The sequence below is a fragment of the Odontesthes bonariensis genome, chromosome 8 (genome assembly GCF_027942865.1).
Source record: "Odontesthes bonariensis isolate fOdoBon6 chromosome 8, fOdoBon6.hap1, whole genome shotgun sequence".
NCBI lineage: Eukaryota > Metazoa > Chordata > Actinopteri > Atheriniformes > Atherinopsidae > Odontesthes > Odontesthes bonariensis.
Window position 1 is genome coordinate 29,934,972 of NC_134513.1, and position 69,866 is coordinate 30,004,837.

The following is a 69,866-nucleotide window of genomic DNA, read 5'->3' on the forward strand; positions in this document are numbered from 1 at the left end:
TAGTTGTTTGTTCAGATTAATATGATGTGAAAGTTGTGCTGGTCTTCATGGTAAAGTCTGTTTTCTTCTTCAGTGGTTTAGTTGATTAAATGATGATTCATTAAATAATGTTTTATTCTTTATTCAGATTGGAGTTCTGCAGGTTGTCAGAGATCAGCTGTGCTTCTCTGGTCTCTGCTCTGAAGTCCAACCCCTCACATCTGACAGAACTGGACCTACGTTACAACAACCTGAAGGAATCAGCAGTGAAGGAGCTGTCTGATCTTGTGAAGAGTCCACACAACAAACTGCAGACTCTGAGGTCAGTAGAGGGTTGGAGGACCATGCAGCTCTCAGCAGTATTTTATGAGACTTTATTTATAATTTATTATATTTATTAAAGCTGATGACAGCTGAGGATGCTCTGAAACACTCGTTTATCTCCTCTCTTCTTTCTTATCTCTACAGATGGAAGCCATCTCTTCAGTGGTGGTGATGAACAGGACGATGTGAGCTGAGAGGATGAAGCAGCAGCAGCTTGTGTGCAGAGAGACTCTGACTGGATGATGATGTATATCATGTTGATGTGTTTTTCTTCCTTTGGAATAATAAAGTTAAAGTTGTTAGAAATGATCAGTAATGAAATGATCCATAAACCCAGCTGCCATCACTACCTGCAGTTCCACCTGAATTTAAAGAAAAGCCAGCGTGTAAAATCTGTCACCTGTTTTATTCTCTTTGCTTCCAGCTTGACCTGGTTACATCTCACTTTGTTTGATTCTGATGGATTTGATAAACATCCATCAGTGGAAATGAGAAGCTGTCAGTGTGATTGCCTTCTTTTATTTATTGATTTTATTTTCTTCCTGTGATTCGATGTAGCTGTACAGCACTTTGAATTGCCTTGTGTACAAATTGTGCTCTAGAAATAAAATTGCCTTGCCTTGATTCAGTCAGAGACGAGCAGCTTTAGAGACAACTAAGCTGAATGAAATGTGGGGACCTGGAAGGAAGATCTTTCTCTCTTTTCACTTTGGATGTTTTCATCTGAAGGTTTTTGTACAGGCTGCAGGGATCATTTCTCCCTGTGGAGACCAGACTTCCAACACCTGCAGCAGTAGGTGGCTGAATGATGGAGTTTAACTTTCTGTATCTGCAACTCACAGCTGCTCTGTTTATTCACAGCTGAGAAATCATCTTCCTGGGGATGACCATAACCTTTATAAACATCACCACTATCTTTATTAATATCAAGAATCAGTCTGAATGTTTCTGGTTCTTTCTTCTGGTACCAGAATACATCACCATTAATGACCAACTCTCGTGCTCAGTGTTAACTGGTCCTGAATCAGCTCTGCTGCCATGGCAGCCAGCGCTGTAGAGACACAGACAGACAGATGAAGTGACAGTGTTTGCTCCAGGTGGAGTTTGTTGGCTCCTGATTGGCTGGAAACACTCACCTGAACACAGACAGCACAGAGCAGCGGCTGGGAGGAAAAGCATTTTGTGCAGCGCTGCTTCCTCTGGTGAACCTGGGGAGAAGTGACGCTCTGATGCAGCTCAGGCCAAACAAGGACGAGCTGTGAGATCAGAGCAGGTCCCCCCCGTGCTTTCTAACAGCTCCTCAGAGCTCCCATCAGCCCCTGCGGCCCACAGAGAAGTCCGCTGCTGCTGAGTGGCAGCTCAGCTGAAGCTGCTGTGTGGTTTCATGGTCTTCATTTGAATCTGACGGCAGATGAAAAACAAATTGGGGTCACATGATGCACAAAGCCTAAAAAACATTCATGTTCCCACAAACACATTCAGCTTGGTGGTGAATTTAGTAACACACTCTGTTATCTGTTATTTAACAGCTGGGATGAAAATGCACAACTACAAATCCACACAGCTCCTCAACTCTGATTGAACTCTTCAACGTGTTTATCATTTTATTGTATACTTATTATACACTTATTTATCCAGTGTTTTTCCTCATGGGGATCTTCCACACCGGGGACTATGCCCACTCGGTCTGTGGGGTCATTACTGTGGGGATGGCCCTGGTTCGGGGGGGCTGGGGGATCCTGCTCTGCAGCCCTGGCTGTGGTGTGGATGCCTGCCCGCCCTGATCTGGGCGGTTCCCCGTGGTGGCGGCCTCTGTGGTCATTGGTGGGCTGGCTCCCGGTGTGGACAGATCCCCAAGATACTGTTTCCTCACTTCAGCGTCAAGCCAGGTTTTAATGTTGATTGATGTTGATATTGATGTTGCTCATGTTGGGGGTGGGGGGGTGGTATGTGTGCAGTGTGGTTGTCGGTGTGATGTCGAGTGTGAATTGATGCATGAATTTGATAATGGATTTTATTATGTAAAGCACTTTGTGCTGCTTTTTAGTATGAAAGGTGCTATATAAATAAAGTTTGATTTGATTTGATTTGATTCAATAATGGAGCTGAATTTCTATAGACTCATTCTTTTCCCACTCTGTCTTCTGACATGATGGATTTAGTTTGTCATGTTGTTCTTCATCGTGTTTCCATCATGCAAACAAAGTGCTGTCAGTGTTCAGCTCTCAGACAGTTCACCTTCAGTTCCACTGACACACTGATGCTGGGAATTCATTTCAAACGGACATTTTTATCAGTGCTGCAGTCTGTCCTTCCAGGTGAGGCGTGAAGAAAGCAGCTGTGAGCACCGTAACATACAATAAATACATTATTACTGACCTGGGGGGTATTCCTAGAAGCTGGCTTAACGGAAAGCCTGGCTTATTTTGCTACTTCTGGCTAAATTTAGCGAGAGTTCCGTTCCATAAAGGTGGCTTATTTGAATGCCCGCTGAGTAACCATGGTAATTTATGCTGCTGAACTAGCCTGGTCTCGGGCAGGCTAAAGTTGAAACTTAGCTTAGCTGCAACTCAAAAAATGTCCGACCGGCTGAAAGAAATGTTCACCTAGAATTCTGCGCTCCCGCAACTCATGTCTTGTCTAAAAAACTAAACAAAAACTGTGGTTATCATATCACCACTTTCACTGTCTCGAAAAATCAATCAGTTGGTGCCAGTGCAACTAAAGAAACGCAACTATACACACGTATTGAACATGAAATTAAATGAGAGAGAACATGGTATTCATTAAAACTAATCAATACCTAACAAACATCCGATCTACACCCACGTAGGACCAGACTCAGAAAAATGGGGGACAGGTAATAATGTTAATGATACAAATTATTGACAGCTCCTTTCAAAACAGTCAAGGACAAGATATTAGATAAAAATATTAATTAATTAATTTAAAAGTGAAGAGTGCAGATAAAATACTTTCAGGTGTCACATGCACATCTAAATAGAACTGTTTTCAGTCTGGATTTAAACATTGTCACATTGTCCAGGCCCCTGCTGGACCCGTGGAGGCTGACTATGTAAACCGAACATTTTTCCATATCCTAAATGTACAGGTACACTTGGGGATAATTGTCCATAGACTCTGAACTGGATTTCTCATTTTGAAAAATACCACATCAACCCCTTTGAGTAATGCTGAGCAATGTTACATTTATGCCCTGTGAAAGCTCATCATTGACTCCTATCCTCCGAGCATACAGATGATCTGTGATGGAGGTCATTTCATTTCCAACATTGAGGCTAAATGGCCGGGATCAGTTCATGATTCTAGGATCTTCCGAGCATCCTCACTGGCACAGAGGTTTGCACAACACTCTAAGAAATGAAATAGTGATGTTGTTCATATTGTGTAACTTTGTTGTGGTAACATTACTATAACTATTAAGTTTTTACATAAAAAATAACAAGGTTTCATTGGAATAACATAATAGTAAGATATTTCAAGCCTACAAAACACATAAGATTCAAACGAACATAACCATCTCTCTTAAATCACACACGCACGCAAAGGTACGCTACTATGACGCATTCTCAGACATGCGCAGTAACCACGGAGCAGAGCAACCGTTGCCACTCGCGCGCCATATGCTCAGTTGGAAGCCGTCGTCCTCGAAAAAATTGGTAAGTACAAATGTTTCCTTAATAATACAATACAAATACAAATAATACAAAATAATAAAAGAGTGAAACTTTACATTGTGTCAACCGACGATATGTGTTTTCAGTTTCATTGCCCTCGGTCATACATTTTGAAAGAGTTTGGAAAACGGTCATTGATAGCTTAAATCACCCACCATTATGCTACTGTCAAATGTAACACTTGCATAGCTGTTATTTCTTGAATTCTTAAAAAGCCAGATGATTTTCTTTTGTGCCAGTTTATTTTGCATCCCTAAATATTGAACAGAAAACGGGGCTTTTGAAATTTCATATCATATTTTAAAATCTAACAGATTATCCTAGAGTAATACTATAGTAATACTATATGTGCCATGAAAGAGGTTTTTGTTTGTTGTGGTTTGTTTGCTTTGTATTTCACCTGATAGAAGCAAAGCCAAAGTTCTAAATGTAATTGCAAAAAAATCTCAATTTAAGTTCATTAATTACTATTGTTAAAAATATATTGGTCCGGTGACTCAGAGAGGCACAATGTAACAATATTTAACTGGTATCCACTATGTTCCATATCTGTTTTATAAGCAGTACTAATTCTACCAGCTGAAGAGATTACTAATCTACGAGGTACCAGTTACTAAAACACTACAAATTGAAGCATTATCATTTTGGTCAGAGACACTCATATCTATGCACATACTATGAATGCCCATGCTCGTTCAAAACATGGAATGCTCTTAAAACTCACCTGAGTCGATGTCATGTAGATGTGTTACGTACTAGAAGTGCAGAACAAGGATTTTTTACATGCCTTTTGTGCCCTGGAAGTGAAATACCATCTAGTAGAGAGTATTTTTCTCACATCAACAATCATCTGAAGCGTTATGAAACAGTAGCTTGTGTGTTTCAGAATTGTACGTTTCAAACTAATATATATACTACTTACAAATCACACAAAAATAGGAGGCACCCACACTGCACAGTTAAAGACTTTTAAGTTGAAGTAGTGAAAGGTGGTACTGTAAATGATGACCATCATGCATCTGAAGACCATTCAGGTGATCTTGGAGAAACTGCTTTGGACTTAGATTGTCATTGATTGAAACTGACACACCAAATGAGAACTTGCAAGAAACAATCATTCAAAAATTGGCAACTGTTCTTTTGAAATTAGAGGTTTTTTCACATGTGCCATGTTTAGCAATTGATAGCTTGCTTGAGGAGTTGCATTTCATTTTGACCTCAGCAGCGCTGCCTATATCACATGGTACAGCTTTTGACATTTTCAATAAACATAATCTACAGGTTGACCAGTTGATAATTAATGAACTCAGTGTTGCCATTTCTACTAATAATCCTTTGGTGAAAGCTATTGCTAAGGGAGGTCCACTGGCATCTGCCTTCAAACGCAAACAGTACTACAAGGAAAAATTTAAGGTTGTGGAACCTGTCGAGTATGTACTGGAGGCAAGGACCAACAAAACATTTCAGTATGTTCCCTTACTAAAGTCTCTACAGCAGTTACTGGCTCGTAAAGATATAGTTGATAAGCTTGTTGATAATCATACAACCTCATCTGCAAATGTAAACCAGTATGCGTGTTTTCAGGATGGTGAGCATCACAAAAATAATCCTTTTTTTGGTGAGGATTTAAGGATTTCGCTATGTTTTTATATCGACGATTTTGAAGTGTGCAATACATTGGGAACGTCACGCAAAAAACACAAACTTTGTGCAGTGTATTGGATTTTAGGTAACTTACCCCCTGGTTGCAGCTCGACCCTTTCCTCAATCTACTTGGCACTATTATGCAAAAGTGATTATGTTAAAACTTTTGGCTATGAAAAGATATTTGAACCTCTGTTGCATGATGTAGTGATTCTGGAACAGCAAGGCCTATTTATTCCACATCTTGGAGCTGTTATCAAGGGCACAATACAGTGTGTTGTTGTTGACAATCTGGGAGCTCATGGGCTAGCTGGATTTGTAGAGAGTTTTTCAGGAAAATATTTCTGTCGTTTTTGTACAGCCCAGCTTTCCGACATCCAGACGCAGGAAGTAAAAACAGGAGTTTTCGAGTGCAGAACCAAGGAAGTTCACCAGCTTCACGTCAAAACAGCTCAAGAAAAGGGGATCAGCTGCTTTGGGGTAAAAAAGTCTTGCATTTTAACCAACAGCCTTTCTCACTTTACTGTGACAACAGGTTATACCCCAGATATTGTCCACAACCTATTTGAGGGCATGGTTCCAGTCGAAGTAGCACGGTGCATTGGCGTGCTTATATCTAAAAAGTTGTTCACTCTTGACCACCTCAATAATCTTATCCATTCTTTTCCTTACAAAGAGGGAGATAAAACTAACCGGCCTCATTTTTTACCAAAAACTTTACAAAAGAATCACACAGTAGGTGGCAACGCCCACGAAAATTGGTGTCTTCTTCAGTTACTCCCTTTAATTGTAGGAGAACTTGTTCCCAATGAGGAACCTGGTTGGCAGGTGATTTTAGATTTTAAGGATATTGCAGAATTGGTTGTTGCACCTGTTCATAGTCTAGAATCAATTGCTTACTTGGAGTACAAAATATCAGATCTTCGAAAACGTTATCAGGAACTGTTCCCTGATCAAAGGTTGTTTGGTAAAAGGTTGTTTGGTAAAATGGTTTGTCTGTTATTAAAACTCAGTTACTCCTAAATAAAGTGTTACAATGCTGAAATTCATGCAAAGGCTGATGAGATTTATGTGAGAAAATTAAGTATTTTGTTTTTGTTTTTCAGAATGAACACATGATGGCTGCATAACTAAGAGTTGTACTTGGAGTGGACAACTCATCAAAACTAACTCTGCCCACTGGGTTGCAGGATTCAGTAGAGGCTATCAAAGAAGAAATTAAAAGACAATTCAACTTGCCTGGACGTTTCAGACTGCAGTACAGAGACCTTGAATTTGGCAATGAGTTTGTGAACTTGACAGATCTCAGATATCAAAGACAAGAGCACTGTTAAAGTAATTTACTTAACAGATGAGTCAGACACAACCACATCTCAACCTGTTTCACAGTGGTTAAATGACAGTTCTTTGTCCACAGCATCAGACACGGATATACTTTCCTCACCCGAATCTACATCTTCAGGTTCTTCCCTTAGGTCACAGCCATGGCCCCAAGATTTCCAGATACCTCAGTTTAATTATGAGGTACAGATTCAGTTGGAAAGGGCCAACCAAGCCTTCCTGAACAGTGGTACTCTTTTGAGTCCAAGTCCCAAGCTAAAGTCAGATATACTTGATGGTTTGTCATCAGAAATTGTCAAATACAAAGTTTATCCTTCAAGTTCAGAGTTCGATGATGTCGCCCAGGCCCTGATAACAAAGTATCCTTGCTTAAAGGAGCAGGGATCAGTTACTGGCTTCTATGAATGGAAAATTAGAAAATTAGTTTGAAGTTTAAAATGGCAAACTACCGCACAAGACTGAGGAACATTGGCTGCCCAGAGTTGAGCATCAATGCTGTCAAAGAAAAGCGAGGTGCCATGGGTCAAAGTCCAAACCAGGTAAAGAAGCCAAAGAAAGCAGAAGTGAACTTCTGTCCTGATTACCCAGCAGGCGAGACCAAAGAAAGCCTTGAAAAGGAAAGGGAAGCACTTACATTAGAGGTGAAGAAGAGGAACAACCATCAGCTAATCAACTGTAAAATGGAGAAAACCTTCGCCCATAGGAGAAGTTATTGAAGGCATGCCTTTCATAGCCGAGTTCAGAAACAGATGGCCAGGCCTGTTTTCTGAGAATCAGGTAATGTTCATGTTTGTTTTTGTTTTTTTGATAGTTGTACATTTATTGAACAAAATGCTCTTAATTTTGAGGGAAATAAAAGACTCAACTATGTCAGTGTTGGTGTAATTCTTTTGAACCAGGTGAAAATGCCATGCATGTGGTCAATCTGTCTGCATCACACTGCACAGTATATTAGAATAAATGCAAACCATCAACACACCACCTCAAAAGTTAGAGCCAATAGCAGACTTATGGTTACATTTCCACAATGTGTGACCAGTTGAAAGTGATGTGAGATCATTTTAAGTTTCATGTGAAATTCTGTGTCAATCTGTTTCAGGTAAATGCAGAGTTCACCCGCATTACCACAATCCCCCTGCTGTCAACCTTTATGGCTCAACTGGATCATTACTCCAGCCAACTGATGAAGGTTTTCCAAAAGAAGGGAGGGGCAGCAGGACGCAGAATCAGCCAGATCATGGTAGCCATGGACCAGGTGTGTGTTTTTCACTGAAACCCTGACTCAGAGTTGAACGCCTAACATAAATAAGCTGTTTGGTATTACTGTTTAACATCTTTACCTCTTATTAGGTCTTTTACTTTCAATCAAGTTCAAATATGCTTTGGAGCGAAATCATAATCAAATATAGTGTTATAAAAGAATGAACTCATGAGCATCATTAACACAATGTCTAATTCTATTTCATTATTCAATATCCTCTGTTTATGTCACTTTAATATTAAAAATTACAAATCTAAAACCATTAGTTATTTAAAAAAAAACTGTTTTTGGTCTCCCACAGAATCCAGGCATTGAAGTAAGACGGGAATGCATACTGAAAGCATTATGCGTCTACTTAAATGAAGATCCTGACAACCTTGTTAAAGGTGGGGTAGGGGATCTTTTTCTGGAACATTTTTTTACATATTGCTTGAAATACTCTTCACACCCCCATTGCAACCAATTAATTAAAGGTTTTGACACAAATATGAAAAGTTTTAGTGGTCTCTAGAACGTACAGTCTAGGAAAAATAGTATCCAATCATACTGAATGGACCGTTCACAATGATTGGAAACTGATGCCGTCTATCAAACTGCAATCTGCTCCTCCCTCCCCCTCCTTCCCCCTGTGCGCGTACCCTGCTCCGTGAACGAATTACGCGTCCAGAAGCTTGGCAGGAAGCTAAACTAGAGCCAGCTTGGCTAGCACCTAGCATTATTGAACGTATAGTTAGCATATACTAAATACTAAATACGGCAACGATTGATGCTTGCTGTCAGAACAGCGCTCGTGCACGTTCATGTACTCTAGAGGCGTGCCTTCGGGGGGAAAGTGAAGAAAAGGGTTGGGACTTTTTACCTGCATGTATATTTTCAAAATGCAGCTTCGCTGGACTCAAAATCCAGGATCTCCTACCCTACCTTTAAGGAGTACATGGTGAGCTGTGACACTGTTGATCAACCAGCACTATTAATATAGAAAATGCAAGTTTTTGACACTGCTTTCATGTTAATATTTCAAAAACCTGCCTGGATACCTTACCAAATTCTCTTGATATAATGTGTAATTATGACAATTCAGCATCAAATTTTCCAAAGATAGCAGAGACATTTAATTGACACATTCTAAATATATGAATATATACTATATATGGTCACAAGTATAGAATTTGGAGAAGACAGTGCAGGCTAATAATAAGAACCACTCCTGTTAAAAACAAAAAAAAAACATGGTGCAACAGAGCTCTGTGGCCAAAACAAGTACTTCCTAATAGGATAATGTAGATTAATTGTTCATCAAACACAATTACCAGTCTTATGCTTTAAAGACACTGGCATATATTAATGAAAAATATACATTAATAATACATATGTTTGACTAATACTGTTTCTTTCTGCCATTTTGAGGATGCTGATGTTGGTGCAGAGGGAGAAATGGAGAAAGTGGTTTTGGGCATCTACGTTGTGCAGCGAGAGGGAGCAGAGGGAACGGATCCACCCGCGGATGTTGGCATCTTCGTTGAAGGATGTATGGTGCTGCAAGACCTGAGAGATGTGGCAAATGGCTGTGCAGCCCTGTTTGGCTTGATCCATTGTTTAAACTTGAGCTATCCCAAGGACCTGCGATACACTTTTGAATTTCTTCAAAAAGTGGTGATGGGATTGGATGGGAACAAGCTCTGCACTAAGGTGCAAGTCCTCAAAAACAAACTGCATGAGTAAATTGCCATCAGGACTGTGGATAAGAACTAGCCTGATAAACCAGCCTAAATGGATTGGATGTCTAATTTAGTCTGGCACCGATCAATGGATACAACGGAACATTGTTGATGAGCACAACCCGTTGTCTTTCAAACCGTGTCTGTGCCTATAGGCCAACGCTCTGACCAATCAGCGCAACTGACTGTGACGTAGTAAGCGCGACAGAAAGCTTTGGTGGGAGGGGACTCTTCCAAAACTGATGCCAAGCACAGATTCTATAATAGTACAGATACGCCACTCACGGTGCATTTCCGGTTTCCAACGAGGCGATTTTGGTTGCAGTTCCACCCTCTTTCCACGTGGGGTGCCCAATTTTGGAGACCAGAATGAATGGAGTCCTATGGAGCTATACGCCCTTTCGTGCCCTTATCTCAAGATATAATTTTTTCTCTAGTAATTCGAATGTTGTTTTCAAAAAAGGGTGTTTAGAAAATACCCATGGCTGAGTTTTAGATTTTTAGAGCCACTCATTTGCTTAAAAAAACGATTTGAAGTGTATATGACGTCATACATAGCGGGTCCACCAGCTGTCATTAGCACAATGCTAGCGCGTTGTGGACAACAAGAAGCCAACCTGTAAGAAATCAAAGGGATATATGCACTCGTTCAGTAGATTTTTGACTTGAAACCCATGTTGAGCTCTCAGAAACTACATTCAAATCTGAGCGCTCTTGAGGAGACTTAGGTGAAACTGACCATTTGTAGCATCTAGCTCCATAGGGCCCCATTCATTCTGGTCTCCACCGACGCTCCCAGTGGAATTCTGGTGGAACTGCAGCCAAAAAGCCGGTACAATGGCGCTTAATACAGAGTGGCAAGGCTGTTCGTTATAATGGCTGTGTGCCAAGGCTGAATCAAACGAGCACTGTTCCATTGCCGCCGCCATCTTTCTTGTTGTGCTTTCGCTTGTCTATGTTCGCTTCCACTGCCCAACGTCGCACTGCTCTGTCGTCACTCCCTCAAAACCCCGCACCAGAACCCTCTGGCCCGCCCGCGTTGATTCAAAACACATCTCTGCGTTGTGATTGGTTTAGTTGCCATCTGCCAGATTCAGGGCAGTATTTTCAAAATGACAAGTGGATCGAGGCCAGACCAAACCGCAGGCAAAACATTTTGCCGTCCAGCAGTTGGCGCTGGTTTTCCAGGCTAGATAAGAACTGGATTCTTACAAAAGAGAAAAAAACGAGCGCTTTGGGACAGTGTTCTGATGCTGGACTCAACTGTTAAGTTTCAAGACATTTTTTTTGTTTGTCTGTAATTGTGTTATTTGAATGAGAACTTGCAAGAAACAATCATTCAAAAATTGGCAACTGTTCTTTTGAAATGAGAGGTTTTTTCACATGTGCCATGTTCAGCAATTTTGATGGCTTGCTTGAGGAGTTGCATTTCATTTTGACCTCAGCAGTGTTGCCTATGTCACACAGTACAACTTTTGACATTTTCGATAAGCATATCCTTCAGGTTGACCAGTTCTTAACCAAATGTTTAAGTTATCTATAAAACCTATTTGGTTAAACAAATGTGGATTTAAACAAGCGTGGGGTTAAAAGAGTAACATGATACATCTATACCCTTTATTTTGATTTCCTAATTTTCAGTTTTTGTGAGTGTGTGTGTATACTGTACAGATACAATCATACACAGGTTATTTGTTATAGTCCCACTGTTTCCTAATGTTTGCAGAGTATAATAAAGTCTCAAGTGAAATTAAGCAACTTAAATTAAAATTAACTTTTTTATTTAGACAGTACAACTAGGGTGTTGGATCAACACAAACCTACCACATTAATTATGTTGATTTGTGTTAAGTTAAATTAAATTAACTCAATCCTATTAAGTTAACCTAATGTGGTCTCAGTGAATCCAACGTAATGTTGTTGTGGTTATGCAATGTAACAGTATATATAACAGTATCATGTAGCTTTAAAGTAAGAATATTAAGTTAGATTTACTAAATATGTGTTCACATTAATAGTCTTTTTCTTTTTCTGTTTAAACAACACAGTTTTGTGGGACCGGTTGACATAACTTAGTTAGGTAAAATCAATATTTCATTTCTTAGAGTGAAGGCGCAAGAATTTTACTAACCTGAAGGAGTGTACTTTGGAAGTAAGGTGTAGCATAGGCAGAATTTTGGTAATGTAATGAGAGGTCAGGTGTAGAAGTCATCTTAAGGAATTTAAAGCGCTCGTCATACTTTATGATAGATAGCCATATAAGGCACATTATGTGTGGGCTAGGTTTGGCCCATGTAAAGTAAACCTGCTTTGATTGAGCTTAAAAGCTAAATTTGGCTACATAATGGACTCAAAGAGGGATATTATTATTATTATTATTATTATTATTATTCAAATAGTGTTTAGATGCCACATTTAAACATGAAACTCTCTAGGCAGTCATTTTTTCTAAATCTCAAACACTAGATGTTAAACTACTGGGAAAATGTTAATCTAACTCTGGAGACTTTAGCTTTTTATGTAAGTGTAGAAATGAAGTCTGTGAGAATTATAGCGACCCTGAACTTTCTGTTGTGCTGGAAAGTAAACCCAAGGTATTTTCAATGAGGGGGATGTAGAAATATGACTGTGCTTAAAAGCAGTCACCTGTAATCTACATACAAGCCTTTTAACATACAGCCACATGACCAGTAGGCCATATTTCATTCTGTGTGTCCAGAAATTTTGGCTCTCTTTATTAGCTGACTTTATAATGGAATGTTCTCTATGACGCATCGTTCTTTCAAAGACGCATCGTTCTCTGATCTCTCTATGACACAACGGGCTCGTTGTGACGCATTGGAACAGAACACCGCCTTGGAACAGAACACCGCCTTGGAACAGAACACCGCCTTGGAACAGAACACCGCCTTGGAACACTTCCCTCAACAGTCTACTCACACAGCCTCGCAGCAACTGGATCGGGTTTGTTAAGATTTCTCCAATTAGTTTTAGATTTTTTTTGTGTAACTGTCAACCACGCTTCGCGGGACGCATGGGGAAACCTCCGTCTATTGCGAGTGACCGACACGGCGCATTTTTACTTTGTTCAAATGTCAGGTAGGGTAGGCTATCTGTCGGGCTGTTTAACTTACAGAAAAAAATGTGCTACGCGCACTATTTGTTTGAAAGAGTCAACTATAAAGTTGTCGGATAATTGACAAATAATGTTTTTGATAGAGATAACATGAACTAAATCGAAGAGAGAAATGCAGTAGTTTGATGGTAAAACGAGCTGACTTCAACAGCTACGAGTTGGGGGAATTAAAAAAAAAAAAAAATAGATAAGTTTCCTTTTGAGACATATTATGATTTACCTATGTGTGTTTTAACCTTGACACTTCAGACCTTGGAAGAGGGTCCCTTCTTGTGTATTTCTTCCCAAGAGTTCCTCCAATTGTTCCTTACTTAAAGGTTTTCATGGAGGTTTTCCTTGTTCACAAGAGGCAGGTGTCAAAATACATAAATATGTTGTATTTTTCTGTATTTAGTTTTTTCAAATGGATAAGTTTCCTTTTAATTATGTTATTTTCTCTTTTGTATTTGAAACATTTTCTTAGACATCTTATGATTTACCTATGTGTGTTTTAACCTTGAGTATTTTGACACCTTCAGACCTTGGAAGAGGGTCCCTTCTTGTGTATTTCTTCCCAAGAGTTCCTCCAATTGTTCCTTACTTAAAGGGGAACTCCGGGGCATTTGAAGCGCATTTCCATTGCTAGAGGTTGTCAAGTACTGATAGTAGGACACAGACAGGTGCAAATCTGCGCTCCCTGTGTGGAGATCGCGCTGTTCGCTCAGCCTGTCATGCGAGGCTAATACGTGGTGGCTAAGGGGCAAGCGCTAACCCTTCCACGTAAAACAACAACTTGCACACTGCAGAAACGTCACACCACTTTATAAACCATCCGACAATAAAGTCACAAGCCTTACCATCAAAACCATATGCATGGTTCTCACATTACTGGCATGGGGACGTTACAAAACAACTTTATAAACAGCATGTCACTTACTGGCAGTGTTGCCATAGTTACTTTGAAACAGTAATCCGACTACTGACTACTGATTACTTCTTTAAAAAGTAACTTAGTTAAGTTACTGACTACTTGCTTTCAAAAGTAACTAAGTTAGATTACTTTTAGTTACTTTCAGCAGAGGCTGATCTCCCGCCCCCATAACATGAAAATGACTACCAGTTCTGCCAATACTCACTTTATTGACATACATTTTAACCGGAACATCAAAAATGACACTGGCATTTGCAAACTTTTTCTTGAAATAGGCTTACATGTTTTTTAAATAAAAAAAAATAATAAGACAGTCTTTCTTGACTTTACTTAAAATATAACAAACCTCTTACGTAAAAAAGTAATACATAATACCTATATTGAACATCCCTTGAACCTGTAGTTGTCTAACATTAGAGCAGCAAGAAGTGGTTTTATGAAACAAAAACAGTATAAATAAATCTAAATACTCTTTCTTCACTTCATTTAACTGAAATACTTATTACAAATTAAATGCTTTTTTGACTTCATTAAATCTAACTTAAATACTTCTTATAAAAAATAAAGTAGCGTTTCTTGACTCAATTTAACATAAACACTTCTTTAAAAAAAAAAAATACAATAGACATTCTTGACTCCATGCATTTAACTCTGATTGCATCTATGAATTACGGTAACACTTAAGTTACATTGAACATGTAGTTGTCCCGCATTAGAGCACTGAGCAGCAAGGAGTGGTTTAACAAAACATCAGTCATTCACTCGCAGCGATGCAGACAAACGGACGGTTATATCACGTAACCTGCTGATAATTATGGGCCCAAGCCAGTATGACAGTCAAGTTTTTGAACAAAAAATGTCACGTTTATCCACCCGTTGACCAATAAAAGTTTAAACAAACCTTATTGATCGTCAGACCCGTCGCTTTGCAGAAATGTTTGTATGCTAGTCGCCTACAACTGCAGCTGTTACTGGATTACCCAAAGCTACACCTGACTAAGTATACATAGATAAACACCTGTACACTCATTCAGATATCATAGAAGATGTAATACAGTACAAAGACGTTAACAAGTCATCTTTGAGTCATCAATTGCGACCAGGTAAGATAAACAGCTAGCTAGCCCTCTCCATAGCACTGCCGGAAACGTAGGCTATATGTTATAAAGTTAGCACGAATAGCTAAACCTATCAACTATCGTCTGTGACAGGCACTGATGAAAACTGTGGTTTAGATTGGTGTATTTATTGAAAATGATTAGGGAAAGTGAGTAAAATGTAACAAATGATATCGCTGGTGTTTAACATTTTAGTGGGACAGATCCCTTTTACTGGGTAGGTAGATGTAAAATAACGAGTGACTTCCCGTCGCGGACACTGATATAACTCATAAGAAAACGAAATTATCCCAAATTATTTCAATACAAATGTATGGTTGTAATAATCGTGACTATATGTTGACAAAAGCCAAATATATGTTCCCCTGAAATGCAGAAATAGTAACGCACAATGTTTTAGATAAGTAACTTCAATCTGACTAATAGTTTTGAAATAGTAGTTGTGTTAGACTACTCGTTACTGAAAAAAGTAGTCCGACTACAGTAACGCGTTACTAATTAACGCGTTACCGGCATCACTGCTTACCGGTTAGTTGTATGCTCGCGCATGTGAAAGCCCAAAAGAGTCGATGGACGATAATCACATATACAAAACAATTACCTTCTCTAGAAAAACTGCGTTCAAGTATTTAAAACATTACAACAATATTACTGGGCATGTATTGTTGTAATGTTTTAAATACTTGAACGCAGTTTTTCTAGAGAAGATAATTGCTTTGTATATGTGATTATCGTCCATCGACTCTTTTGGGCTTTCACATGCGCGAGCATACCAACAAGTAAGTGACATGCTGTTTATAAAGTGGTGTGACGTTTCTGCAGTGTGCAAGTTGTTGTTTTACGTGGAAGGTTCAGCTCTTGCCCCTTAGCCACCACGTATTAGCCTCGCATGATAGGCTGAGCGAACAGCGCGATCTCCACACAGGGAGCGCAGATTTGCACCTGTCTGTGTCCTACTATCAGTATTTGACAACCTCTAGCAATGGAAATGCGCTTCAAATGCCCCGGAGTTCCCCTTTAAGTAAGGAACAATTGGAGGAACTCTTGGGAAGAAATACACAAGAAGGGACCCTCTTCCAAGGTCTGAAGGTGTCAAAATACTCAAGGTTAAAACACACATAGGTAAATCATAATATGTCTCAAAAGGAAACTTATCTATTTTTTTTTTTTTTTGGAAGTCCCCCAACTCGTAGCTGTTGAAGTCAGCTCGTTTTCCCATCAAACTACTGCATTTCTCTCTTCGATTTAGTTAATGTTATCTCTATCAAAAACATTATTTGTCAATTATCCGACAACTTTATTATTGACTCTTTCAAACAAATAGTGCGCGTAGAACATTTTTTCTGTAAGTTAAACAGCCCGACAGATAGCCTACCCTACCTGACATTTGAACAAAGTAAAAATGCGCCGTGTCGGTCACTCGCAATAGACGGAGGTTTCCCCATGCGTCCCGCGAAGCGTGGTTGACAGTTACACAAAAAAAATCTAAAACTAATTGGAGAAATCTTAACAAACCCGATCCTGCTGCTGCGAGGCTGTGTGAGTAGACTGTTGAGGGAAGTGTTCCAAGGCGGTGTTCTGTTCCAAGGCGGTGTTCTGTTCCAAGGCGGTGTTCTGTTCCAATGCGTCACAACGAGCCCGTTGTGTCATAGAGAGATCAGAGAACGATGCGTCTTTGAAAGAACGATGCGTCATAGAGAACATTCCATTATAAAGTCAGCTAATAAAGAGAGCCAACATTTCTGGACACACAGAATGAAATATGGCCTACTGGTCATGTGGCTGTATGTTAAAAGGCTTGTATGTAGATTACAGGTGACTGCTTTTAAGCACAGAGTCATATTTCTACATCCCCCTCATTGAAAATACCTTGGGTTTACTTTCCAGCACAACAGAAAGTTCAGGGTCGCTATAATTCTCACAGACTTCATTTCTACACTTACATAAAAAGCTAAAGTCTGCAGAGTTAGATTAACATTTTCCCAGTAGTTTAACATCTAGTGTTTGAGATTTGGAAAAAATGACTGCCTAGAGAGTTTCATGTTTAAATATGGCATTTAAACACTATTTGAATAATAATAATAATAATAATAATATCCCTCTTTGAGTCCATTATGTAGCCAAATTTAGCTTTTAAGCTCAATCAAAGCAGGTTTACTTTACATGGGCCAAACCTAGCCCACACATAATGTGCCTTATATGGCTATCTATCATAAAGTATGACGAGCACTTTAAATTCCTTAAGATGACCTCTACACCTGACCTCTCATTACATAACCAAAATTCTGCCTATGCTACACCTTACTTCCAAAGTACACTCCTTCAGGTAAGTAAAATTCTTGCGCCTTCACTCTAAGAAATGAAATGTTGATTTTACTTAACTAAGTTATGTCAACCGGTCCCACGAAACTGTGTTGTTTAAACAGGAAAAGAAAAAGACTATTAATGTGAACAACACATATTTAGTAAATCTAACTTAATATTCTTACTTTAAAGCTACATGATACTGTTATATATACTGTTACATTGCATAACCACAACAACATTATGTTGGATTTACTGAGACCACATTAGGTTAACTTAATATGATTGAGTTAATTTAACTTAACACAAATCAACATAATTAATGTGGTAGGTTTGTGTTAATCCAACACCCTAGTTGTACTGTCTAAATAAAAAAGTTAAATAAATTCAATTTAAGTTGCTTAATTTCACTTGAGCCTTTATTATACTCTGCAAACATTAGGAAACAGTGGGACTATAACAAATAACCTGTGTATGATTGTATCTGTACAGTATACACACACTCACAAAAACTGAAAATTAGGAAATCAAAATAAAGGGTATAGATGTATCATGTTACTCTTTTAACCCCACGCTTGTTTAAATCCACATTTGTTTAACCAAATAGGTTTTATAGATAACTTAAACATTTGGTTAAGAACTGGTCAACCTGAAGGATGTGCTTATCGAAAATGTCAAAAGCTGTACTGTGTGACATAGGCAACACTGCTGAGGTCAAAATGAAATGTAACTCCTCAAGCAAGCCATCAAAATTGCTGAACATGGCACATGTGAAAAAACCTCTCATTTCAAAAGAACAGTTGCCAATATTTGAATGATTGTTTCTTGCAAGTTCTCATTCAAATAACACAATTACAGACAAACAAAAAAAAATGTCTTGAAACTTAACAGTTGAGTCCAGCATCAGTACACAGTCCCAAAGCGCTCGTTTTTTTCTCTTGTGTAAGAATCCAGTTCTTATCCACAGTCCTGATGGCAATTTACTCATGCAGTTTGTTTTTGAGGACTTGCACCTTAGTGGAGAGCTTGTTCCCATCCAATCCCATCACCACTTTTTGAAGAAATTCAAAAGTGTATCGCAGGTCCATGGGATAGCTCAAGTTTAAACAATGGATCAAGCCAAACAGGGCTGCACAGCCATTTGCCACATCTCTCAGGTCTTGCAGCACCATACATCCTTCAACGAAGATGCCAACATCCGCGGGTGGATCCGTTCCCTCTGCTCCCTCGCTGCACAACGTAGATGCCCAAAACCACTTTCTCCATTTCTCCCTCTGCACCAACATCAGCATCCTCAAAATGGCAGAAAGAAACAGTATTAGTCAAACATATGTATTATTAATGTATATTTTTCATTAATATATGCCAGTGTCTTTAAAGCATAAGACTGGTAATTGTGTTTGATGAACAATTAATCTACATTATCCTATTAGGAAGTACTTGTTTTGGCCACAGAGCTCTGTTGCACCATGTTTTTTTTTGTTTTTAACAGGAGTGGTTCTTATTATTAGCCTGCACTGTCTTCTCTAAATTCTATACTTGTGACCATATATAGTATATATTCATATATTTAGAATGTGTCAATTAAATGTCTCTGCTATCTTTGGAAAATTTGATGCTGAATTGTCATAATTACACATTATATCAACAAGAGAATTTGGTAAGGTATCCAGGCAGGTTTTTGAAATATTGACAGGAAAACAGTGTCAAAAACTTGCATTTTCTATATTAATAGTGCTGGTTGATCAACAGTGTCATAGCTCACCATGTACTCCTTAACAAGGTTGTCAGGATCTTCATTTAAGTAGACGCATAATGCTTTCAGTATGCATTCCCGTCTTACTTCAATGCCTGGATTCTGTGGGAGACCAAAAACAGTTTTTTTTAAATAACTAATGGTTTTAGATTTGTAATTTTTAATATTAAAGTGGGCCTGTCCAGGGTGTACCCCGCCTCTCGCCCATTGACTGCTGGGATAGGCTCCAGCCCGCCCGCGACCCGATCGACGGATTCAGCGGTATAGATAATGGATGGATGGATGGAATATTAAAGTGACATAAACAGAGGATATTGAATAATGAAATAGAATTAGACATTGTGTTAATGATGCTCATGAGTTCATTCTTTTATAACACTATATTTGATTATGATTTCGCTCCAAAGCATATTTGAACTTGATTGAAAGTAAAAGACCTAATAAGAGGTAAAGATGTTAAACAGTAATACCAAACAGCTTATTTATGTTAAGCGTTCAACTCTGAGTCACGGTTTAAGTGAAAAACACACACCTGGTCCATGGCTACCATGATCTGGCTGATTCTGCGTCCTGCTGCCCCTCCCTTCTTTTGGAAAACCTTCATCAGTTGGCTGGAGTAATGATCCAGTTGAGCCATAAAGGTTGACAGCAGGGGGATTGTGGTAATGCGGGTGAACTCTGCATTTACCTGAAACTGATTGACACAGAATTTCACATGAAACTTAAAATGCTCTCACATCACTTTCAACTGGTCACACATTGTGGAAATGTAACCATAAGTCTGCTATTGGCTCTAACTTTTGAGGTGGTGTGTTGATGGTTTGCATTTATTCTAATATACTGTGCAGTGTGATGCAGACAGATTGACCACATGCATGGCATTTTCACCTGGTTCAAAAGAATTACACCAACACTGACATAGTTGAGTCTTTTTTTCCCCTCAAAATTAAGAGCATTTTGTTCAATAAATGTACAACTATCAAAAAAACAAAAACAAACATGAACATTACCTGATTCTCAGAAAACAGGCCTGGCCATCTGTTTCTGAACTCGGCTATGAAAGGCATGCCTTCAATAACTTCTCGTCTCCTATGGGCGAAGGTTTTCTCCATTTTACAGTTGATTAGTTGATGGTTGTTCCTCTTCTTCACCTCTAATGTAAGTGCTTCCCTTTCCTTTTCAAGGCTTTCTTTGGTCTCGCCTGCTGGGTAATCAGGACAGAAGTTCACTTCTGCTTTCTTTGGCTTCTTTATCTGGTTTGGACTTTGACCCATGGCACCTCGCTTTTCTTTGACAGCATTGATGCTCAACTCTGGGCAGCCAATGTTCCTCAGTCTTGTGCGGTAGTTTGCCATTTTAAACTTCAAACTAATTTTCTAATTTTCCATTCATAGAAGCCAGTAACTGATCCCTGCTCCTTTAAGCAAGGATACTTTGTTATCAGGGCCTGGGCGACATCATCGAACTCTGAACTTGAAGGATAAACTTTGTATTAGACAATTTCTGATGACAAACCATCAAGTATATCTGACTTTAGCTTGGGACTTGGACTCAAAAGAGTACCACTGTTCAGGAAGGCTTGGTTGGCCCTTTCCAACTGAATCTGTACCTCATAATTAAACTGAGGTATCTGGAAATCTTGGGGCCATGGCTGTGACCTAAGGGAAGAACCTGAAGATGTAGATTCGGGTGAGGAAAGTATATCCGTGTCTGATGCTGTGGACAAAGAACTGTCATTTAACCACTGTGAAACAGGTTGATATGTGGTTGTGTCTGACTCATCTGTTAAGTAAATTACTTTAACAGTGCTCTTGTCTTTGATATCTGAGATCTGTCAAGTTCACAAACTCATTGCCAAATTCAAGGTCTCTGTACTGCAGTCTGAAACGTCCAGGCAAGTTGAATTGTCTTTTAATTTCTTCTTTGATAGCCTCTACTGAATCCGGCAACCCAGTGGGCAGAGTTAGTTTTGATGCGTTGTCCACTCCAAGTACAACTCTTAGTGATGCAGCCATCATGTGTTCATTCCGAAAAACAAAAAACTTCATTTTCTCACATAAATATTAGCCTTTGCACAAGAAATTTCAGCATTGTAACACTTTATTCAGGAGTAACTGAGTTTTAATAACAGACAAACCATTTTACCAAATGTCATTTAAAGAAATTACCTGTCACATGTACAAATGTTTTTAAAGTCACCATGTCATGGTTTTGCCGATTTGTCTAACCCACATACAGAGAGCCTTTCAGGAGTTCAGTAGCGGTAAAGAGTTTTATTTAAACAGATAGGGAGGAATCTCCTCTGGAAACGGATCTGGTTCCACTGCACGATCTTGATGGGCACTTGAAGGAGAACACAGAGTTAGTGGTAGAACGTAGATGGAAATTCCTTTGCTCTAAATTAATGGAGGCTTACTCGGAGGATGAGGGATCCTGCTGTGGGGGGGTCTGGGAGAAACCTGGTGGATTCTTGAGTTCAGAGAGGCGGCTTAGTTTCTTGTCAGGAGCACGGTGGAGAGCGGACAGGGTTCGATCAGAAGGCTGAGAGAGCTGTGAATCATAGGCTGGATCCAGGCTTGGAGGATGCTTCAGGAGACCACGCTGGGCACGTTCTGTAGATGGAAATACAGTACTTTAGGAACAAAAAAGTAGGGATGGTCCATTTGACACGGACGCTTCGGCGCTTGTTTAATCTTCGTGAAGCAGAGTGGTTCGGCACAATGTTCCGGGGCGTGTATCAAATGGCGCTGATCACGTGATTGATGACGTCCGAAGCGCTGAATGCTTTGTTTGGTCGAACCACGTTTCAGAGGTCTCTCATTGTTTGAACACTTGGGCGAATGAATCCCAAACGACGTTCCCCAACCAGTTCTGTTGCCCTGTCAGAATTGAATTGAATTCATTGCTCTTTTCCATGGCTTCTGGCAAGAAACGTTCTGTGGCTTGGGATCACTTCACCTTGGTTTCTCCTAATAAGATGATACTATTGTACAATATATTATTGTTTGATGTAAGATGTTTGCTTGTTTTTGTTTTTCAACTGTAAATATAAGCTTTATTATTATTATGGGTATGCATGCTAATATACTTCTCTTCTTAAAATAAGGGGGCAGCACATTTAAGAATCTAAGGTATGTAGGACAATAGATTCATTTTGGACTTGTTTATTTAGCGCATATCACAAACAAAGCGCATTATTACACAGCTGTGTACCAAACGCCTCTCTGTCTGTGTTCTGACAGAAAGGTGTGTTTATTACACAAAGTGTCTCTGAATTATTTAAAACAACTTAAGTGTACTATTATTCTTAGCTATTGATGATGTCTTTAACTAGACATTATGTGGATGGTGGGTGCAAACAGTCACTTAACTGATAGCTTAGTGGCTTTTGCATCCAAAGGTTACGAGTTCAAATCCAGCATTTTACAAGTTTGCCCTGCGTTTATGTTACGTCCCCCTGGGGTAGTCTAGGGGATAAGGGACTAACATAAAGAATCACAGGGAAAAGACGGATCAAAGCAATAATCAAATCGTTTATTACTTACATTTCTGTGAATCACACAACTCAGACTGTTGAAACTTCAGGGAGAGCCCAGGCCAAAACAACAAACAAAACAACCCTCAATAAAACATAACAGAAACTTACCTAACTCTGACAAAAGAAACAGATACACAATCCTACAAAATAACCTTCCTAACAAACACCAAAACAGGAGAAAACTGGAATCAAACAAACAGGCAGCTCTCCCCTACCCAAACAGTCTGACTAAGTTTCACATTTACCACAAGTCAAGGTGTAGGACAATCAAGTGGCCAAAGGCACTGAAATGATGCTCCACAGCCATTAAATAACAGCCCGATGATTGCTAATTGGATGCCTTCTGGGGGGGAACCAGCAGCCAGGCTTGGAGGAGGTGGAGCCTAAAACAAAGCAGGACATTACTTCACATTCACACTGGGGGAATGTAACAGTTTATTTTCTTGATATGCAGAATTTTATTTTTGTAGTGTCAATGAAGCAAAAGCTTGATTCTGTGTTGGTGGATATGATTGTAATGGATGTGCATCCATTCATTGTGGAAGATAAAGGTTTCAAGGTACGGTGGCTAGTAGTTCTACAACATTTATAGTATCAATGCATGTTTACCTAATGAGCTGTATTTCATTTAATGTCATCATAAGCACACCCCCCTCTCACTTTATACTTATTATTCACAATGTAACACAAGCACTTCTCATATAAATCACAAGTTTTTTTTCTTTTACGCTTTTTATTTTGTACATATTAAAGTATAACCAGGACAACGAGGCTGGTTGAAGCAGATGATACTTGCAGTGCACCACCAGATGTCGCTGTTCTGTGTGGTTTCAAAGCCCAAAACTTCGGTTCATTTTCTGGCACAATCAGATGAACCCTGTGGAAGCTTCATGAGGCTTCAGCTGCCATCCCTACAAAAAAGCACAACAGTAAAGTTATTCTCAAGGGTAACACTATTCAAAGGCTTGAGGCAAGGGTTGCCAAGTATGGTTGACACTCAGGCGTCAAAGGACTGGCAGCATGCTCCTTAAATGCTTCCAATAATGAGGAATAATTGAACCCAGGTGTGTCAGGTAGATGGCTGGCTCACTCTCTCACGCTCCAAACACCACCTGCTGGACTCAAGGTGAAACGCCACTCCCAGACCCCAACACACCATTCGTAAGGATCCAACTCTGTATACAGCCAGAGGATACTGGTCAGAAAGCTCCTTCAACTCAACCACTGCAAACTGTCTTGTTGGATGCAACTCAAAAGCTCGATAGTGGTCTCTGCACCATGAGGTCAGTTTTTTAATGATGAGACTCAAATCATTTCTTATAATGCACAGCTGAATTATTTCTGAAAATTCTGGCAGACCCCCACATGATCCATGCACAACTATCATACCTTTTTTGTACTTTATGCCATTAACAGTGACACGTTGAGCAAGGTTTACAGTAGTGATTTCGAAGCGCATGGTCCATAGCCAAAAGTTTTAACATAATCACTTTTGCATAATAGTGCCAAGTAGATTGAGGAAAGGGTCGAGCTGCAACCAGGGGGTAAGTTACCTAAAATTCAATACACTGCACAAAGTTTGTGTTTTTTGCGTGACGTTCCCAATGTATTGCACACTTCAAAATCGTCGATATAAAAACATAGCGAAATCCTTAAATCCTCACCAAAAAAAGGATTATTTTTGTGATGCTCACCATCCTGAAAACATGCATACTGGTTTACATTTGCAGATGAGGTTGTTGAGATTATTAGTAGAAATGGCAACACTGAGTTCATTAATTATCAACTGGTCAACCTGTAGATTATGTTTATTGAAAATGTCAAAAGCTGTACCATGTGATATAGGCAGCGCTGCTGAGGTCAAAATGAAATGCAACTCCTCAAGCAAGCTATCAATTGCTAAACATGGCACATGTGAAAAAACCTCTAATTTCAAAAGAACAGTTGCCAATTTTTGAATGATTGTTTCTTGCAAGTTCTCATTTGGTGTGTCAGTTTCAATCAAATTATGACAATCTAAGTCCAAAGCAGTTTCTCCAAGATCACCTGAATGGTCTTCAGATGCATGATGGTCATCATTTACAGTACCACCTTTCACTACTTCAACTTAAAAGTCTTTAACTGTGCAGTGTGGGTGCCTCCTATTTTTGTGTGATTTGTAAGTAGTATATATATTAGTTTGAAACGTACAATTCTGAAACACACAAGCTACTGTTTCATAACGCTTCAGATGATTGTTGATGTGAGAAAAATACTCTCTACTAGATGGTATTTCACTTCCAGGGCACAAAAGGCATGTAAAAACTCCTTGTTCTGCACTTCTTGTACGTAACACATCTACATGACATCGACTCAGGTGAGTTTTAAGAGCATTCCATGTTTCGAACGAGCATGGTCATTCATAGTATGTGCATAGATATGAGTGTCTCTGACCAAAATGATAATGCTTCAATTTGTAGTGTTTTAGTAACTGGTACCTCGTAGATTAGTAATCTCTTCAGCTGGTAGAATTAGTACTGCTTATAAAACAGATATGGAACATAGTGGATACCAGTTAAATATTGTTACATTGTGCCTCTCTGAGTCACCGGACCAATATATTTTTAACAATAGTAATTAATTAACTTAAATTGAGATTTTTTTGCAATTACATTTAGAACTTTGGCTTTGCTTCTATTAGGTGAAATAAAAAGCAAACAAACCACAACAAACAAAAACCTCTTTCATGGCACATATAGTATTACTATAGTATTACTCTAGGATAATCTGTTAGATTTTAAAATATGATATGAAATTTCAAAAGCCCCGTTTTCTGTTCAATATTTAAGGATGCAAAATAAACTGGCACAAAAGAAAATCATCTGGCTTTTTAAGAATTCAAGAAATAGCAGCTATGCAAGTGTTACAGTGTGACAGTAGCATAATGATGGGTGATTTAAGCTAGCAACCGTTTTCCAAACTCTTTCAAAATATACGACCGAGGGCAATGAAACTAAAAACACATATCGTCGGTTGACACAACGTAAAGTTTCACTCTTTTATTATTTTGTATTATTTGTATTTGTATTGTATTATTAAGGAAACGTTTGTACTTACCAATTTTTTCGAGGACGACGGCTTCCAACTGAGCACATGGCGCGCGAGTGGCAACGGTTGCTCTGCTCCGTGGTTACTGCGCATGTCTGAGAATGCGTCATAGTAGCGTACCTTTGCGTGCGTGTGTGATTTAAGTGAGATGGTTAAGTTCGTTTGAATCTTATGTGTTTTGTAGGCTTGAAATATCTTACTATTATGTTATTCCAATGAAACCTTGTTATTTTTTATTTAAAAACTTAATAGTTATAGTAATGTTACCACAACAAAGTTACACAATATGAACAACATCACTATTTCATTTCTAGAGTGTTGTGCAAACCTCTGTGCCAGTGAGGATGCTCGGAAGATCCTAGAATCATGAACTGATCCCGGCCATTTAGCCTCAATGTTGGAAATGAAAAGACCTCCATCACAGATCATCTGTATGCACGGAGGATGGGAGTCAATGATGAGCTTTCACAGGGCATAAATGTAACATTGCTCAGCATTACTCAAATGGACTAGGACCACAATGGAAATAAGCTTCCGAGCTTTATTGTGTTATCCTGGCGCTCTATTTTTTTTAATTTAAGTATGTGGTGCGGTTTATATGGAACTTAATCATGTATTTATTTTTTAATATGAACGGAGAATGTCAAATAAAATCATTCATTCATTCATTCAAAGGGGTGATGTGGTGTTTTTCAAAATGAGAAATCCAGTTCAGAGTCTATGGACAATTATCCCATAACAGTTCTATTTATATGTGCATATGACACCTGAAAGTATTTTGTCTGCACTCTTCACTTTTAAATTAATTCATTAATATTTTTATCTAATATCTTATTTGTACAGTGTCCTTGACTGTTTTGAAAGGAGCTGTCAATAATTTGTATCATTAACATTATTACCTGTCCCCCATTTTTCTGAGTCTGGTCCTACGTGGGTGTAGATCGGATGTTTGTTAGGTATTGATTAGTTTTAATGAATACCATGTTCTCTCTCATTTAATTTCATGTTCAATACGTGTGTATAGTTGCGTTTCTTTAGTTGCACTGGCACCGACTGATTGATTTTTCGAGACAATGAAAGTGGTGATATGATAACCACAGTTTTTGTTTCGTTTTTTAGACAAGACATGAGTTGCGGGAGCGCAGAATTCTAGGTGAACATTTCTTTCGGGAGTCTGTTTCAGCCGGTCGGACATTTTTTGAGTTGCAGCTAATCTAAGCTTCAACTTTAGCCTGCCTGGGACCAGGCCAGTTCAGCAGCATAAATTACCATGGTTACTCAGCGGGCATTCAAATAAGCCACCTTTATGGAACGGAACTCTCGCTAAATTTAGCCAGAAGTAGCAAAATAAGCCAGGCTTTCCGCTAAGCCAGCTTCTAGAAATACCCCCCAGGTCAGTAATAATGTATTTATTGTATGTTACGGTGCTCACAGCTGCTTTCTTCACGCCTCACCTGGAAGGACAGACTGCAGCACTGATAAAAATGTCCGTTTGAAATGAATTTCCAGCATCAGTGTGTCAGTGGAACTGAAGGTGAACTGTCTGAGAGCTGAACACTGACAGCACTTTGTTTGCATGATGGAAACACGATGAAGAACAACATGACTAAATCCATCATGTCAGAAGACAGAGTGGGAAAAGAATGAGTCAATAGAAATTCAGCTCCATTATTGAATGAAGTCGAACACGTTGAAGAGTTCAATCAGAGTTGAGGAGCTGTGTGGATTTGTAGTTGTGCATTTTCATCCCAGCTGTTAAACAACAGATAACAGACTGTGTTACTAAATTCACCACCAAGCTGAATGTGTTTGTGGGAACATGAATGTTTTTTAGGCTTTCTGCATCATGTGACCCCGATTTGTTTTTCATGTGCCGTCAGATTCAAATGAAGACCATGAAACCACACAGCAGCTTCAGCTGAGCTGTCACTCAGCAGCAGCGGACTTCTCTGTGGGCCGCAGGGGCTGATGGGAGCTCTGAGGAGCTGTTAGAAAGCACGGGGGGGGGACCTGCTCTGATCTCACAGCTCGTCCTTGTTTGGCCTGAGCTGCATCAGAGCGTCACTTCTCCCCAGCTTCACCAGAGGAAGCAGCGCTGCACAAAATGCTTTTCCTCCCAGCCGCTGCTCTGTGCTGTCTGTGTTCAGGTGAGTGTTTCCAGCCAATCAGGAGCCAACAAACTCCACCTGGAGCAAACACTGTCACTTCATCTGTCTGTCTGTGTCTCTACAGCGCTGGTTGCCATGGCAGCAGAGCTGATTCAGGACCAGTTAACACTGAGCAGGAGAGTTGGTCATTAATGGTGATGTATTCTGGTACCAGAAGAAAGAACCAGAAACATTCAGACTGATTCTTGATATTAATAAAGATAGCGGTGATGTTTATAAAGGTTATGGTCATCCCCAGGAAGATGATTTCTCAGCTGTGAATAAACAGAGCAGCTGTGAGTTGCAGATACAGAAAGTTAAACTCCATCATTCAGCCACCTACTGCTGCAGGTGTTGGAAGTCTGGTCTCCACAGGGAGAAATGATCCCTGCAGCCTGTACAAAAACCTTCAGATGAAAACATCCAAAGTGAAAAGAGAGAAAAATCTTCCTTCCAGGTCCCCACATTTCATTCAGCTTAGTTGTCTCTAAAGCTGCTCGTCTCTGACTGAATCAAGGCAAGGCAATTTTATTTCTAGAGCACAATTCATACACAAGAAAATTCAAAGTGCTGTACAGCGACATCAAATCACAAGAAGGCAATAAAATCATAAAAGAAGGCAATCACACTGACAGCTTCTCATTTCCACTGATGGATGTTTATCAAATCCATCAGAATCAAACAAAGTGAGATGTAACCAGGTCAAGCTGGAAGCAAAGAGAATAAAACAGGTGACAGATTTTACACGCTGGCTTTTCTTTAACTTCAGGTGGAACTGCAGGTAGTGATGGCAGCTGGGTTTATGGATCATTTCATTACTGATCATTTCTAACAACTTTAACTTTATTATTCCAAAGGAAGAAAAACACAGAATATAAACACATCAACATGATATACATCATCATCCAGTCAGAGTCTCTCTGCACACAAGCTGCTGCTGCTTCATCCTCTCAGCTCACATCGTCCTGTTCATCACCACCACTGAAGAGATGGCTCCCATCTGTAGAGATAAGAAAGAAGAGAGGAGATAAACGAGTGTTTCAGAGCATCCTCAGCTGTCAGCTGCCATCAGCTTTAATAAATATAATAAATAATAAATAAAGTCTCATAAAATACTGCTGAGAGCTGCATGGTCCTCCAACCCTCTACTGACCTCAGAGTCTGCAGTTTGTTGTGTGGACTCTTCACAAGATCAGACAGCTCCTTCACATCTGATTCCTTCAGGAAGTTCCCCCTCAGGTCCAGTTGTGTCAGATGGGAGGGGTTGGACTTCAGAGCAGAGACCACAGAAGCACAGCTGATCTCTGACAAATTGCAGACCACCAATCTGAATAAAGAATAAAACATTATTTAATGAATCATCATTTCATCAACTAAACCACTGAAGAAGAAAACAGACTTTACCAGCACAACTTTCACATCATATTAATCTGAACAAACAACTAAAACATGGTGTTTGACCTCAGAGTCTTCAGTCCACAGTGAGGACTCTGCAGAAAGCTGCACAGCTCCTTCGCTGCAGAGTCACTGATGTTGTTCCTGCTCAGCTCCAGTTCTGTCAGATGGGAGGGGTTGGACTTCAGAGCAGAGACCACAGAAGCACAGCTGATCTCTGACAAACTGCAGTCCCTCAATCTGAATAAAGAATAAAACATGTGAGCTGAAGCCAACAGGATGCAGGTTAAAACCGTCAAACAGAACAAGTGAAAAAGAGCTCTCATTAATATTAATGACAACATGTGGCTGCTTCAATAAAGACGGAGTGACTTCAGCTCTTAAACTCTGCCAGCTCCACCAGTGGCTCCATCCATACAAACTCATGTTGTGCAGCCAAATGATTCAAGTTTCAAAGAAAACAAACATGTCAGGAGGAACTTTGGAGCAAATGTGAACAAACTGATAGAAATGGAGATCAGGTTCCCTGTTTTATTGAAGGTTAAAGGCACAAAGACATGGTGCAGTGATGTTTAATGTAATCACGGAATCAAACTTCTTTAAAGAGTCGACAGCAGCAGAACTTGTTACTGTGACTTGTTGTGTTTGAATATCTCAGTCAGTCCAAACATTACAGAGCCTTAGAAAAGTGTTGGAACCATCCAGAGGTGGACTGATTGATCAGTTTGGCTGATTAATGGATGCTGATGGACGCTTTGACTAACTATCAGAATCAGTGGAGTTTGAGGCTGATGGTTGGGAGACCTCCCCATCTCCAGCAGGAAGCTACAAAGCTGAAGTCAAGGAGGAGTCAGAGTGTTAAGTTCAGAGTTTCCATTCAGACTTTAAACATCCCAGCTTCCATCAGAGTCACATGATTTAGAAGCAGACAGAAAAACAGCAGGCAGCAGCTCAGCTTAGAGACTCATCTTCAGGAAATCCAAACACTGGACTAATGAGCAGATCAGTACAGATGCTCGCTACCAAAGCTGTTTCTCCATGGAGTTTAACTGGGCCGAAATATGAGTTGTTCCATTGGTTGAAACTGAAAGTCAAGTCTTATTCTTTAAAAAGATGTTTCATTCAAAGTCATACAGATGATTTTTGTTTGAAGCTAACTTTGATTTAATATCAAATCTTCTCTTTTCTGTTATTCTCCATATTTTAGTGGCTGGCCTTCTCTTCTATGCGGTGGTGTGCTGGGAGGCAACTTTAAGAGGAGAGATGTCAGCAGACTGGACAGGCTGCTGAGGAAAGCTGGCTCTGTGGCTGCTGCAGAGCTGGAGTCCTTAACATCAGATGCAGAGAAAAGGACTCTGAACAAGCTGCTGTCCATCATGGACGATGAGCAACTGTGATTTGTGCTGAGTGCTGACAGAAACAGCTGACATTAACAAAGTGTGTCAGTGCTGCCGGTTATTTTCACCTGCACTCATGGAAATATAGTGTAGAGGAAGTGTCTTATAAAGGATTGCAGTTCCCACAGTCCCTGAAGGCAGCATGATGGGGGTCCCTTAAGCCTCCTCTGTTATTCTGGCAGTCAGGATTTAACCCCCCTGTCAGCTGACGTCCTGGCTCTCAAAGCAGGTCAGCAGCAAAAGTTTGAAAGTGAAAAAACGGATCAGAAGGTGGAAAAAAGTTCAGAATCTGACAGAAAGTTTGAATCTGAAAACAGAAAACATCTCAAATATGAAGAAATGAGACTAAAGTGGAAATAAAAACACTATGAAAGAAGAATGAACTTTACATTAAACTGAAATAAACGTCTGCTGCATTTTTTTTCACTTTGAATCTGGTCTTTTGTTCCTCAGAGAAACTGATGAAGCTTCATGTTTCTTATCTGCTGTTTCTCAGCCTGCATTCACTCACATGCTGCTCACAGCAACTCTGAGCTCTTACTGAATAAAACAGCTGGGAACAGCTCCCATACAGCCAGCAGGGGAACAGAACAGCATGTATCTGCAGTGATGCAGCAGTCCCTGCCTCCCTCCTTCATGGCAGCTCAGTGATCATCCTTTGTGTCTGTGTTGGGCTCACCTGCACAGGGTCGCAGCACTTCACCTGTTCAGCTTCTCTTTGGCTGCACAGCTATCAAACACTGACTCTGCTGCATGTTTTCACACATTTCTCACCTGATGGAAAGCTGCTCACACACACTCACAGCCTCCTTCCATCTGCTGTTACCTAGCAACAAGTTAGCTCACAGCTTTTCTTCCATCCATCGTCCAATCATGTTATTCTTCTTCTGATAAACTCTTCTTTGTTTCTGACTGAAGATAACTGCTGCTGTGATGAAAGCTGCTTTCTAACCAAGTCAAAGATTGTTCATTTCCAACAGTGTTGGAGGGGAGTTTGTTAGTATCAGCTGATTAACGGGCTTTTGGTGTCACGCCCAGGGACTCGTTTTTAGTTTCATGTTTTAGGTTATGCTTTTGTTTTCAGTCTATGTTTAGTTTTTAGTCATGACTTAGTTTCCCTGCACTCTGTTCATTAGGTTCACTCAATTCACCTGCGTTATTCCTTCCTCCCCTGTCAGGTTGCCGGATCTTTGTTGTTTGCCATCTATGCCAAGATTCTTGTTATCCATGTTCCACGTCGATATTGCCAAGATAAGTATTTATTTATGCCATGTTGAGTCCTTTGTTTATTTTGTCACGTTTTCTTTTTTGAATCCGGCTTTGCCGCGCCTTTTCTTTGCACTTTGTTTTTTTGTTAATAAATCAACCGTTATATTTTTAAAAGAGTCTGCATTGGTGTCCTCCATCCACCCCACCCTGACATTTGGAGTTTTGCTGCTCCAAACTGTTGTTATTGTTTCAGCCAGAAATATTCACCAACTCTGGAGCTCTAGAAGCATCAGCCAGTGATTCTAGATTGGTTTCTGTCTGACAGATTCACTGTGTTTTCTCATTATTTAATGAATCATCATTTCATCAACTAAACAACTGAAGAAGAAAACAGACTTTACCATGAAGACCAGCACAACTTTCACGTCATATTAATCTGAACAAACAACTAAAACATGGTGTCTGACCTCAGAGTCTTCAGTCCACAGTGAGGACTCTGCAGAAAGCTGCACAGCTCCTTCTCTGCAGAGTCACTGATGTTGTTCCAGCTCAGGTCCAGTTCTGTCAGATGGGAGGGGTTGGACTTCAGAGCAGAGACCACAGAAGCACAGCTGATCTCTGACAAACTGCAGTTCCTCAATCTGAATAAAGAATAAAACATGTGAGCTGAAGCCAACAGGATGCAGGTTAAAACAGTCCAACAGAACAAGTGAAAAAGAGCTCTCATTAATATTAATGACAACATGCTGCTGCTTCAATAAAGACGGAGTGACTTCAGCTCTTAAACTCTGCCAGCTCCACCAGTGGCTCCATCCATACAAACTCATGTTGTGCAGCCAAATGATTCAGGTTTCAAAGAAAACAAACATGTCAAAGTCTTATTCTTTAAAAAGACGTTTCATTAAAAGTCATACAGCTGATATTAGTTTGAAGGTAACTTTGATTTGATATCAAATCTTCTCTTTTCTGTTATTCTTCATGTTTTAGTGGCTGGCCTTCTCTTCTATGCGGTGGTGTGCTGGGAGGCAACTTTAAGAGGAGAGATGTCAGCAGACTGGACAGGCTGCTGAGGAAAGCTGGCTCTGTGGCTGCTGCAGAGCTGGAGTCCTTAACATCAGATGCAGAGAAAAGGACTCTGAACAAGCTGCTGTCCATCATGGACGATGAGCAACTGTGATCTGTGCTGAGTGCTGACAGAAATAGCTGACATTAACAAAGTGTGTCAGTGCTGCAGGTTATTTTAACCAGCACTCATGGAAATATAGTGTGGAGGAGGTGTCTAAGAAAGGATTGCAGTTCCCACAGTCCCTGAAGGCAGCATGATGGGGGTCCCTTAAGCCTCCTCTGTTTTTCTGGCAGTCAGGATTTAACCCCCCTGTCAGCTGACGTCCTGGCTCTCAAAGCAGGTCAGCAGCAATAGTTTGAAAGTGAAAAAAACGGGTCAGAAGGTGGAAAAAAGTTCAGAATCTGACAGAAAGTTTGAATCTGAAAAAAGAAAACATCTCAAATATGAAGAAATGAGACTAAAGTGGAAATAAAAAAGCTGCTCACACACACTGACAACTTCCTTCCATCTGCTGTTACCTAGCAACAAGTTAGCTCACAGCTTTTCTTCCATCCATCGTCCAATCATGTTATTCTTCTTCTGATAAACTCTTCTTTGTGTTTTCCTCACAGTCACTAAATGTCAGCACCACTTTCAGTTGGACTTGACATTGTGTAACAGAGGGAATTATTGATAGAATTCATGAAATAAAGCTCAACTGAAAGTGATTTCCTTTCAGTTATTAGTGGGAGAAGCTTTTTGGCTGGATTTTGTCATCATGAATGAATCTGACTGAAGATAACTGCTGCTGTGATGAAAGCTGCTTTCTAACCAAGTCAAAGATTGTTCATTTCCAACAGTGTTGGAGGGGAGTTTGTTAGTATCAGCTGATTAACGGGCTTTTGGAGTTTTGCTGCTCCAAACTGTTGTTATTGTTTCAGCCAGAAATATTCACCAACTCTGGAGCTCTAGAAGCATCAGCCAGTGATTCTAGATTTGTTTCTGTCTGACAGATTCACTGTGTTTTCTCATTATTTAATGAATCATCATTTCATCAACTGAACCACAGAAGAAGAAAACAGACTTTACCATGAAGACCAGCACAACTTTCACATCATATTAATCTGAAGAAACAACTAAAACATGGTGTCTGACCTCAGAGTCTTCAGTCCACAGTGAGGACTCTGCAGAAAGCTGCACAGCTCCTTCGCTGCAGAGTCTCTGATGGTGTTGTTGCTCAGGTCCAGTTCTGTCAGATGGGAGGGGTTGGACTTCAGAGCAGAGACCACAGAAACACAGCTGATCTCTGACAAACTGCAGCCCCTCAATCTGAATAAAGAATAAAACATGTGAGCTGAAGCCAACAGGATGCAGGTTAAAACAGTCCAACAGAACAAGTGAAAAAGAGCTCTCATTAATATTAATGACAACATGCTGCTGCTTCAATAAAGACGGAGTGACTTCAGCTCTTAAACTCTGCCAGCTCCACCAGTGGCTCCATCCATACAAACTCATGTTTTGCAGCCAAATGATTCAAGTTTCAAAGAAAACAAACATGTCAGGAGGAACTTTGGAGCAAATGGGAACAAACTGATAGAAATGGAGATCAGGTTCACTGTTTTATTGAAGGTTAAAGGCACAAAAACATGGTGCAGTGATGTTTAATGGAATCATGGAATCAAACTTCTTTAAAGAGTCGACAGCAGCAGAACTTGTTACTGTGACTTGTTGTGTTTGAATATCTCAGTCAGTCCAAACATTACAGAGCCTTAGAAAAGTGTTGGAACCATCCAGAGGTGGACTGATTGATCAGTTTGGCTGATTAATGGATGCTGATGGACGCTTTGACTAACTATCAGAATCAGTGGATTTTGAGGCTGATGGTTGGGAGACCCATCTCCCCCATCTCCAGCAGGAAGCTACAAAGCTGAAGTCAAGGAGGAGTTAGAGTGTTAAGTTCAGAGTTTCCATTCAGTCTTTAAACATCACAGCTTCCATCAGAGTCACATCATTTAGAAGCAGACAGAAACACAGCAGGCAGCAGCTCCACTGAGAGACTCATCTTCAGGAAATCCAAACACTGGACTAATGAGCAGATCAGTACAGATGCTCGCTACCAAAGCTGTTTCTCCATGGAGTTTAACTGGGCCGAAATATGAGTTGTTCCATTGGTTGAAACTGAAAGTCAAGTCTTATTCTTTAAAAAGATGTTTCATTCAAAGTCATACAGATGATTTTAGTTTGAAGCTAACTTTGATTTAATATCAAATCTTCTCTTTTCTGTTATTCTCCATATTTTAGTGGCTGGCCTTCTCTTCTATGCGGTGGTGTGCTGGGAGGCAACTTTAAGAGGAGAGATGTCAGCAGACTGGACAGGCTGCTGAGGAAAGCTGGCTCTGTGGCTGCTGCAGAGCTGGGGCCTCATGTACAAAGACTTGCGTGGATTTCCTACTGAAACATGGCGTACGCTCAAACCCAAATGCCCTCCAACGTCGGATGTACGAATCTGTGCGCACTCATCAATCCAAGCACATTTCGTTTGTACATCCCAATCAACGTGGAATTGAGCGCACATGTCGGAGAACCCGACTCCTCCCTGTCCACGCCCCTACTTAAATACGCAAATCATATTTAAATGAGCCCTGCACCTGCGATTCCCCTCTATGTACGGTCAGAAAATAAAGAAAAAAGAATGAATAAGACGGGAAAAAATTAGAACTTTACGGAAAGCGAGATATCGGTGCTACTTTCTAAAGTGGAGGCCCGCAAAAATGTGTTCTTTGGCACCTGTCCTCCGGCATAAGCAGCAAACGCAAGAGGAGTGGGTGGGAGAGCGTGAGGCTGTTAATGCTGTCAATGCTGGGGGTCTGAGAAGCCTCACAAGCAGAGGTGAAGAAGAAGTGGTCCGACATTAAAGTGGATGTGAAGCGGAGACTGGCTGCCCACCGCCGCAGTGTGGCCAAAACAGGCGGGTGGGGGGGTGACCGACTCTTTGAACAGAGAGTCGGCGCAACTATGGGTAGCACTGCTCTTTGCCCACAGAGACGACCAGGGGCTTGTTAAAAAGATCTTAAGCTGAAGTTTAACCAGCAAAAAACAGCAAGAAACTAACTTTAACCACCGACTATGATGCTGTGAAGACGGGATAAAAATTGGGGGCGCACATACTTAATGCGCGTCACGGGGAATAATATTAGGACAATTACACAATAAAGTTACTCACCAAGAAGCCAACCATCACGCACAGTGCCACCCTGTATCTGTTCCCAACAGTGTTGTTACTCAGAATGTATGAATTGTGCGTTGAACCAGGGCACCTCGCCACAATGTTGGTTAATTGCATTTACGCATCACATATCTGTACATCGATCGAATGAAAATGTTTCCTGTTAACTTACACATTCATCATGTGATTGCGCTTTTATAGCAATGTGTGTGCAGTCGATAGCTCCGATTACAAAACCGGCTCTCGCTTCAAATTGAGCTTTAATGTTGGCCTGTTCGACTTCATTGTATGTGAATTTGATATACGTGGCTGAGATGCGGATAATTCTGTCCCACGCGGCTGGCATGGCTCGGCTCGGCTCGGCTCGGCTCAGGGTAGACTGGCACAGTCCCAATCGGTTGGCCACCTGCCCCTGGAATGCTCCGGTTGGAACCCCAGTGTGCACATCACCTGTGGGCACAGGCAGCGCATGGCTCCTCGCTGTGTTGCGCTCCAACGCCGGCCGCAGCTCTGCGCACAGTTCCAGGAGGATTTCCCTCAAAACGGCTAATGAGTCAGTCGCCATCACATGCCAGCTAATCCTCTCTGTCTAGTGAAAACACGCTCTCTTCGAATTGCATCATTTGAAAAGTCTTCTAATACTGCTAAAGCAGCCATTGTTTTTAATGGTATGCATTGCACCACTTTGCGCTGCTTTTATATCCACTCGTGTAATTGCAGACACATGGATGTGTTAATTGTTTATCAGTATTAATTGTTCAAGTGTCTCAGATGTGCATATCACAGTCTGAGGACTAATTGTTTTCACATTTATTTATTACAACAGTTTCCCAACATCACCTTAGGTGTCACCAAAGAATCAACAGCTACAGAAAAGTGCGTACGCCAGCCCTGCAGCTGCCGTGAGGCACCGCACATTTCCACGGTCATTTCACTCTTGATACATCTGATCGTTGACGTGAAAAGGTGCGTACGCCACTATTTTGTGCGTACGCACCCTTTGTACATGAGGCCCCTGGAGTCCTTAACATCAGATGCAGAGAAAAGGACTCTGAACAAGCTGCTGTCCATCATAGACGATGAGCAACTGTGATCTGTGCTGAGTGCTGACAGAAACAGCTGACATTAACAAAGTGTGTCAGTGCTGCAGGTTATTTTAACCAGCACTCATGGAAATATAGTGTGGAGGAGGTGTCTAAGAAAGGATTGCAGTTCCCACAGTCCCTGAAGGCAGCATGATGGGGGTCCCTTAAGCCTCCTCTGTTATTCTGGCAGTCAGGATTTAACCCCCCTGTCAGCTGACGTCCTGGCTCTCAAAGCAGGTCAGCAGCAAAAGTTTGAAAGTGAAAAAACGGGTCAGAAGATGGAAAAAAGTTCAGAATCTGACAGAAAGTTTGAATCTGAAAAAAGAAAACATCTCAAATATGAAGAAATGAGACTAAAGTGGAAATAAAAAAGCTGCTCACACACACTCACAACTTCCTTCCATCTGCGGTTACCTAGCAACAAGTTAGCTCATAGCTTTTCTTCCATCCATCGTCCAATCATGTTATTCTTCTTCTGATAAACTCTTCTTTGTGTTTTCCTCCCAGTCACTAAATGTCAGCATCACTTTCAGTTGGACTTGACATTGTGTAACAGAGGGAATTATTGATAGAATTCATGAAATAAAGCTCAACTGAAAGTGATTTCCTTTCAGTTATTAGTGGGAGAAGCTTTTTGGCTGGATTTTGTCATCATGAATGAATCTGACTGAAGATAACTGCTGCTGTGATGAAAGCTGCTTTCTAACCAAGTCAAAGATTGTTCATTTCCAACAGTGTTGGAGGGGAGTTTGTTAGTATCAGCTGATTAACGGGCTTTTGGAGTTTTGCTGCTCCAAACTGTTGTTATTGTTTCAGCCAGAAATATTCATCAACTCTGGAGCTCTAGAAGCATCAGCCAGTGATTCTAGATTTGTTTCTGTCTGACAGATTCACTGTGTTTTCTCATTATTTAATGAATCATCATTTCATCAACTAAACCACTGAAGAAGAAAACAGACTTTACCATGAAGACCAGCACAACTTTCACATCATATTAATCTGAACAAACAACTAAAACATGGTGTCTGACCTCAGAGTCTTCAGTCCACAGTGAGGACTCTGCAGAAAGCTGCACAGCTCCTTCGCTGCAGAGTCACTGATGGTGTTGTAGCTCAGGTCCAGTTCTGTCAGATGGGAGGGGTTGGACTTCAGAGCAGAGACCACAGAAGCACAGCTGATCTCTGACAACCTGCAGTTCTCCAATCTGAATAAAGAATAAAACATGTGAGCTGAAGCCAACAGGATGCAGGTTAAAACAGTCCAACAGAACAAGTGAAAAAGAGCTCTCATTAATATTAATGACAACATGCGGCTGCTTCAATAAAGACGGAGTGACTTCAGCTCTTAAACTCTGCCAGCTCCACCAGTGGCTCCATCCATACAAACTCATGTTGTGCAGCCAAATGATTCAAGTTTCAAAGAAAACAAACATGTCAGGAGGAACTTTGGAGCAAATGGGAACACACTGATAGAAATGGAGATCAGGTTCACTGTTTTATTGAAGGTTAAAGGCACAAAAACATGGTGCAGTGATGTTTAATGGAATCATGGAATCAAACTTCTTTAAAGAGTCGACAGCAGCAGAACTTGTTACTGTGACTTGTGACTGTTTGAATATTTCAGTCAGTCCAAACATTACAGAGCCTTAGAAAAGTGTTGGAACCATCCAGAGGTGGACTGATTGATCAGTTTGGCTGATTAATGGATGCTGATGGACGCTTTGACTAACTATCAGAATCAGTGGAGTTTGAGGCTGATGGTTGGGAGACCCATCTCCCCCATCTCCAGCAGGAAGCTACAAAGCTGAAGTCAAGGAGGAGTCAGAGTGTTAAGTTCAGTGTTTCCATTCAGACTTTAAACATCCCAGCTTCCATCAGAGTCACATAATTTAGAAGCAGACAGAAACACAGCAGGCAGCAGCTCAGCTTAGAGACTCATCTTCAGGAAATCCAAACACTGGACTAATGAGCAGATCAGTACAGATGCTCGCTACCAAAGCAGAAACTAAAAGATGGATCTTCTGCTGTTATCGGCTCATCCTGTTTTGTTACTGATGATCTCAGCTCAGCAAAGAACACCATGTGAGCAAAGCATCTTGTCACACTGACAGTCACCTGTTTTGCCGGAGTGAACAGGGCAGACCTCTAAATAAGGCATTATCTGTCTTTATTTCACCAATACTTTAAGATCAATGACTGAATGAACGCGTACTATTGCACTGTTAGCTCAGAGCTGCCATGCTGTTGTTATTTGGGGCTATCGGGGGCTTTCTATACACGCGTCTAGTGGCGCGGCATGCGTCGATGTTGTCATCCCACTGTATTGTCTAAGCCCGGTTCACTCCCGTTATATGGATATACGCGGATCTCGAGTGATATAAATAGTGTCCGAAGGACGCTGACTTTCACCAAACTGTTATCGGTGAGTAGAAGAACGTATTTTATGCCAGAAATAAAGTTCAGGTTTAAAAAAACGAACTTCCCCTTTAAGGCCCTCGGCCTCTGGAGAAGTCACTCAACCTCCCTCCTTCATGCAAAGTCGAGTGTGTCATCACCCAGCAAGGATTGGCTCTTTTGGCCCTTCTGCCCTAAATTCCTCAGGTTTATCTTGTCTTTTTGATCCCCTTGGTCCCTCAATAAACCTTTTAACTCCAACTTAGCACGTGGAAATATTTCATGTTCCTCTCCTCTAACCCTAGCCGAGCGGGGCTCTGTAGCTGCAGCCTTTGTGTGTCACTCTGCAGACCGCCATGCTTTCTGTAGGACTGACAGACCTTTCTTCCAAGAAATGAAGACATAAAGGACAACTTGTTTTTCTCTTATATTGACTCACTTTAAAAAGTTTCCAAAGAGAAGTACATTCCACGCATCAATGATGTCATCCCACTGTATTGTCTATAGAGTTTAAAAAGCTTAAACTGCACTTTGGTTATTTATTTATTTATTTTTAAAGTTTCATGTTCATGTTCAAAACGGACAGCAAAACTAAATCTACACTTCAGGACGTACTGTGATAGAAAAAATCTGATCCTTTATGCTCACATTATGAGCATAAAGGATCTCATGCATGTTGACGCATGCATGAGATTAATAGCTGCACTCGGGAGATCACCACTGTCCGCTCTAAGAACTGAGTGTCCCACAGCCTGGGCGGTATCAACACCACTATCTGCTCCCAGCAGAACAGAAGGAAATGTCTCATGCATAGATGCAAGCATCCGTCTTCTCTGCCCTATAAAAGCTTCCTGAGAACTCTGCATCTCTGAACATTTCCATCACAGCTTCTGTATGTAAACGTTCCCTTACTGCAGGATAATTAATGTCCTCTGCCTTTGAATTTCAGACAGTATTCCTGAGTATTCTTATTCATTTTCCTGACATACTGAATAATGCAGTCATCATGACTCTGAGGAGTCTGGGGAGGAAATATCTGATAAAAACAGCAACATTTCTGTGGACTGTGGGGAGCTGCTTTTGGATAGCTTCTAGATTTAGTCTGATAAAAAGCTGTAAAATATCCTTTTTTTTTTATTATTTGTTTATCAGAAGAACATATAAACATTGATATTACAGTTTTCAAAATTCACATGACTTCTCCGATTTTTTATTTTGTTTTTCTCTATCCCCATCTACCTTTCCCTGTATAAAACATACATCACCATACTGTCATAACAAAAATGAGACAAAACAAGTACAGAAAAAAAAAAAAAATAAAAAAAAAAATAAAAAATAAATAAATAAAAAAAAAAAGGTAAAAAAATAAAAATAAAAAGGGGGGGGAGCAGCGATCGGACGGCATTGATAAGCTAAAAGGCAATAGTATTTTACTTATTTATTCTGTAAATTTTTGTCACATGATGACATAATAAACCAATCACATCAGTCTATGTATTATGAAGGCAGAGATTTTATGTATGTCACGAAAGGTGCCCACTTGTAAAATATCCTTTTTTGTTCCATTTTAATATTAGGACTCAGACTTGGTGAGCAGTAGGACTTGCAGATCCTGATTTTAGTCATCTGCAGACATCTGTTAATAAAAGTCACTTGGACATGATTTTTTCCCCAGTGTGTTCAAACATGTCTTATTCACTTCCAGTAACACTTAGAAGGATTCTGTGTGTTTGGGAAATACATTCAGCTTCTGATTCACTAAAGGATTATGTGGCTTTGTGGCCCGTTAAATGGTAGCAAACCAGAGGCTGCACATCTGTCTAATTCACAGTCGCCTTCACAAAGGGTCAGGTTCACCTCAAACCCAATAACCATACAGATATCATCACTCTGTTCCAGTGCAGTGTGTCCACATTTAAAGGAGGTTTGATGCTCACATTTAGAGGAAAAAACAGCTCATATTTCTGTAAAGTAGTTTACTTTGGGTATGTGATGGATCTGTGTTTTAGGACAAATCTACAGGAATGGAAAGGAGTAAAAGAGCACTTTGGTATTTCTTTAAACTGTGTGTGTTATATTTCATTATCAGAGTTATTTAAGCCAGATAATCAAAAGGCAGAACAGATCAACCCGTTTCATTGATCAAGGTACCTGGAAGCTGTTTTTAATCCATGTCCAGGTAACCAGGTGCCGCATAATTTTGTTACCCAGGTGAGTTCGTCAATGACATCACCAACTCCACCCATGAGCTTTCACAGAACAAATCATCTGTTTCCACAATAGTAGTTCACACAGGCATAAATGATCTCAAGCTGCAGCAATCAGAGACCCTTGATCAAGACTTTATCACCCTCATCCACAGCATGAAACAGTTAAAGAAACAATGCATCATCTCCGGCCCACTTCCCTCACCGCGGTTTGGGGACATTAAATTCAGCCGCCTGCAACAACTTCACATCTGGCTCAAAGGACACTGCAACTCCAACAATATTCCATATGTGGACAAATTTACAACCTTTTACAATAGACCATACCTTTTCAAACACGACGGCTTACATCCAAATCATACAGGATCTCATCTTTTATCCATGAACATTAAACTGACTCTTCAATCAAATAAACCATTTTCAGATTGACGGTACAACAGCTACAAATCAGTCAAACTCCAATCCCCTCCAGCCAAACCCTCATCTACAGTACACCTTATACCAGTTCACATCACCAGCAGATGTTACAAACACCTCCAGTCACATCCATACACTAGTTCCAGATGTCTCCGCCCCATACACCAAGTACCTCTGAGAAAAACAACCCCACAACAGAAGTTATCCTCAACTCCTAACATGACTATTTTAAATGTTCGATCTCTTTTAAATAAATCTTTTATCATAAATGATCTGATTTTAGACAATAATATCGACTGTCTCTTTTTAACTGAAACCTGGCTTGGCGCTGACGCACCAGTTACTCTCACCGAGGCTGTTCGAAGCTCAGTTTTAACAAAGACAGTTCTTTTAAATAATTATTCTTCTTTTGAGCATCATTCCTTTGTTTTTAGAAACCCACCTGTCTTATGTGTCACAGTCTACAGACCACCCAAGCCTCCAAGATGCTTGGTCGAGTTTTCTCCCAACTAAACCCAACAACCAGCCTTTTAGATCCCATTCCCACATCTCTGTTAAAGACATTTTATGGTTTCTTCGAGTGTGAGCTTTTAAATATTGTAAATTGCTCTCTTCAGACGGGTGTTTTCCCATCTGCCTGTAAAACTGCAGTGGTGAGGCCCCTTCTGAAGAAGAACAATTTAGATCACAAGATCCTTGATAATTACCGACCTGTATCCAACTTACCGTTTTTAAGTAAAATAATAGAAAAAGTTGTTTTTATCCAATTAAATGAGTTTTTAAACAAACACAATATTTTTGAGAAACATCAGTCTGGTTTTAGGAAGAACCACAGTACAGAGACAGCCCTTTTAAAGATTGTAAATGATCTCAGGTGTAACATGGACTCACAGAAGCTTTCAGTCCTGGTGTTGCTGGATCTTAGTGCAGCTTTTGATACAGTAGATCACCACGTTTTATTAAACAGACTTAGAAGCCTGGTGGGTGTCTCTGGCACTGTTCTTAAATGGTTTTACTCCTATCTCACGGATCGACAGTTTTTTATAAGTATGGATACATGCTCCTCAAGTATTCATAAAATCCAGTGTGGGGTTCTCCAATGATAAATTTTAGGCCCATTGCTTTTTAATCTGTACATGTTGCCACTTGGGGATGTCATCAGGAGACATGGCATTAGTTTTCACAGCTATGCTGATGATACACACATTTACATTGCCATGTCTCCTGATGACCTAGAACCAGTTAACGTTCTTTTAAACTGTATTTTAGATATAAAGTCATGGATGGCAGAGAATTTCTTACAGCTCAACCAGGGCAAGACTGAAGTTTTAATTATTGGTCCTGAAGACAAGAGAGAGATAATTTTACCCAAACTACAAAATTTTAAATCGTCTCAACATGTAAAAAATCTGGGTGTTCTTTTTGACTCTGAGCTGGATTTTATCCAACATATTAGAAATGTAACAAAGACAGGATTTTATCATCTTAAAAATATTGCCAGAGTTCACCCATTTCTCTCTCTTGCCAGCACGGAGGTGCTGATGCATGCTTTTATTTCTAGTAGAATAGATTATTGTAATGCCCTGCTTTCTGGTTTTCCCAAAAAAGTATTCATTACCTACAATTAATATGATTTTAAGGTTCTTTTAGTTGTTTATAAATGTCTTAATGGTCTTGGGCCTTCTTATCTATCTGATCTGCTTTTAAATTATGAGCCCTCGCGGACCCTGAGGTCCTCTGGTACCGGCCTTTTAGTTGTTCCTAAAGTTCGAACAAAAACTTATGGTGAGACGTCGTTCCACTATTATGGACCTCATTTGTGGAACAGCCGGCCAGAGAACCTCAGGGCTGCAGAGAATGTTGATGTTTTTAAAAAGAGGCTCAAGACCTACCTTTTTAGTTTAGCTTACAGCTGAATTTTATTTCATTTATTTATTTATTTATTTATTTATTTATTTATTTATTTATTTATTTATTTATTTATTTATTATTTTATATATATCTTATTTTATTTGTTTATTTATTTAATTAATTAATTTATTTATTTTTGGTTTGTTTTGTTTTAGTTTACTTTTATCTATTAATCCATTATTTAAAATATCTATTTATTTTTATTATTATTATTATTATTATTATTATTATTATTATTATTATTATTATTATTATTATTATTATTATTATTATTATTATTTTATTATATACTTATTATACACTTATTTATCCAGTGTTTTTCCTCATGGGGATCTTCCACACCGGGGACTATGCCCACTCGGTCTGTGGGGTCATTACTGTGGGGATGGCCCTGGTTTGGGGGGGCTGGGGGATCCTGCACTGCAGCCCTGGCTGTGGTGTGGATGCCGGCCTGCCCTGATCTGGGCGGTTCCCCGTGGTGGCAGCCTCTGTGGTCATTGGTGGGCTGGCTCCCGGTGTGGACAGATCCCCAAGATACCGTTTCCTCACTTCAGCGTCAAGCCAGGTTTTAATGTTGATTTTAATGATTATTTTAATGTTGATTGTTGTTGATATTGATGTTGCTCATGTTGGGGGTGGTGGGGGGTAGTATGTGTGCAGTGTGGTTGTCAGTGTGATGTCGTGTGTGAGTTTATGCATGAATTGATTTGATTATTGATTTTATTATGTAAAGCACTTTGTGCTGCTTTTTTAGTATGAAAGGTGCTATATAAATAAAGTTTGATTTGATTTGATTTGATTTAAGCCAGAATTATATCAGCTCTCAGCTGAAAAGGTCATGAATCCTTACCTGAGTTTTTCCAGTCTGCAGTTTGGACTCTTCAGTCCAGCAGAAAGCTGCTTCACTCCTGAATCCTGCAGGTTGTTGTTACTCAGGTCCAGTTCTGTCAGGCTGGAGGACTGGGAGCTGAGAACTGAGGACAGAGCTGCACATCCTTCATCTGAGAGGTTACAGCCATCCAGTCTGAGGAGGAAATGAGATGGAAGGAAATAACTTGATCAATTAATCAATCAAACTACATTTGAATTGTGGAAGAATTCTGTTTCCCTGTTTGTTTCTGTTTATACGTCGATGGAAATAAAGTAAAAACATAAAATAAAAGAAGCTAAATAGAGTTTTTTTCTCTGTTAATAAGTAAAGAATGTATTTAAAAAGAAATATATCTGTGTTTGTACGTACAGAGCTTTGTTGGAGGCTTTGACCACTGGCAGCAGCCTCAGAAGAGCCTCCTCTGAAGCAGAGTATTTCTTCAGGTCAAACTCATCCAGATCTTTTCCTGATGACAGTAAGATGAAGACCAGAGCTGACCACTGAGCAGGAGACAGTTTATCTGTGGAGAGACTTCCTGAACTCAGGGCCTGTTGGATCTCCTCCACCAGAGAACGATCATTCAGTTCATTCAGACAGTGGAACAGATTGACGCTTCTCTCTGCAGACAGATTCTCACTGATCTTCTGCTTGATGTAATCGACTGTTTCCTGATGGGTCTCTGAGCTACTTCCTGTCTGTGTCAGCAGGCCTCGTAGGAGCCTCTGATTGGTCTGCAGGGAAAGACCCAGGAGGAAGCGGAGGAACAGGTCCAGGTGTCCATTTGGAATCTCTAAGGCCTTGTCCACAGCACTTTGGTAGAAGAGTCGAAGAAAATGTGCAGATTCATCTTCTCTTGTTTCAGATTTCTGGGAGGTTGTTTGTTGTTCTTTCTGCTGATTGACACCAGAGCGAAAACCGAACATTTTTTTCAAAAAACATTGTTTTAAAGAAAAATATCTTTGTACCCTTGCAATAGGAGCTGATGATGATGGCTGTTCTCCTTGTATCGTTGGCCTCTTGGATCGTTCATCTTCTCCCATCAGGTTGACTCCAGAGTTGATGAAGGTCAGATGCACATGAAGAGCAGCCAGAAACTCCTGAACACTCAGATGGATGAAGCAGAACACCTTCTCCTGGTACAGCCCTCTCTCCTCTCTAAAGATCTGTGTGAACACTCCTGAGTACACTGAGGCTGCTGAGATATCGATGCCACACTCTGTCAGGTCTGATTCATAGAAGATCAGGTTTCCTTTCTGCAGCTGCTCAAAAGCCAGTTTTCCCAGAGACTCAATCATCTTCCTGCTCTCTGGACTCCAGTGTGCATCTGTCGCAGCTCCTCCTTCATACTTGAGCTTCTTCACTTTGGCCTGAACCACCAGGAAGTGGATGTACATCTCAGTCAGGGTGCTGGGCAGCTCTGCTCCCTCTCTGGTTTCCAACACATCCTCCAGAACTGTAGCAGTGATCCAGCAGAAGACCGGGATGTGGCACATGATGTGGAGGCTTCTGGATGTCTGGATGTGGGAGATTATTTTGGTTGCTAGCTTCTCATCTGTGAATCTCTTCCTGATGTACTCCTCCTTCTGTGGGTCAGTGAACCCTCTGACCTCTGTCACCATGCCAACACAGTCAGGAGGGATCTGATTGGCTGCTGCAGGTCGTGTGGTTATCCAGAGGCGAGCAGAGGGAAGCAGGTTCCCCCTGATGAGGTTTGTCAGCAGCACATCCACTGAGGTGGGCTCTGTAGCATCAGTCAGGGGCTCCTCGCTGTGGAAGTCCAGAGGAGGTCGACACTCATCCAGACCGTCAAAGATGAACACAACCTGGAACTCTTCAAAGCTGCAGATTCCTGCTTCTTTGGTCTCAGTAAAGAAGTGATGAACAAGTTCCACCAAGCTGAACTTTCTCTCTTTCAGCACATTCAGCTGTCTGAAAGTGAGTGGAAACATGAATTGGATGTCCTGGTTGGCTTTGCCTTCAGCCCAGTCCAGAGTGAACTTCTGTGTTAAGACTGTTTTCCCAATGCCAGCCACTCCCTTTGTCATCACTGTTCTGATTGGTTTATCTCTTCCAGGTGGGACTTTAAAGATGTCTTCTTGTCTGATGGATGTTTCTGCTCTGCCTGCTTTCCTGGATGCTGCTTCAATCTGTCTGACCTCATGTTCATCATTGACCTCTCCGGTCCCTCCCTCTGTGATGTAGAGCTCTGTGTAGATCTGATTCAGAAGGGTTGACTTTCCTGCTTTAGGAATCCCCTCAAACACACACTGGAACTTCTTCTTCAGAGCAGACTTGAGTTTGGGTTGACACCTGTGAAGAAGCTCTGAATGACAAAATAGAAGATAAGAAGATTTCCTGTTACTGAGCAGCGTAGAGCGTAAACATAAAGAAAATAAAGTCTGAAATCATGTGCCTTTATAGCTAAATTTCCCTCAATCTCTGAGGAGACACTTATCTTAGTTACAGTCATGAATATTAGCTATTATTGCAAATGAAAGACACAAATAATTTTGTTGTTTTTGTCCCTATCAATTCATTCTAACACTCAGTGTAGATGGGGAGGATCACATGTCTGCAAACCCTATAACAAAACAACTTGTAACAGTTTGGTGTAAAACATTTGGAGTCGTAAATCACACACCCAACTCAAAGCTCTCAGTAAGGGAAGCAACTCAAGGCCTTTCCTCAGAAAAACTTTTCCACAAACTACCAAACATAACAACCATAAGAACAACACAAACCAAGAAAAACAAGAAGATAATCCCACTAAAAACACTCCAAGTGAAAAAAATAAATACATCAAACAATTTCGAGCAACTGCAGAAGATCCTCGACACCAAACTTTACTGCAAACCCTACATTCACCTGCTGCTGCACAGGTGGAGCTTCCTTCTGAAACACACATCCAAACGCATCTTGAAATCACAGATTCTTTGCTACAAACACATTAGCAACCATAACCCTGTTCAAAGCCCTCAGAAAACAGGCTACTCCAGACATTTCCCAACATAAACCAAGAGGTACACCCTCAGAAAATGCCACTGAAGAGCATCTCCCAAACACATCTTTCTCCCACTTCTGCCGAGGTTAAAGATGGACTCCACTGTATCTATCATGCCTCACAGATGCAGCTACTACACAAACTAATGTGGAACTGAACTGGTGTTGGTTCAAGTCTGTAAAAATGACACTGCTCCCCTACTAATGGCCCTCTCTGACCTCATGAGACAATCCCACAGCTTCACTCTGTAACCCATTCATTTCAACAGCTTGCGTTGTGTAATGATGGTTTGTCGCTGTGCAGGAAAAGTGCACGTCAAAGCAAAAGTGGAGGACAAGCTGGTTGTGTGGGTGAATTATTCGCGATGATCCCTCCTGCACCCACAGAATCACTGTCAGTGCAGCAGTGCATTTCAACATAGATGGGAACAGGACAGATTAACCCTCCTTATTGGTACAAATAGGCTACAATACATAACACCCAATAGCTTCCTGCCTGCCTGCCAACAACAAAATAATGTGTCTATTTTGCTCTGTAATTTGCAACCAGTGTGCTGATCTAAGGCAAAGCACGTCACACTTGGTCTTAAAGGGCCCTAAGGGATGTCAGCTCTTTAAGAGATGTTTAAATTATTAGTCCAAAAGACTAATTTGGTCAATGTAACTGAATATAAAAATATAAGCCCTTATAACAGAAATATGTGGCCTTACCTTTTTGTGCTGATGGGCCAGACAACAAACCCAGCTCAGAGGAAAGTGTAAGGTCTAATTTTTGAAGATGTTCCATCATCTTCCTGCTGGCTTCCTCTCCTTTTCTTCCTACATCATCGATGAGGCTTCGTGCCTTATCTGCTTTATGGTTTATCTCAATTATTGCTTCTTTCTCCAAACGATTGAAGACACCATCTACAAAGAGGGCATCAAGCAGCTGCTTGAAGATTTCTTCTGGCACCCTCTCCACAAACTCCATTCGTATTCTGTTGAGTTCGCTCTCTGCAAGGTGTCATAGACATGAACACGAATCTCACTTTTCAGTAAATGTTGTTGAAATGTAAAACTAATGCGTGTGAATCATGACTACTTCAGGAGTCCATGTACATTTTCAAAGCTGACAGTCAGTGATGAATGATGTCATGAACATAGCTTTCATTGTGCTTTTGTTGATCATATGGCTGTGAGGCTCAGGGAAGAGGAGCTCGCTCTGTGTGGAAGATTTCCCAAAAAGTGTTTCTTCCTAATATCACACACCCAAACCAAATGAGAAAATGGGACCAGGGTGTTAAACAATATTTTAATGACATAAAAGGTTGAAAGTCAAGGTATTCCAAAAATTGGGGTAAATCACAAGAAGAGTGCTTGTGATTTTATGAACCTTCCAGGCTGTCAGGGTCATTGCTGTTTATATCTATCTGCCATTAATATCCTGACAGCTGCACATAAAGCTCTGAACTTAATAAGCAGCGGAGTTCGCTCTGACTGTGACCAAAAATAATGTAGAGATTCAATGACCAAATCAAAGTTCATTTTAATCTGACGTATACTCTCTGATATGAAGGCTGATGTGTTCGATCAGATATCAGCGGGATAGAACAGGCTTCTATACTTGTTTCTGGTTATTCTGGAGAAGACATCACCTAAAAACTCATTCTACATTCTGTTTAATGATGGCATCAAACTGATGGCAGGCTGCAGAGATCTTTAAATTAAAGGAATATAAGACTGTTAGGCACTTATCACCATGGTAACTGGTGTTTTCCCTTACATATCATGTCTCTGCCTCTGTCTCTATCTTTCGGAGCCTCTCTTTGCATAGTTTCCAAAACTTGTGAATTATGGATTTGGCCAGCTGGTCTCTCAACGCAATTGATGAAATTTTCTCAACGAGAAGACAGGGTTTGGGGGAACCCTCTTGTCCAGACAGGACATTTTTCTCCGGATACACAATGGACTCCTGGTAGTGGAGGATTGTATATCTGCCAATAATAATGTCAGTTGAGGATGTCAAAGATGTGTACAAAATTGGATTTTTGATAACAGGCTTTCTGCTTTGTGGAGTTGGCGGTTAATTGGCATATCAAGAAATTGGGAAAACATCGGCAGCTCTTCTGGCCACTGTGAAGCTGCGAGACATATGCGATGAGTTCTACAGAGCGAACAACACTCAGACTACGATGCTACGTGAGCAGAATCGCACGCTGGATGCCATTCCTGGACTCGGGAATGAAATGGAATAAATCCTGGAGAAAGTTGTTTCACTCGGATCTGGCAGAGAGTCCATGAATTTGGCTGTTTGGATTCGTCATTGAGAAACCCAGCAAAACTCTCAAGGCAGACAGAAAACAAATGTCGGCCTGACCCAAAACAATTGTTATCTGAATTCTGGCTCCCCTCTCGGACGGCTGTCCTTCAATTTCTCCTGGTTATTATGTAAAGAAGATGCTCTGCTCCTTCTGACCCCCCTTTCCTGAGGACATCTGTGGATCTGCTCTGAACTACAGGCTGGTTGATAAGCTTTCCATCCTGTTATCAAAGACAATGGCCTCTGAGACAGTGCTTTCACGGACTTACTTACTTACACACACATATCCACACAAAAACATATCCGCTTCTGACACCACCTCCACCTCCCCTACTTGCTACTCTGTCTTTGTTTCACTCTGCCTGTGCTGAGGTTTTTTCTCCTCCTCTCCCCTAATGTGCTATTTCTTCTGTCAATCTACCCTGATCTTATTAACGCTTCACTAGGAGGAAAACTTAGTCATATTCAAATGTTTATTAAGACCTATTATCACTGTATAAACCTTAATATTTCCTCTCAGATGAAAGTTTTTTATCCAAGTTCCCATTAATTTATAGACCATTGAACAGCTTCTTAAATGATTCCTCTTAGAGGAAAGCTTATCCATGTTTCTGATCTTATTAATACTTCACCAGAAGGAAAACTTAGTCATATTCAAATGGTCTATTAAGACCTATTACCACTGTATCAACCTTAATATTTCCTCTCAGATGAAAGTCTTTTAAAGATTTTTTATCATTCATTATATCAACCGTTCTGTTATTAGCTATATTCTTAAATGCCTCCTCTTAGAGGAAAGTTTATCCATGTTTGTTAGTTTACTCAAATTACCTGTTATAGTTATATCAATCCTACTGTTAGCTAAATTTACTTTTGCTCTGTTATAGTTATATCAGTCCTACTGTCAGCTAAATTTACTTTTGCTCTGTTATAGTTATACCAATCCTACTATTAGCTTAATTTACTTTTGCTCTGTTATATTTATACCAATCTTACTATTAGCTAAATTTACTTTTGCTCTGTTATAGTTATACCAATCTTACTGTTAGCTAAATTTCCTTTTGCTCTGTTCTGTATTTCTGTGTTTGATTTTTCCTGATTGTTGTTTTTATGTTGTAAAGCACTTTGGATCGCCTTGTTGCTGAAAAGTGCTATATAAATAAATTTCACTTCACTTCATCAGAGTTGTGACTGACAGGTGACCTGTCCCAAATACATCTTTCTCCCACTTCTACCGAGGTTAAAGATGGACTCCACTGTATCTATCATGCCTCACAGATGCAGCTACTACACAAACTAATGTGGAACTGAACTGGTGTTGGTTCAAGTCTGTAAAAATGACACTGCTCCCCTACTAATGGCCCTCTCTGACCTCATGAGACAATCCCACAGCTTCACTCTGTAACCCATTCATTTCAACAGCTTGCGTTGTGTAATGATGGTTTGTCGCTGTGCAGGAAAAGTGCACGTCAAAGCAAAAATGGAGGACAAGCTGGTTGTGTGGGTGAATTATTCGCGATGATCCCTCCTGCACCTACAGAATCGCTGTCAGTGCAGCAGTGCATTTCAACATAGATGGGAACAGGACAGATTAACCCTCCTTATTGAGTACAAATAGCCTACAATACATAACACCCAATAGCTTCCTGCCTGCCTGCCAACAACAAAATAATGTGTCTATTTTGCTCTGTAATTTGCAACCAGTGTGCTGATCTAAGGCTAAGCACGTCACACTTGGTCTTAAAGGGCCCTAAGGGATGTCAGCTCTTTAAGAGATGTTTAAATTATTAGTCCAAAAGACTAATTTGGTCAATGTAACTGAATATAAAAATATAAGCCCTTATAACAGAAATATGTGGCCTTACCTTTTTGTGCTGATGGGCCAGACAACAAACCCAGCTCAGAGGAAAGTGTAGGGTCTAATTTTTGAAGATGTTCCATCATCTTCCTGCTGGCTTCCTCTCCTTTTCTTCCTACATCATCGATGAGGCTTCGTGCCTTATCTGCTTTATGGTTTATCTCAATTATTGCTTCTTTCTCCAAACGATTGAAGACACCATCTACAAAGAGGGCATCAAGCAGCTGCTTGAAGATTTCTTCTGGCACCCTCTCCACAAACTCCATTCGTATTCTGTTGAGTTCGCTCTCTGCAAGGTGTCATAGACATGAACACGAATCTCACTTTTCAGTAAATGTTGTTGAAATGTAAAACTAATGCGTGTGAATCATGACTACTTCAGGGGTCCATGTACATTTTCAAAGCTGACAGTCAGTGATGAATGATGTCATGAACATAGCTTTCATTGTGCTTTTGTTGATCATATGGCTGTGAGGCTCAGGGAAGAGGAGCTCGCTTTGTGTGGAAGATTTCCCAAAAAGGGTTTCTTCCTAATATCACACACCCAAACCAAATGAGAAAATGGGACCAGGGTGTTAAACAATATTTTAATGACATAAAAGGTTGAAAGTCAAGGTATTCCAAAAATTGGGGTAAATCACAAGAAGAGTGCTTGTGATTTTATGAACCTTCCAGGCTGTCAGAGCCATTGCTGTTGTCCCTGTTTCAGATCAAAGATAACTTGATCAGAAATGGTTTGTTCGATATTTAACCAGATGGTTTTTGATGGGTGGATCTGTTTGAAGATAAATTAAAGCTAATGCTATAAAGTAGTGATGAAAATCTGAAGCATTTTCAAAATAAACACAATTAGAACTAAAACTTTTTTAGACTTTTGTTTCCAAAACCAAAATGAAAACTTGTATAACTTGTGCAAAGTTTATTTCTATCTGCCATTAATATCCTGACAGCTGCACATAAAGCTCTGAACTTAATAAGCTCTGACTGTGACCAAAAATAATGTAGAGATTCAATGACCAAATGAAAGTTCATTTTAATCTGACGTATACTCTCTGATATGAAGGCTGATGTGTTCGATCAGATATCAGCAGGATAGAAAAGGCTTCTATACTTGTTTCTGGTTATTCTGGAGAAGACATCACCTAAAAACTCATTCTACATTCTGTTTAATGATGGCATCAAACCGATGGCAGGCTGCAGAGATCTTTAGATTAAAGGAATTTAAATCACATAAGACTGTTAGGCACTTATCACCATGGTATTTTCCCTTTCATATCAGAGTTGTGACTGACAGGTGAATGTGGGGTGTTGTACCCTGCCTCCTGCCCACTGCTGCAGTTGTATTAAGGGTTCATAATGTAGTTAAAGAGTCTAACAGTCACTGCTAACTGAAGGCTGAAGAAACACACAGAAACAACCAGAGCTGTGATTGGTCAGTTTGAGCATCATGTGTCTTACTGTTGTCTCCATGCAGAAACTGTTGGACTCCTACCTGCTGAAGGAGGTGGAGCTGCCTGGGTTGGAGGGTCCTCCGGGTGCTCCACAGGTGTCTCCATCTTTGCTCTAAAAAAGAGAAAAAGAAGCCGGAAAGTTCTCTATAATGCAACAAAAACTTATAAAACTGAGTATAGTAAATTACTAAGTACGTAACAAGAGTGTGTGTGAAGAAGGTTTAAAATATTTCACCATGAAGCTAATCTGTGTAACTTTCAGCTTCAGTTTACTTCAGAGGCTGTCTTTCAAGAGCTGAATGCAGTCCAGACTCTAGTCTTGGCTCAACTGGTGGTTCATATTCAGGTTGAAGTCTGGATGTGACTGCTGGTGCTGGTTCACATAATTTGGGCTCATATTTAGCACAAGCTTCAGGATGTGAGGCAGGTTTAGTTTCAGAGGATGCTTCAGAAGGCCAATAATTAGGTTTGTTTTTAGGAACTGGTTCTTCAGGTTCAGCTACAGGTGTAGTGAACAGCAAGGTGGACGAACAGGAAGGGAAGTGTTTCTGGGTTAGAAAATATGAAGCTGGTGACAGAGCTTGGTCCGGATGCAGGTTGAAGTTTAGGTCCATGTCCAGCATCATGAGAAGTTTGTTGCTGTTCTGGTCTTCAACACAACACTTTTTTTTTTTACTGTGAATAAAGGTGGTTTGGTGATGTGAGTGCTGAGCTCTGACATGGAGAAGAGTCATGGACAGTTAGAGATGGTCCTCTCACCTCTGAGCTTTGCTCCTGCTCTCATGTTCCCCACACAGAGAGGTTTTAGTGTCCTCACACTGATCCATGCTGCTGAACTAACATCAGCTCACACACACTTTCTACCTTCATCTGCAGAGGAAACACAAATCATTCATCTGCACATCAACTCAAAGCCTCCTTCCTTTTAAGGGTTAACATGTTGTTGAATAACTCTTTAATCATTAGTAGGATCTACTCTTTCATTCTCAACCATTCTAAGATTTTAGATTTTCATCACCAGGAGCAGCTCTTTACAGAATCTTTATGAATGCTGCCCCTGATCTCTAACATCTCCTCTAAACTGACTTTTAGACACTTCAGAGTTTCTTTTCCTGCTGACACCTGAAAACAGCAGCATTTGTACTCTGAATGTAATGAATAGATATCAACAACAGAACCTAAAGGATTATGTTAAAGAATGATTTCAGTCTGAATGTGAAGTCTGACTGAAAAAGCGATAGAATCCCACATGGCACGTTCTGATTGGTCCAACTGGATCCTGCAGCAAAATGCAGGAAGTGAAAAGATTGAACCACAATGAACTCTTCACATCTTCATACATACATTGCATCACAGTTTCATAACGGAAGCTCTGACAGGAAGCTGCTCTTTCTGACTTTAAAGGTGGAGACGACACTTTGATTCCAGGAAATAAAAACATGAAGCAGTTTGTTTGTGAAGGAAACAAACTAAAAAAAACATCAGCCGATCATCATGTTGATTGATTCCAGTTCATTAGTAATCTGATAATCATGTAGATTTGTCTTCAAACACAAACGGATCAAAGTTTGCTCTGAAATAAGAAGTGAACCCTTTTCTCCAACATTACAGAGCAGAAACAAACAGGAAAGTTTGAACTTACAGATTGTTCAGAGCTGAAGTAGAAACACCAGAAATGAACAGCGTTCAATGGTGGAACTCCTGATGTTATGTGTGATGTGCGGAGGCTTCGAAGTGCGTGTGTTGAAGGCTTGCTTCATTTAGGGGAGGAGCCGAAAATGATGACGTCCAAAGCTTCACTCCCCGGCTGTACCACATTATTTCTTAATAGAAATGAATAAAATCTCCCCTGTTTTGTACATTATTGTCCAAGTTCCACAAGCACTTTCACTGTCCTCTGCCTGGCATTTTACTAAAGTGACAGAAAAACATACACAACCTGACATATCATATGATACTACCTTCCTGGGAGAATTTACACACACAATACATTAAAAAATATTTCATTATACACACATGTGATAATTCATGTAGAGAAATATATTTGGTAATACATCCTCTGAAATGTACTTTTTAGTCTAAAAGTACAAAGTAACCTGTTGAAGGGAAATTCCAGCAGCTCTGTGAGTGCAAAGCTAACGGAACCTCACATCATCGCCTTTATTCAACCAGGAAGTGTCTCACTGAGATCAGAGAGCTAATGCAAGAGAGTCCGGATCATCATCTGATCTGATGAATCTTAAATCTCTGTGATTTTAAACTGCATGGATGAAGAAGACATTACTGAAAATAATCTACACTGTCAACACATTTGCCCAGAATCCTTCCTGCAGCCGACAGCTTCAAACAGTTAAACACGGTGATGGGTGGGGACTAACCTCCTGCTCTGAATCTGCTGTGTGCACTTTCATCATGTTATTAGTTACTGGCTCTGCCTGTCACAGACGCCGCGCTCAGTCTCTTCTTCTCTCCTTAGTTATTTTGTTGTGTCCTGTTACTGTCCCATCCATATAGGCAGAACTCAGTCCAAATGTTGGGAAGGCTCACAGTGATGGAACAGAATAGGTCTGTTCGCTGATAATCAGCATAAAATATACCAAAACCAGGGTTTAAACTGGGACTTGTTCTGTGCAAGAGCTCTGTAGCTTTAGTGCTGCTCCAGGTGCACCGGATGTGTGCAGGTAGGCTAAAAACATCTGTCATCATGTGACAAACAGTGAACACATCAAGGTGACATCTCTCTGGTCTGCACACCAATCATATTCATCCTGGATGCAGCTGTCTGTGTGTAAAACTGATACTAATAAACTGTTAAAAGTCCTCTCTCCTGTGTATATGCATCAGCTCCAACAGTGGTGTTGTCATGGTGATGATGGGATGAGACATGAGTACCACAGTTTGTGATATTTACAGTAAACTGGAGTGGATTTATCTTGATTTATCTATTGTCAGGAAAAACAAAATAAAACCAGTTACAAAAATAAGATCATAAAGCAATAATTGGAGCCACAGCTGACATCATAAGTGCAGTGTCAGCAACACACTGACAGCAGCTCCTCCTCATCATGTGAGCTTCAGGGGATTCTCACTATCTTGTGTCAAAATACAGATAACAAGTAACCCTTGGATGCATGAACGACCGATACCTACACTCTTCCATGAGTGGGGTCAAAAATGACCCCAATTAGAATCAATGTGTTTTTGCAATGAATTTAAAAAATGTCTTTCATTTTGGTTAAAGGTGATTATATTTATTGTATTTGAGTAAACAAAAAACTGATTTTACATTTAACAAGTTTATTTCTAACTTTTTTTTTTACAAGAAATAACATCAAAAATCTTAAAAAATTATTAGAAATAAGCCAATGACATAACAAGAAATTAATAGAAATGAAACTGAAATGATGGAATACCTGATGACAGCTTTACAGTCATCTTTGGTCAATTAATAACACAAATATGAGCTCTTGAAAGAGTTTTATGTAACATTGTTTGTGTATTTGTAGGTCATTTGATTTGATATTTCAATTGCATTTTATCATATTCACCTTTTTTCCACAGACTGTTTTCCCCGTGTACCAACACGTTTTAGTACTGAATTATCAGTGTTTCCATCCAACAGTATTTTATATTCAAAGATAAATGATTGAAGAAAAAAAGAAAAGAAAAGAAAGTTCAGCCAATAAATATTAATGAGCAGCGTGTGTAATTGTTTCGGAGGTATATTTCAGGCAGGTACTTTTTTCCTTATTTTAACAAACTTGGCCCTATAAGTAGACCATTCTGATTATACAAAACTGGGAAATGTTTACATCAATTTCTGAAGAACGTCTGAATTACACACTTGAAAATCGGGTGTGCCAAGAATTTTGACCGTATGCTATGTGTTTTTCAGCTCTAATTAAAGGCAAAGTTTTCGCACACGCCACCATGAACATAGTGTAAACAACCCAACAACAGACGATGAAGCACGTGTGAGAAATGAATGGATGGATAGACCTTTCCAAAAAAAGAACCCAAACCAAAAGCGTGGACCTTTGCTCTGGACAATGTCAGGGTATATTGAGGATCAACATCTGTGTTGGACAATGTGGATTTATGTGTTATAACGACTTAATGCATGTTTGAAACTGAGGCTGATTTTATCTGAAACACACATGAAACTGATGGTTTCTCATCACCTTTTGCCTTTATTTAACTGATAAACAGGCCCAAGCCCCTGGATCCTTTCCATAAGGCGTTTGGTGGAGCAGAGAACTGCAGGTGTCCCATGATACGCATCTTAAGCCTGGTTACATGCATTCATACACCTGATGAAAACAAAGCAGCCGTCACTCCCTTCGATAGCTCAGTTGGTAGAGTGGTGGACTCTAGGTGCCCAATAACAGACATCCTTAGGTTGCTGGTTCAATTCTGGCTCGAAGGACGTGCCAAGCTTATGTGTACAGAGGCCCTGTAGGCCTCCTCCATTAAACCTTTCCAAGCTGTTGGAAGGGCTCTTTTTCACAAGACTCTGCCGCTCTCCTTTTCCATTTCTGAAGGGCTAGTGGCACAATGGATAATGCGTCAGAGTACACATCAGAAGATTCTAGGTTCAACTCCTGGCTAGCTCAGCACGCAAGCTTTAGCTTCCGACGTCTCTAAGCTCTCCCACTGCTGCATAACAGGAACTCATGAAACCTTCTTCACACGACTCCCTGAGTATCCCAGCACACTTATGCCCCAAAGATGCCACACACCGTGCCGTCTTGCAGCTCCAAAAGGAAACTTGGTCTTCCATCTATATCTCTCCTGACAATGCTTTTGCTCCAAACAGAAAAAAAAAACCTGCCTGAAAGCCACATGCAGCAGAGCTAGATATGATATCCTTGGGATTTGAAGGTGTTTTGAATCACATAAATGCGGAAACCCACACACAACCAAACAGGACAGCCTGCTGTGATCGTAGAGTGGCTAGTAGGCAAGGCAAGTGTAACCGGTGGTGTTTATCTGCACCCTGCGTTGTGATTATTTTTGACTGATTACCACACGGACACAGGACCCGAAGTTTTCATCGGAGGCGATCTCCGTTTATTTTCTGGAAACTCTGGAAATATGTACGGCACACACAGATATGCAATGAGAGGTATGCCCCGTTACAGCGTCTCTCCCATCAAGTGCAGTTGGCAAAAGGGGAGAGGTTAGGGCGAGGGGTGGCTTATAAAGGGAGGTGCTGCACTCAAAGAGACCCACAGGTACAAGGACAAAGGAGAACACTCCCACATGACAAATATGGGGCACACACATAAATTATAACGTTTTAAACATATTTTGGGTAATTATATAAAAAAGAAATATACATCAACATGTCAACAGTGTTATATACACTGCATAACTGTCTCTGTTACACTCTCCCCCCTAGAATTACACAAAATACAGAGGAGTGTAAGAATCCGCACACATAAACATTGGCCACAAAATCACACAAATATTAAAAAATTTAAAAAAACAGCAGAATAAGCTTCCTATATAAAGGATAAGAGAATCAGAGTACTGCTTGGTGCCTAGCTGGAACGCATGAAACTCCACAGACAAAATGAGATGTCTTATACACCTCACATATGCAGGCCAAACTGTGTGGGTACATGAGAGTCACTTCATCATCACTACAGTGACTGATATACATACAACTTGTAACTTGGAAAAAAAAAAAACAACTTAAACAACATATGTTCAAAACATATTACTGAAATTTTCACACATGAATAACAGCACTGAGCCCTGGTTCAAGCCCAAAAACAGATTCAAGTTGCATCATAGACTCAATGAAACGACACACTGGCTTTATGACTCTGCCTATCCGAGAAGTAAGGCGATCATCCCCAACTAGAGCTAGCAGAGAATTGGGTTGAACCAACAGTGGCTGTGACAAGGGAACAGGCAATGGGGCTGAGGACTCGGCAAGAGGGGTAGGACCATCCAAAGGAAGGGAAACTGCCACAGAGGGAGATACAGGATAGTCCAACCCAGCCGAACCATTGATGGAGGAATGCTCATGGACCCACGAAGCAGTGCGATTATCATCCCAGGCAACAGCACTGGTGAGGGAACCAACGGGGGATGGCTCAGCTGACATAGCTGCAGCATCCAACGCCGACATCCCAGTGTCATGCCAACCAGTTGCAGGAGGATCACTGGCTAAACTAGTAGCACGATCGGACCCAGAGGCAGCATCACCATCCAAGACCACATCAAGGGGAAGGAAGTTTAGCTGGAGCAGCAGGTTACGATGGACAACGCGTTCACGCCCCTCGTGATCTCTGATTCGGTAGATATGCAAGCGGGACATACGCGCCATGAAAATGGGGTAAAGTGGATGTGCATCCTTCGTCCAACCAGCTGAAGTGGTAGATGTCCAGCTTCAAGACCAAGTCTGGCCACCCACCAAATCGCTGCTTGAGCTTGGTCTGCCCAGTGCCCTCCCGACAGCAGTCATAGTCCACATAAAGAATTGAGGTGGAGCCACACCTGCATCAGTGTACCTCTGGATGAGGCTAGCTGCCATTCGGTCCAGGGCAGGACCCTCTTGAGCTGTCAGAACACTGATGAGGATCTGGCCCACCTCATTTCCAACAGATGTCAGCCACAAAGCTGTCCCCTTTGCTAACCCTGACAGCTTCTTTGTCATCTGTAATCACACAGAAAAGACAGCGAGTGATGCTTGATTATCTATATATGAAACATTACTTTCATATTTCAGGTCCATACTACTACTAATGGTTTATTTTCAATTATTTTAATATTAAAAATGTAAAAACAGTTACCTTTTTGGTGGAGTCCATCTTCAAGATGCCGCCATATGTGGACGTTATGCTGGCTTTAACGTGGTCCAGCCTGCCCAAGATATCCCTGCCATAAACAGCCAACATCCACCTGTGGGAGGGGATCGTTTCAGGCTCAGGTGGCTCCTGAAACCTCACAAGGAGCAAGCTTGGCTGGGAGGTGAAGTCGGTATCTCCGTGCCTGCACCGAGATACCGGCAAATACGCTTCAGCCACTCCTCGCTATGGCTCTCCCGCAGCTGCCTCACTAGGCGAGAAGCAGTGTTGTTTTCGTCAACGATGACGATGACGAAATCATTTTGTTGACGCCACTTTTTTTCATGACGATAACGAGACGGTGACGAGATAAACATAGCTCTCTGATGACGAAAACATGACGAGACGTGTGTGAGTTTTCGTTGACGAGACGAAAATGGACAAAAATGTTAGTGGGTGATCTGTCAGACGTTTAAAATGCATGACATTTCTGCTTATTGTGTGTGTCAATTAAAACCTAAAAAGTATCTGCTGCTGCCTACAGTAAGGCTGCTGCATTCTATCCTTGTTTGGTCACGCCCACCACCTGGCGTACATCGCTCAACGTGCTTAACACTGTTGTTACTCATCAGACAATGGACCATGATGGCGGCGGCAGTTTCAACACAGGGGCTTGGTGGTCGCAAACGTAGAGACGACATATGGGTGTATTTTAAATATAACCCAGCAGATAATAAAACGGAGTGTATTGTGAAGGAAGACGGTGACAAATGTGGCCAAAAAGTAGGCGGAAAAAATACGACCAACCTCAAAGCTGCCGTCAGCAGGTTTTCAAAATCCGAGTCTAAAGTCGGAAAATTCGAACTGATACAACTTTCAGGTCCCTCCCCCTCTGTGGACGAGGTTGTGCACGTGAGTTCACACCAGTGTGCACGCACACAGGCTGGGGGCAGACTTTCGCTCAGCATGGAAGACGTGGTTGGTGACTCTTCTGCTCAGATAATAGATAAATAATAAACCTAACGTGATTGGTTAAAAACAGCCGGGAGCGCTCGATTTTTGCAAGCACGATTACAGGCTTTAGAGGGAGCTACAGAATTCGTGATTTTTCCTAAACAGCCTATTTAATATTCTACTTCCAGAATCCCATGACAGTTCAAGCTAATATGACTAAAAAAAAGTTGCCAACGGCAGCTTTAAGCGGCACTTTAAGGCTCGCCACAAGTATAATTTTTCGAAGGTAAATTACAAATGCTGTTAACATAATCGATCAATTTCATAGTAAGCTAATACATTAGTACGTTTTCCACATACTCCTGGAGCAAATGGGCTGCTAACTTCAGGCTAAAGTTAGCTTTTGTTACGCTAACGTCAATTCATTCTGTGTGTGTTACTTTAGCAGCATGTTTAGCCATGTTTACATTCAGTGACGGTGTGGTTATCTCTTTGTGTGTACGTTCTGTCAGCACGTAACTTGATATGTTAAACAGGTCGAGTTACTGTTATACGTAGAGTCTGCTAGCTTTTGCCTAAAAGGCACAAGTGACGTTGTGCAGCCCTAACCAGGACCTGTGCGTTTAGTGCGCTTACAGTAAAGTTTGGACACATGCACAGTACAGAATGAAAAATCAGAAAGCTTTAATACAGGGTGTTGAGTTTATCATCAGAGTGTTGCTGCTGACGATTCGCAGGGAAGGAGCTGACGACTTCTTTTCATTTTATCCCATTTATTTCACCGAACCATAAAACATGGCCATCTGCCAGTTGAGCCGAACGTACACTGAGATGCACACGACAAACGCACATTTAAAAATGTCCAACTAAGGTAAGTCCATAGTGCCAAACATACAATGTCATATTGATACATACACATTAATCATTGTGCGCTCTTGCGCCCTCTAGTGTTACAACAAAAACACTGCAATATCATTCATCCTGAGGACACACAGTATATTTCTCATATATATTTTAACACCCACCCATGTTCTGGAGACAATTACTAAAGAATGGAAATAGGTAGAAAACAAACGTTTTTTTCTGATGATAAAGGAAAGTCTGAAGTTTCTTTTGGTATGTTTGTTTTTGACATGGACATAGAACTCAATTTTCTATGGGTCTTGAAAAAACCCTCAAATGCTGAAAAAAATCCTAGCACTGGGATGTACTGAAAATGGCTGGCACTCAATGAGTTAATAAAGACAACAACTGTTGCCTGGGCGTAGTCAACTCAAAAAACAAGTCTTCATCTGAACATGGCGATACAATTATAAGAACAACTATAGCCTATAAGAACAGCCTATACGTCCAATTTAACAACAGTGAGCTGCTTAACATGGCAAAAGTCCTCCGTTGTTTTAACACCACAAGAGGAACAGTCTATTTGGCATCATGCAGAAAAAGAATAGCATCCACCGTTTCAGGGGCAAGTCCAGTCCTCCTTTCTTCTATCACTCTTCCAGCTGCGCTAAAAGCGCGCTAGCTACTGCTACTGCTGGCCGGGACACTGAAGACAACGCGGGCCAGTTACGGCAATGTGGTCTCGTGTTGCTTCCACCAGCTCAGTAGATCCCTTCCATCAGCTTCCATGGTGGGGTTGAGGCTGAGGTAGACCTGGATTTCATCAGTATCCTGGTTCTCCTCTCTGACATTTTCCCACGCGTCCTCAAACTCTGCCAGTGCTCTCCTCTTTGGTGCGGGACCAGCAGCTGCCACTCGCACTGCGCCGACCCTGCGTAAATCATAACACAATTAGGCTATTTATAAGGCCAAGGCCTGTAGCTACATTAATAGGCTACAGGGAAAGTAATTTGTTGGTTACGCCGGAGCGTAAAGTAAAAAGACAAATAGGCCAAATGTAATGGGCAATAATAGGCTAATAAAACAAAAATACCTGATCATCCTCTCCCTCCCTGAAGCGGTTTATCTGGATTCTCACCTGTTGCTGGATGTCGGTCCTCTCAGCGAGAGAAAACATTCGTAGTTGGTTGAACTTTGGCCATAAGAAGATGGCAATTTTATGAAGTGGCTGGATTTCGATTTTTTTTCATTAACCAGTCAAGGTGTCGTTGGCGGATGACAGCCTGGGAAGGAGTATCAATCACGTGTGGTTGGCAGTGGCTTTTCAGCTTGTTGGCCCAGAGAACGACAAGGTGCAGTGTTGGGTATTTGTCCCCTTCTAGCTCCTTTTGCGCGTCGCTAAATGGGCGCAGAAATTCCACCAGGAAGGCTAGAACATCTGGGGAGACAACATGCAATCGTGCGCTCTCACCACGGCTCTGAAGAAGCTCCTGCAGCTCTGCATGGACTGACTGAATTGACTCCAGTGTGAGGAAGACTGTGCTATACCTGGGGCCTCATGTACAAAGACTTGCGTAGATTTCCTACTGAAACTTGGCGTATGCTCAAACCCAAATGCCCTCCAACGTCGGATGTACGAATCTGTGCACTTGCATGTATCCAAGCATATTTCGTTTGTACATCCCAATCAACGTGGAATTGAGCGCACATGTCGGAGCAGCCGACTCCTCCCTGTCCACGCCCCTACTTAAATACGCAAATCATATTTAAATGAGCCCTGCACCTGCAATTCCCCTCTGTGTACGGTCAGAAAATAAAGAAAAAAAGCATGAGTAAGACGGGAATTGGAAGTGCTACTGTCCGAAGTGGAGGCGCGCAAAAATGTGTTCTTTGGCACGCTGTCCTCCGGCATAAGCAGCAAACGCAAGAGGAGTGGGTGGGAGAGCCTGAGGCTGTCAGTGCTGTGGGGTCTGAGAAGCGCACACAAGCAGAGGTGAAGAAGAAGTGGTCCCACATTAAGGTGGATGTGAAGCGGAGACTGGCTGCCCACCGCTGCAGTGTGGCCAAAACAGTCGGGTGGGGGGGTGACCGACTCTGTTTGAACAGAGAGTCGGGGCAACTATGGGTGACACTGCTCTCTCTGGGGTGGTGGGAGCTCATGTGGGTGACTCTGATTACCCCCAAGCTAAATACCCATGTTTTTGTGTAACTCACAACAACGTGTTCATACAGTAACGTGCAGAAGTGCGCCGGGGAAAAGGTGAGGCTGATTGAGACATTTCACACTTTACGCACGGGGTTATTAACATTTGCCCACAGAGACAATCAGGGGCTTGTTAGAAAGATCTTAAACTGAAGTTTAACCAGCAAAAAACAGCAAGAAACTAACTTTAACCACCGACTAATATATATATAATATAATAATGATGCTGTGAAGACGGGATAGAAACTGGGGGCGCACATACTCAATGCGCGTCACAGGGAATAATATTAGGACAATTTCAAGAATGAAGTTACTCACCAAGAAGCGACCCATCGCGCACAGTGCCACCCTGTAGTCTGTTCCCAACGATGCTGTTACTCAGAATGTATGAATCGTGCGTTGAACCAGGCCACCTCGCCACAATGTTGGTTAATTGCATTTATGCATCACATATGATCGAATGAAAATGTTTCCTGTTAACATACAAATTCATCATGTGATTGCGCTTTTATAGCAATGTGTGCGCAGTCGATAGCTCCGATTACAAAACCGGAGCTTTAATGTTGGCCTGTTGGGAATTTGATATATACGTGGCTGAGATGCGGATAATTCCGTCCCACACTGCTGGCATGGCTCGGCTCAGGGTAGACTGGCACAGTCCCAATCGGTTGGCCAGCTCCCTCTGGAATGCCCCGGTTGCTATAGGAACCCCAGTGTGCACATCACCTGTGAGCACAGGCAGCGCATGGCTCCTCGCTGTGTTGCGCTCCAACGCCGGCCGCAGCTCTGCGCACAGTTCCAGGAGGATTTCCCTCAAAACGACTAATGAGTAATCAGTCGCCATCATATGCCAGCTAATACTCTCTGTTGTAGTGAACACGCGCTCTCTTCGAATTGCACCCTTTGCAAAGTCTTCTAATACTGCTAAAGCAGCCATTGTTTTTAATGGTATGCATTGCACCACTTTGCGCTGCTTTTATATCCACTCGTGTAAATGGAGACACATGGATGTATTAATGGTTTATCAGTGTTAATTGTTCATGTGTCTCAAATGTGCACATCACTGTCTGAGGACTAATTGTTTTCACATTTATTTATTATAACAGTTTCCCAACATCACCTTAGGTGTCGCCAAAGAATCAACAGCTGCAGAAACCTGCGTACGCCAGCCCTGAAGCTGCCGTGACGCACCGCACATTTCCACGGTCTTTTCTTTCTTGATACATCTGATCGTTGACGTGAAAAGGTGCGTACGCCACTATTTTGTGCGTACGCTCGCTTTGTACATGAGGCCCCTGGTCTCTGCCATTTGTTTAACAGTTCTTGGCAGCTGACTGACCAGGCCTGACTGTTTTAGGTAGCGGACTAAAGCCTTGGCCGCCAACAGGGTCTCTGCTACTTCTGGGACTACTTCAGCCAGCTCATCTGTGTTTAAGGCATGTCGGAGGACTGTGTTATACAGGTGATCTTGACAAGCCAGGTGCCTGTATGGACGGAGAGCGGCCAACACGTTTGCGCCCTGGTCGGTTACCCAGACAACATTGTTCATAACTGATGCATCAAAGCCGAGGACTGTGACTAACTGCTGTTGAAGCTCTTTTCGGATATTATCTCCTGTTTTAGCATGGTTTGGGAGGCATGTTGTGGTGAGTAGCTTGCTCCTGAGTTCAAATGTCGGTGTTACATAGTGACATGTGATAGCCATGTAGCTCATCTTACGGAAATCATCCGTCCACATAGCTGTAGTCATGCCAATATTTATGAGTGACATCACCTCCTTTATCTCCTCAACTGTCCCTCCTCTCCTTTCACTCGCCATAATTTTGCACCTTCGGGAGATTGTAGTGGGGTCGGGGAGAACTTCACTGGCTGAAATGCGGCCATATGTTGCACCGACATTTATAAAGTCTCTGAAACCTACTCCCGCAATAGTTTCAAATGGCCGAAGGTAAGGTGACGGTTGAAGACTACACATCTGAAGATACAGAAACCCCTCCTCCTGTATAAATGCTTTGGATTGTCTCTGCCGGACGTCTTTCTTCACCATGAACGCTGACTGGTGCTGACTGACCCTTCTGCAGAAGAAAATAAACACGTGGCCGACCGGCAAAAACGACAGAGATCTCTATATTTCATTTCTCATCAGAGGTATTAGGAAACAAGGGAAGATCTTTCCACGACAAGATTCAAAGTCCCTGTTACTGAGTGGCATCAGAGTGCAGTTACCCAAACGTTTGCTCCATGTGCTCCATCCATCCATCCAAACAGCTGCAGGCTGACACACAGAGTGAAAACAGAGATTAAATACACACACCAATAAATACAGAGTAAAAGAACTGAAGCAAAACAACCAGCTGACTGTCACAGGAGGACACGATGAAGGGAGAAGAAGAAAAGCACGAGTTAGCAGCTGTTAGCTGCTGTTTATTTCTATAATAAATATTTTTCATTGAAAAAAACAAAAAAACCAAAATCATGACTCAGCATATGGGAACAGGGAATATTTTTAAATTAAAAAAATATCACATTTCTGAAGAAAAATACATTATTATACCCATAAATATAGGATGAAATTTACCTCCATTAATAGAAATGTAGAGTATTATGGTAATATATTCTGTTCCAGCACTTCCACTTGAGGAGTTTACTCATATTAAAATAAAACTAACAAACAGAAATCATTGAAAATGTATCCGATACTTTGGGAGTCTTTGCTTGTTTGTCTTTGACGATTAATTCTTTGGGAAGCTTTTATTTTCTGTCCTCACCGGAAGTGATATCTAACTGCGTCTGTGCTAACTTAACAGCCTCTTTGCATCTGTCTCTATGCTTCCCTCTGGTGGCCATAAGCTGTAACTACACCCTCAGTCAGGATGAACATTGAAATGTGGGAAATCTTTCTAAAATGAGGTTTTATGATGGAAGAGAACAGTCATATTAATACTTTAACAACACTGTCATATTTAGTTAATGCTGGAGTTTTACTACAGCTCACATTTCTAATCATTGCTCAGTGAAGATGGAAAGTAGGAGCAGTTTCAAACCTGCACAGTAACTGGTAAAAACCTTTAAAGCTGCAGTCGGCAGGTTTTCAAAATTACAGGTCTAAAGTCGGAAAATTCGAACTCCCAACCTCTAACAAGCTCCGAATCGCCCCCCAAACCCCTCCCCCTCTGTGGACGAGGTTGTGCACGTGAGTTCACACCAGTGTGAGCGCACACAAGCTGGGGCGGACTCACGCTCAGCAGCGTGTGCACAAGCTGTGATTGACAGGTAGGATTCCTCCACCCTAACTTGATTGGTTAAAAACAGCCGGGAGCGCTCGGTTTTTGTAAGCATAATTACAGGCTTCAGAGGGAGCTACAGATTTCGTTATTTTTCCTAAACAGGCTATTTAATATTCTACTCCCAGAATCCCATGACAGTTCAAGCTAATATGACTAAAAAAAAGTTGCCGACCGCAGCTTTAAGGATGAAACTTCTCCTAAAGATTGTTGTACTTTGTCAGTCTGAATGTTTTACTGACAGCATTGTTGTCCCGTTGTGTCTGAAATGGAGGGAAATCTGTTCCAAAGTCATTTTGTTCATATGATGAAGGCAGCCAGCTGCAGTCTGCAGATTCAGTCTTTATGCTGTGAGCAGGGCGTTTCTGCCCTCTAGTGGCCACAGGTGGTATCTACAGAAAAGGTCAAGCTGGAGATGTTACAAATGACTGACTACAAAGAGACTTAACGCTATTCGGTAGAACCATGTTAACCAAGGTTGATTCATTATCCAGATTAATTTTTCCAGCATACTCCTTCGCCATCCCACCTAGAATTATAAAAGAAATCAATAGAATAAACTTTAATGTCATATGGAAAAATAAGCATCACTACATAAAAAAATGGAGATTTGATAAAGGATTATGAGGATGCTGGTTTAAAAGCAATTGATTTTGAAATTATGAATGGTATATTGAAGATCAAATGGCTTCGTTCTTTCTTAAGAAATAATGATGAGATATGGTTCTCGCTACCTTCTCTTGTTTTTAACAAAGTTGGAGGTATTGATTTTCTATTAGTATGTGATTTTGAAATTTCAAAACTGCCCATAAAACTATCCAAATTTCATCAACAGCTTTTGTTAAATTGGAAATTGATGTTCAGGCATAATTTCAGCCCTCATGATGTACCATTGTGGAATAATCGGGTAATATTGAATGGAAGGAAGTCTATGTTTATGGAAGACTGGATGACTAAACAAATCTGGTCTGTTAGACACATAATGGATGATAATGGAAACATACTTGAAACTAACCTGTCTCACGACGGTCTAACCCCAGCTCACGTTCCCTATTAGTGGGTGAACAATCCAACGCTTGGTGAATTCTGCTTCACAATGATAGGAAGAGCCGACATCGAAGGATCAAAAAGCGACGTCGCTATGAACGCTTCGGCCGGAAAAGGGTGGAATGCCCTCTCCGGGTCGGGAATGAGATCCTTCCCCAAGTGAAGGAGTTCAAGTATCTCGGGGTCTTGTTCACGAGTGAGGGACGAATGGAACAGGAGATTGACAGACGGATTGGTGCGGCGTCTGCAGTGATGCGGGCTCTGCACCGGCCCGTCGTGGTGAAGAAGGAGCTGAGCCAGAAGGCGAAGCTCTCGATTTACCGGTCAATCTATGTTCCTACCCTCACCTATGGTCACGAGCTGTGGGTAGTGACCGAAAGAACGAGATCGCGAATACAAGCGGCTGAAATGAGTTTCCTCCGCAGGGTGTCTGGGCTCTCCCTTAGAGATAGGGTGAGAAGCTCGGTCATCCGGGAGGGGCTCGGAGTAGAACCGCTGCTCCTCCTCATCGAGAGGAGTCAGATGAGGTGGCTCGGGCATCTGGTTAGGATGCCTCCTGGACGCCTCCCCGGTGAGGTGTTCCGGGCCCGTCCCACTGGGAGGAGGCCCCGGGGAAGACCCAGGAGACGTTGGAGAGACTATGTCTCTCGGCTGGCCTGGGAACGCCTCGGGGTCCCCCCAGAAGAGCTGGAGGAAGTGGCCGGGGACAGGGACGTCTGGGTCTCTTTGCTCAAGCTGCTGCCCCCGCGACCCGATCCCCGGACCAGCGGAAGATGATGGATGGATGGATGGATGGATACTTGAATTGAATGATTTTAATGCTAAATATAGCATGAGTTGCTCCAGTGAGACTTATAGGAAAGTCATACAGAATATCCCACAAGTCCTTATCCAATCAATAAAGAACAATATCTTGACCATTCCAACTCCAAATTTACATAAAATAAAGTTAGATGATTTGGACCTAGTAAGTGAAAACTGTAACAATACATTTTTAAGACAGTATTCAGTAA

At 41.1% G+C, this 69,866-nt stretch overlaps 1 protein-coding gene and 2 long non-coding RNA genes across 3 annotated transcripts in view; 1 reads left to right on the forward strand and 2 right to left on the reverse strand.

The window, feature by feature from the left end:
* The window catches only part of LOC142385548 (uncharacterized), a 988-nt gene extending 186 nt beyond the window's left edge, over positions 1-802 (forward strand). Inside the window, exons 2-3 of the long non-coding RNA XR_012770209.1 lie at positions 128-301; positions 448-802. This is a non-coding gene — a long non-coding RNA (uncharacterized LOC142385548). The remainder of the gene's footprint in view (positions 1-127; positions 302-447) is intronic.
* Positions 803-28,473: 27,671 nt separating this feature from the next.
* Positions 28,474-29,592, reverse strand: LOC142385547 (uncharacterized). Its single transcript, XR_012770208.1, has 3 exons — positions 29,423-29,592; positions 29,115-29,288; positions 28,474-28,961 (listed from the first exon to the last, which is right to left on the reverse strand). It is a non-coding gene; the product is annotated as an uncharacterized LOC142385547 (long non-coding RNA).
* Positions 29,593-34,143: 4,551 nt separating this feature from the next.
* On the reverse strand, positions 34,144-55,934 carry LOC142385715 (NLR family CARD domain-containing protein 3-like). The gene is made up of 9 exons (XM_075472427.1): positions 55,368-55,934; positions 54,485-54,595; positions 53,767-53,837; positions 52,282-52,563; positions 48,829-49,110; positions 45,487-47,440; positions 45,097-45,270; positions 38,349-38,522; positions 34,144-34,336 (listed from the first exon to the last, which is right to left on the reverse strand). Exons 2-9 carry the CDS (start codon positions 54,550-54,552, stop codon positions 34,144-34,146), a joined length of 3,198 nt encoding a protein of 1,065 aa, XP_075328542.1. The 5' UTR covers positions 54,553-54,595; positions 55,368-55,934.
* Between the last annotated feature and the right edge of the window lie 13,932 nt (positions 55,935-69,866).

Excerpts from the sequence above, each read along its gene's own strand:
- LOC142385715 (XM_075472427.1), bottom strand. The coding sequence starts at position 54,552 with ATGGATCAGTGTGAGGACACTAAAACCTCTCTGTGTGGGGAACATGAG. Across the intron at positions 47,441-48,828 it reads TGGCCCATCAGCACAAAAAG|AGCTTCTTCACAGGTGTCAA; the intron begins GTAAGGCCACAT and ends TTTGTCATTCAG. Across the intron at positions 38,523-45,096 it reads TGCAGACTGGAAAAACTCAG|ATTGGAGAACTGCAGGTTGT; the intron begins GTAAGGATTCAT and ends TTCTTTATTCAG.